The 71,664-nt window shown below is 44.8% G+C and overlaps 2 protein-coding genes across 3 annotated transcripts in view; one reads left to right on the top strand and one right to left on the bottom strand.

The window, feature by feature from the left end:
* Positions 1–1,037: 1,037 nt before the first annotated feature.
* DYNLL2 (dynein light chain LC8-type 2) lies at positions 1,038–8,309 on the bottom strand. Its single transcript, XM_046675877.1, has 3 exons — positions 8,027–8,309; positions 5,081–5,219; positions 1,038–3,108 (listed from the first exon to the last, which is right to left on the bottom strand). The coding sequence occupies exons 2-3, from the start codon at positions 5,210–5,212 to the stop codon at positions 2,971–2,973; spliced, it is 270 nt and encodes an 89-aa protein (XP_046531833.1). The 5' UTR covers positions 5,213–5,219; positions 8,027–8,309; the 3' UTR covers positions 1,038–2,970.
* Positions 8,310–68,271: 59,962 nt separating this feature from the next.
* SRSF1 (serine and arginine rich splicing factor 1) overlaps positions 68,272–71,664 on the top strand; it is a 3,751-nt gene continuing 358 nt past the window's right edge. Inside the window, exons 1-5 of one of the 2 annotated variants that reach the window (XR_006890640.1) lie at positions 68,272–68,580; positions 68,992–69,176; positions 69,535–69,707; positions 69,908–70,587; positions 71,505–71,664. The exon at positions 71,505–71,664 is cut by the window's right edge and continues 358 nt beyond it. Coding sequence is in view for 1 of the 2 variants with exons in the window: in XM_046675847.1 (XP_046531803.1) it covers positions 68,387–68,580; positions 68,992–69,176; positions 69,535–69,707; positions 69,908–70,102 (747 nt within the window). In the remaining variant the exon portion in view is untranslated. Of the gene's footprint in view, positions 68,581–68,991; positions 69,177–69,534; positions 69,708–69,907 lie in introns of both variants that reach the window. The other variant, XM_046675847.1, reaches the window with a different exon arrangement.

Consider the following 71,664-nt stretch of genomic DNA (forward strand, 5'->3'; position numbering starts at 1 on the left):
ACAAATTACTCATACCAGCAAAGGCAAGGACAGAAGTCGGAGTTCTAGAGAGCCCTTTGTCTTACTCCCTTAGGACCTCACTGCCTCAGAGGTAGAGCCTTCTCCCCAAGATCCAGCCCAGCAACTTTCTATGTAAAGGAACCCCATCTGCCTACCTCCAACAATCAATAGCTCATTGCCTGATTTATTTCCTTGATAGTACATTTACCACTATTGGAAACAGTTTATCAATGCGTATGTCTGCTCTACCCATTAGAATGTACATGCCATGGAAGCACTGAACTTGCCTGTCTTGCTCTCCTGTGTGAACAGTATTCTAGGCCCAAGCACACAAGAACTCAGTGTCTTTGAGTGAATAATTGTTAACAGACCTGAGTACAAAGCACCTATGCTCTCTAACACCTCTAGAAGGGTTGTAGCCATAAGCCCAGAAACCGGCGGCTTAGGGGCAAGGGTGGGCAGTCTCAGAAGTGTCTCGATACTGCTGATTTCTCCAGGTGTGTGGGGGCAGGAGCCCCCAAATGGGATAACCAGGATAAGCCAGGAGTCAAGAGAGTCACTCAGGTTCCACGAAAAAAGTTTCCATCTTTCTGAAGACCCCCCAGTTTTTCCATTTATGAGTGGTTGGAATAGGACTTAGCTAATAGACACAGTCTCCAGGTCTCAGGGAAGCCTAGAATGGGAACCAGGAGGGCTATGAGCTTTGGCCAAATGTTCTAAGAAGCCAAACTCCTCCTGGACCTAGAAGCTGGACACCAGGAAGCCGCATCTAGTATACCAAAGACCCAAAAAGTGGCTCCCCTATCTCCAAGGGACCCAAGAAACCTTACAGGTGAGTGCTGCTGGTTAGTTTTTCTCCACTTAAAGGGCCCGAGCCTAGGCCCTACAACTAAGACCTGATTCAGGCCAATCACTATCTCTCCCTGCCAGGTCTTATCTCTTTAGCCTCCATTATATTCCACCCTAGATACCTTCCACCCCCCATCACTGCCACCAGAGCAAACCTTTTACCCAAAGAAACCCAAACAGCTCAGAAGTGCATCAATCGATCTTTAATGTCCAAAAGAGGCGTGGATGCAGAGCATAGGAGATGTGGCAGGATCTCAGCTCCTGCTCCAGAAATGAAGGAGAGATGAACACAAACCAGACATTTCCAACTGGCCACACAAGTCAGGAAGGGTAGGGGGAAACAGATTTGGACACTCATAAAAGAAAAAAAACCTAAAGTAAAACACTCAATCTTGTGCCCACCAAAGAGTTTGACAGAGGGAACTCACTCACCATCCCAGTCCCCACCCTCCCCCGTCAGCATCAAAAAGAAAGCTCAGCACACACTAAAGGCTTGGGGAGGGGGCATTCTCCTGCCTCCCCACCAGCCCCAAGAATGGATTTGGAAAAAAAAAATGAGCTGGATCCCAAACCCCATGGCATCAATCCTACACATGAGAGTTTTGAATGTGATTTACAAGAATCAGCAGCTCAATCAGCAATGACACCCCTCACCCCTACCCCCACCCCATCCCTGTTTATCTGTTTACAAGATTTCCCCAGCATTCTCCTTGGAATCTGCTCCCATTAGTGGCCCTGCTCCATCTCCTGATACTGGGGCTTCATCACTGCAAGACTAACCTCCTCCAAAGTTCCCCTAAAGCCCCTCACAGCCCCTTATCACTTCCATCCATACCTCCCACAAGAGGCTGCAATCATCCAAAGTCATTTTCCCACTCTACTGAGACCCAGCTCCAGGGCAGATGGCAGCATGGCCATCTCATCATGGGCTGTCCTCCTAAAGCCTTTCTGGGAGCAGACGGCCTTAGGGCAAGCAGAGTGTCTGGGCCAGATGGCTGAGTGGGGGTGACACCTATCTTCACCCCCAAACCAGTCACCCCCAGAGGTTTATAACATAAAGGCCCACTTACAACTAACTGTGCACCATTATCTACCAATATACCCTAGAGATTCCACAGTCCTGCCCCTCCCTCCCCTCTACCCCAAACCAAGACACACACACACATACATACACATATACACAGAGGAGACTCAAGGGAGACATTAATTTGGTTTGACTGCTAAGACCTAACTAAGGAACTACAGTCACTGGAAATTCCCTTGCCGGCCAACTAACAGGGGCTGCTCTAAGAGAACTCCAGAGGAATGAGAAAACTGAGGGCTAAGCAGGGAGCAGACAGAAGGAGAGAAGGAAGAATGAAAAGAAAAATAATCAAGCTAATCCGACCCCCAACATCCTCCCAGCATGAGCTCTGGCAGGAAGAATAGAAGGTAATCCACAAAGACACAGCCCTTACTTAGAAACTCTTCTGACAAAGACAGCAAGACAAGTCTGCTCCCCACTCCCACAACCACAGACAAACACGTCTCAGGGCCCCTTAAAGAATCCATCCCCCCTACCCCACCCCACCCTCTGCCCCAAGCCGTGGAATCACAGTTCAGTGGAATATTCTCCCTGGTACTAGATCAATCCCCCTACCCTCCTTCCTATCCTTCTCTCCTTGCCATTCCTAACACTGTCCCCCACAGCCTCCCTGGCTCTCCCAAAGCAGCATCTACCACCAGGAAGAGGCAGCTGCACACTTTTAGTTCCATCTCCAGAAATCTATTTCCTTCCCCCAGCCCGTCTAGTCTTACAGGATTTGTTGACGGCTTTTGATTTTGTATAAGGAGAGAAAGAGAAAAGGGAGGGGTGGGAGAGATTTCCTAGTGCAATACAACCAAAAAAAATTTTTAAGTTTTGAAAAATAAACATAAAGCAGCCTTCTTCCCCAGGCAACTAAACAGAAAGAAGTTTGGTTTTGTTTACTGTGACATACACATGAAATCGAGTACACAGTCCATGCAGTAGCACAGCCATTGGAGAGGACATCCTGATGCTGGCCCCAGTGCAAAACAGTCCCAGCAATGCCGCCTGCTTGCCATCGCTGCTGCCGCCACTGATACCTTCACTGTGGCCACCTAGCCTGACTTGAAGAGGAGGATTGCAACTTGACCCAAGTAAAAATAGATGAAGTGCTTTGTCTCGTGTGTAACATAGCTGCCAAAATTTCGGCCCACGATACAATGCCAGGTAGGGTTATATTTCTTGTCAAATTCCTAAAAGAAGAATAAAAGGGAGAGAAGAAAGGTGATTAGGACAGCTGGAGGATGAGAAATCAGAATAGGAGTCTGATTAGTTCAGTTATCACCCCCACCCAACCTCCTGCCCATGGCCCCAGCTCCCTGAACCACAGGAGCTCAGGTTCTAAGGCTGACTAAAACACTCCTTCCCTCATTAATAATGTAACACCACAAAGGCTCCATTATTTCTCTCTAGCACTTTACACCTGGATCATCTCTCCTCTCTCCAGCTACCCTAACTCCACAGCCCACCCTGTGATTCTTCACCAGATAAGCCATTAGCATAAAAGACCAATCCAGTGTCACACAGCAGGAGTAAAACAGAGGAGCAAGCCTCCTGGACTTGCCTCCTGCTGCCTCCCACATTCCTAAACTGGCATTTCCAAATGCCAAAAACCAAGACACTACAGCAAAACAGGGACCAAATGTCAGGAGTACCAGGAAGCAGTTCTGTGTAAGTCATCAAAGGCACTCCTGTGTGCCAGACACTGTGTGGGCTGTAAGCACCAGAACAAGGACCTCACCCATGAGATTAGGGCAATTCCCTCACTTCTCTCAGAGGCACAAGTTGAGCATCAAAACCACCTAGGAAATCCTTGTGACCTAATCAGACAGGCAACTCCCTGCTGCCCCATGGAAGCAGCAGGAAACAGATGGCTCAGTTCTAAATGCATTCTGCCATGGCCATAAAAGGGCAGCAGCCCTCCACCCTGGGCCAGGAATGCTGCCAACCATGGGGCTCTGTCCCCCAGGTGCCCAACATACAAAACTTGTTGGGCCTCCTCAGCCCCCATTCCACATGACTCCAAGAGGTATGAGGGAACAGTGAAAAGGGCACAGGTCACTAAACCTAGCTTTAATCCTGACTCAAGACTCTGTAACATGGGAGAGCCATACTCACTTCCCTGGGTTTCATTTTCCCCATCAGCAAAACAAAAAACCTGGGTCAGACATAATCTAAGAATTTTCACGGCTCTCAGAGTCCATGATTCTGGATTCTCTCCCTGGACAGGACAGAACAGAAAGGCCATCACTCAACAAGGAGCTGGCACCCCCAGCAGCCTTACTGGCTCTGCACTGCCTTGCTCCACACAAGGACAGTCTCTCAGGACTCCAGGGTTTCCTCTTCTCATCCCACCCATCTGGGTAGGAAAGCAGAGTTCTGTAAAACTCTAGACACCCTCAAGGACACCCTACCACGTCTATGGACCAGAATGCCACTACTCTTTGGCATCCTTCTTGGTATACCAGAACTAAGAATATCAAAGACTGGAACTACACCATCAATGGACCTGGATCCTGACTGGGAATCAGGGGCCCTAGGGTACCACTTCTCACTTCTGGCTCAGCTGCTTCCTCACCGTGTTAATCATATCCATACACTCAGGAATTTTTCAGAGTCTAAACCTATTATTCCAATATTGCTCAACTATTTTTAAAAAATTATATATTCAAGCCCACCTTTTTCATAAGAAGGTAGGGGAAAAGGGATGATGCAGTAACTGAGTGCTTTTTGAGAGAAAGAAAAGGAAACCTCTTAGATGATGAAAATCATTATAGGGATATTCCACTTTATGTGACGCAGGACCCTGAAAATTTGTATATGATCTTATATTATCCCATTTAGATATCCCTGATCTTCATTTCCAATAGTTCTGAATTTGGCCAATCATAGTTAATCCTGAAGCTTCTCTCTCCAATGCCTTGCAGTCACATAAATATTTATAAACACACAAATCAGCAGAGTTCCTATTAAGAACTCCTAAGGTAAACGCTTAGGCACTAAGAATCACTCCATAATTTGTCTGCTTTGTAAGTTCCTAGGGTTTCATTTTCTAGGAGATGGGATCTATCTGCTAAGCTATGTCCCCAGCTCCAACCCTCCCTGGGGCACAGCTCAGCTGCCCATCCCCACCCCTGACGACCAGCCACAGCTCTCCTGGCACACCTTCTTGATATAGGCAGCAATGTCCTTCTCTATGTTGTACTTCTCCATAGCCTGCGTGGCGCAGTCAACAGCATCCTGTTGCATGTCCTCAGACATGTCTGCATTCTTGATCACTGCCTTCCGGTCAGACATCGTGACACTGCAGAAGAAGCAGAGAGGTGAGGCTGAACACTCCATGCTCTGGGCAATGGGCATTAGCAGCTGGGTGTGGGGCCTGAGTGGGAGAGCTGAGCACAGTGAGGGCAACAGAAAACACAGACATGAGGCATTAGAAGAGGGAGCTCCTAAGCTTTTAGCAGAGACGTAGTCCCCAAGCCTGGGAAATACAAGATAAATAGTAAAAAACAAACAAACCAACCAACCAACCATAAGTAGTCATCAGTTTTTATCACCTGAGGTTTTTCCAACTCTAAATTTATCTGTTTCCAATACTTTAAATAGCACCAGTAGCCAAGATATTACAATATACCACCTACTAGCTGTGTTGTTGGGCAAGTTAATCTTTGTCCTTTCAGGACATTATTTTAAAATAAGGACTGCAGAGTATTCCTGGGGGTAAATCAGGTGGCATAACACCTGAACACAATAAGCCCCTTGATTTAATAACATTACATCATTGGTATCACAGTGCAAAGAAGATGAACTAGGAATCAGCAGGCCTGACTTCTGGTCCCGACTATGAACTCTTATGGTCTTGGACAAGTCATTTAGCCTTTCCACATTTGATTACTTCCATTTTAACAAAGAGAATAGCTCTCTACCAGGGGTTGTTATAAGGATTAATTAATATATGAGAACATCTGCAAACAAAGATAGTCTATGCAGGGGTCTGTCTCATTGGCTAGATGCAGCCTGTCACCTATTTTTGTAACTAAAAGTTTATAGCAGCACGCTACAATAGCATAGTTGAGTAGTTGCAAGAAACTGAATGGCCTGTAAAGGCTGAATTTTTACTATATGGCCCTTCACAGAAATATGTTGCCAACCCCTAGGCTACCAATGCCCAATGGTGACAGAGACAACAAAGGTCAAGTATTATTATTATTTTAACAGCCCTGTTTCATATCCCTGCTATCTAAGCCATGGCATTCATGCTATAGCAACCAGAAGTTCATGGTAGACATTGTATGGTCCCTTCCTAGAATGACAGAAATCCCAAGAGGGATGGCCAGGATCTGCCTGGCAGTCTATAGCGTGTGAGGTGCTTTGCAAGAACAGAGGAGAGGAGCTGCAAAATCCTATCCTCTGTCCTTGACCGCAGTCCCGTCACACAGAGCAGCAACATCCCACCACCACCCCGTCCCACTCCCCAAAGCACCACTCTGTGGCCCAGCCCAGTGGACAAAAGATGCTGTTGTTCCAGCCCTGTCTGATACAAGGCTACACACAGGCCTGCCTGCTCAAGGAGAGACGCCTGGTACCATTCCAGGCCTCCCTGCTCTGAGTCCACACTAGCCTGTGGGCTGAAAGGGGAAGCAGAACTCATGGCTACTCCCTCAGCCTGCCCCAACTGCAAAGAACTACGCATGCCAGCTGCCACCCAGGCAGCCCCTGACCACATCCAAGGCACCTTGTCTGACCGTCAAACTAGGCAGGGCTGATTCCACTTCACAAAGGCTGGCAGAGGAAAGGGTTAGTGGACCAGGACCCTCTGCCCCGATGCCCCCGAGGGGCAAAGTCAAAGCGTCTAGAGGAGTCCGTGGGCACCGCCTGGTGCTGAGGAAGGGTCAGGAGAACACTCTTCAAGGCCTGACTAGCACAGGAAGAATGTTCTGACATTATAAGGCTCTATGTGAAGAAAACCAGTGTCACCCGGTGGCCTATTCCAGGTTACCACTCAGAAGGGGGCACTGTTTACAAATCCAAGGGTGGGGGTGGGGCCCGGTTACAGACGGCGAAGTTAAAGCACGAAATTGGCACCGGTTTTCCCAGCGAGCTCACCTACTCCTCCACTGCCTCATCCCCAAAGTCCAAAGGAACAACTCTGCCACAGTAATTAAAAGCCACCTTCCTCTCCGGGAGAGAGCCTGCGGTTACATAACGCCGGTCTTGTGACTACAATGCCACGATTCTTCACCCCTGGCCCCCCAGGCGTCGGAGAGGTGAGGCCCAGCCGCAGCCTCCCCTGTCCAAGGTGCCGGTGAGAAAAGGAGAGGGAGGCGCCAGCCTAGCCCCTCCTTCCTGGGAAAAAAGCGAGGGACCTGGGCCTCCGGAGAGAAGGATGACCAGAGGGGTCCCAAGCCAGCTGCCTCAGTCACGAGCCAGGGGCTCCTCTGAAAAGCAGGAGGGCACTCCAGGACAGCTCCCCGTCCTCTAGCCCCGGTTTTGCGACAAAAAAGGTTAAGGCTCCGGATGACATGGACCGCCCTCCCCAACCCCCAAACCCCACGAACGCGTGATTTTCTCCCTTCGTTCCTCCAAGGGGGCCGCATCCCTCCACCCTCCCATCCTCCAGAGAGCTGCGGTCCCGCAGGCCAGCGCCCGGGGAATGAGCAAGCATCCTCCTCCCCGCCTCCACCCTCGCCGCCCGGCCAGGCCGCAGCCCCGGCCGGTCATCCGCCCTCCCCCGCCCGGCCGGCCTGGAGCAGCGCCGGAGTGACTGGGCGTCCTCACCGCAGGAAGGACGCCCCAGAGGGTGGCGGCGGCGGCAGGAGCAGCCGCGTCACGCCCGAGCCCTCTCCACCCCCTCTCCATCGGCCCGAACACCGGAGGCCTCCACGCAGCGCAGGGGGACTCTCGGGGGGGGCGGGAGCGGCCCCTCCGCAGCCCGGGGCCTCCAGCCGCGCCCCGGGGGTCGCTAGGGCACTGGGTGGCGCAGCCCTGGGAGGAGGGGCGCCGGGCGGCCACCCCGGGGCCAGCCCTGCTCCGGGTCCCGCGCGGGGCGAGGAGGCCGCACGGGCCCTGCGGCGAAGACCCGGGCGCGGGCCGCCCCCAGCCAGCGCTCACCTTCACGGAGGCGAGTCCGCGCGGGGCCCCGGGGGAGCAGCGATGGCCTGAGGCAGGGCGCGGGCAGGGGCGGTGTCCCCTCGGCTCCTCCTGCAGCAGCCGCCGCGGCCGCGGTGTCCGGCTCCCGCAGCCCGAGGCCGAGCGCTCGCCGCCGCCGCCGCTGTCCGCCCTCCGAGCTTCCCCGGCCGCCCGCGCTCCGCCTCGCGTCCGCCGGCCCGCACGCCCGCTCCGCACTGGCGTCCCACAGCTCCGCTCCGCTCCTCTCCGCCGCTGAGCGCGGCCGACGCGCGGCCCCCGCTGAAATAGCGCCCCGCCCCGCCCCCCCCGCCGCGCGCGCCGCCGTCCGCGCTGCCCATTGGCTGCGCCCGTCCGGCCCCGCACTGCGGGCTTCTCCCCGCGCCGCTCTCGCACCACATCTTGTTTCCTCCCACAATGCCTCGGGGCGGAGGGAGGGGGTGGGGAGGGGGAGCTGGAAAGGGTTGGGGGAGGGAACTGTGGCCTTAAGAGAGAAAAGAAGAATGCGGACCCCTCCGTCCAGGGCTGGAGAGGCCAGGCCTAAAAAGGAATAAAGAGGCGAGGCTCAGAGAGAAGGAGAGAGGGAGGGGCGTAAGGACCCCAAGCCCAAGGAGAATAAAGGAGGAGAGGGGGATGGAGATTTCAGACCCAGGGAGCAGATGAGGAAGGGGTAGAGATCCTAACCTTAGGGAGGGAAGGGGAAGGAGCTGAAGTCATCAGCCTCAGAGGAAAAGACAAGACCCCTTCCCTCCCCTCAAATCTGTGGGAAGGAAAGGAACTGCCCCCCTACTGAGAGGTAAAGGCATAAAGAGCCCCAGGGCTCCCCTCCCCTCACATTCATGGAAGGTCCCTTCCCCATCCAGCTCAGTCTTTGTTCCAGAGTCTCAAGGACATGCGACCTAAACTCCCAGCTGGGGCCCCAGCTGCTATTCGTCTTCAAGAGCGATGGAGGCAGACCCTAAGCACAATTGTGAGAAAGGAGGTTCGTCTTCGGTACACAGGCCCCTGGGATGGTGAGAGTAAGCCGTATCTGGTCAGTCTGCCCCCACCTGTCTAGACAGGACTAGAGGGGAAGTGAATAGAACCCCCTAGAAGTGCGAACCATCGCATGTCAGAGCTGTAAGGAGCCTTAAAATTCGGCCCGTTCATGTTCCTCCCTTTGTAAAGGAGAGAACCAAGATGCAGAACGGGGAAAGCCCTTGCCAGATCACCACAGGTCGGGCCTGGACTTGGCATCTAGGCTGAACAGCGGTGCTTCTAGGCAGTAGCCCAGCCTCTCCAGTGGCTGAAGAGGCTGTGGGAGTGTGCCTGCCCTCCACTCCACCCTACCCACCTCCAGAGAACAGGAAACTCTGCCTTTTGATTCCCCTCTGTCTCACAAAGGAAGTGTTGACCTTTAGGGGTGGTGAGTCTTCATTGGGAGCCAAACATTTGGGCCACACAGTGAGGATTAAGAAGTTCCCATTCCCATCGTTTTCCCTTCACTGTCCCAAACGTTGGTCAGGAAGTCAGACTTGGTCTGGCCCTGACCTGCTGTGGTTTGAAGCATCATAATTTAGTATTCATTATGTGTCAGGGGAAACCTAGAAAATCATCCCCTCCCGCTTCTGCTTTCCACAGCTCTGTCATCTCCCAACCTCAAACAGTGGATTTCAGAAAAATAGGCAAAGCCTGAGGTACCCCTCACACCAAGGGTATTCTGAGGTCAGGCTCTCTGTGAATGAATGGGGGGTGGGGCACAAGTGGGGAGGGAGGGAAGAGAAGAAGTATGCTTTATCCACTTAGGGCTTGTGGAGAGCTAATCTCATGGACTACTGGGAGGAGAACTTGGACCCTCTTTCTCTGATGGTCATTAGCTTCCAGCCCCTGCTATGGCCTGAAGGTCAGAACTGCCATGTATGGTTGTGCAGGTTGTTCATTGTACAATGGCGTTCAGCCTAGGGAGCAGGTGAGGGCATGCAGAATACAGCCTGCACTCCACTTGCTAAGCTCTGCGCCCTGGTTCAGACCAGTGTCCACCCAGAAGGTGTATACCCTTTTCGAGTGTGCACTAGCAGTGGTCCTTCCAAGGCCATGCTGTCAGGATATAAATCCTCCCTTTCCCTGCCCCCTTCCCTAGAGTAGAGTAGGGCAAGAGTTGGGTCATTCCCAGTCCTGGGCTGTGGTGGAGTGGAGGTAGGGGCACAGAGAACTTCAGCTACCAGGAGCAGAACCAAGACTTTTGACTTTTAAGAAATATGGGTGTTATCAGTGTGTGTGTGTGAAATGTGTGTGCCAAGGACTAAACACTATAGGATATCAAGGGAGACTTAATATTATAGTATGGTTTATAGAAAATAATTGATATTTATGGAGCCCTCACTCTGTGCCACGTTCTCTTCTAAGTGTTTTAAATGTATTATTGCATTTACTCTCTGGATCAATCTCAGTGAGCATATTACTATCCCCCTACATAGATGAGGAAACTACTGCTTAGAGAAGTTCAGTAACTTGCCCAAGATCACCCAGCTTGTCAGCAGCAGGATTCAACCCCAGGCTGTCTGTTTCCTGTGGCTGTCCTCTTAGCCATTCTACTATCCTGCCTCCTAACAGAGAAAAGACAAAAAAAGTGTAAACCAGGGGTTCAGCGCTCTGTCTAGATTATACCAACGTTTCCTAAGCTTATCTGACTCCAAAGCCCTTTTTTTCCCAAACATTTATTAACATCTCCAGGAACTTCTATTCCACAGGACACAGTTTGGGAAACTTGTGCTATACTAATTACTGCTATTTATGTGAAATGCTTACCGTTTAAGATAATTACTATGCAACATAGCAACTGTTATGATTAATATGTCGGCTTAACTTGGTGGATATTTTTATTTGATGCCACCACACCATTCCTGATTGCCCAGATAGCAGAGCCATGTCTTCAGACAAAAATCCGAGGGGACTTTTGTTTTTCTCTCATCTGTGGGCCCCTTACCCTCTGGCTACTTCCTGTAACATCAGGGTTCCCCAGGGCTCTGTGCTTCCGGTCTCTGCTCAACTTGGGTAGTTACATCCATATTTGTGATTTTTACCATGATCTGGGCCCTGGGGGCTCCCCTAAGTCCTGGACCTCTCCACTGTGGTGTCCCACAGGCTCTTCAGACTCGTCACGTACACACATATAAAGCTTGGTGGTTAAGAGCATTCGCCCTGGAGCCAGAATGCCTGGATTCTAATCTCTTTCCACCCTCCACCAGCTGTGCAGATCTGGCTAAGCTATTCAGTATCTCAAAGTTTCATTTTCCTCATCTGAAAATGGAGAATAATATCTACTTCATAGAGTTATGAGAATATGCATGAGAAACTCTTGGCACAATGCCGGTCCATAGAAGTGAGTAATAAATGTTAGCTATCATTAACAGCTGTCTTCCAGACTTCTTTCTCTTCCCTGTATTTTTTATCTCAGTCCATGGCCTCTTTATCCAACCAGGTACCAAGTCAACCCTGCGAGGCTCCCTAGATTTGTGTCTCTCCCTTACCCACATCGTTTCCACCATCACCCACCTCCTGGCTATTTGTCCAGTCCATACCTCCTTCATTATGAGCGCCTCATTTTCTTTTTTTTAAGGAGGATTAGCCCTGAGCTAACTACTGCCAATCCTCCTCTTTTTGCTGAGGAAGACTGGCCCTGAGCTAACATCCGTGCCCATCTTCCTCTACTTTATACGTGGGCTGCCTACCACAGCATGGCTTTTGCCAAGCGGTGCCATGTCCGCACCTGGGATCTGGGCCAGTGGACCCCGGGCCGCCGAGAAGCAGAATGTGCAAACTTTACCGCTGCGCCACTGGGCCAGCCCTGAGCGCCTCATTTCATTATGAATACCCTGCATCAGGTACTCATCATCTCTTCCAGCTGGTTCCCTGCCCCCATTCTTGGCTCCTCCTCCCCAAATCCACACTGCAGTGATCTATCTAAAATGCAGAACTTCCGGGCACTTCCCTCTTCCCTGCTCAGAAAAAAGACCATGCTCTTTCCAGTAATTTACCCTGTCTGCCTTGTCTGCCTTATCTGCCCACACTTCCCATCTCACTCCTCCTGCTCTAGTAACACCATCCGTTTTCCCCAAATCCAGATTCCACACCTTTGTTCATGTGGTTCTCTTGCCTGTGAGGCTTACAGCTTTCTTTCCTGGCTAACTCCTTTGTTTGGGGGTCCTCTCTGAAGCCTTCCCTGAGTCCCAGGTAGGATGCATCTCCCTCTTCTGTGCTTCGGTAACGTCCAGGGCTCATCACTGACCGCATTCTATCAAACTTGTCAGTCTGTAGTTCCTTGCAGACAGGGGGTCATGTCTTATTTAGGTGTGGGCTGCAGGACCTAGCACAGTTCCCGGGACATGGGAAGTTCTCTGTAAGTATTAGTTAAACTGATCGTGCCCATTGATGGCTGAAAAATACAGCTTGGAAGGACACTCTATCTCTTCCTCCACCCAGAGAACCATTTCTGGGCTTTCCTGTCTCTCTCTCTAGAACCAGCAATGTGTGCTATTTGCACTGGGCCCTTCTGCTCAGAGCAAGTTGCTAGCTGAGGTAAATCATTGTCAGCCCTGGGGAAAGTCCAAACCTGATTTCTGAATTGATTGCTTCCTCACACACTCTCTGGATATTTGACTGATATCCTGACACATTACAGGTAAAGACAATCAAGAGCTCGCCCTCGCTGCTGACTGGGTCACTCAGAGGAAAGAGAGCATGGCGGTGACAAAGGTCATTTCACCAAGCCCTTTAGCAGTTGACTTGCTTAAAGGGCTCCAGGAGGATGGAGAAGGGTGGGAAAAACACACACTGACACTCTCGTTGCAGTGCAAACCCTGGTGTCAGTCCCCTCTGCTAAGTGTCTAGTGTGAAAACCTAAGGAAGAAAGTAACGTGACTCGAACTACTGGAATCTGCCACAATTCCTTGCTGATTTCTTTGGTGACTGTGCAAGACATGCTTCCCTAGGCAACCATTTACCAAGCCCCCAGTATTGCCGCTCCTCCTTCCCAAGTCCCCTGAAACCTAGAAGAGCCAGCCAAGGTCAACCGTGTGACCAGAGCTAGTGACATAAGCACTGAACTGCGAGTCAGAGAAGTCCTAAGCCCAGTTGGCTCTAGTAAGTCATTTCGACCTCTCAGAATCTGGATTTCTTCATCTGGAAAATGTAGGACTGGATAATCTATAAGGTCATTGTCAGCCCTAAAGTCTATGATTCCTTGATTTCAATACCCCATCAGAAAGGTTACCTTCCCTGTAGGTCAGAGAAATTTCTCAGACCGGGAGCCTGTACCTCTAGCCAAGCTTAAATGTCCTCCTTTTCTGCTCCTTCTCTCTGGTCCACGGAGTCAGAATTCAGAGAGCATGTCTGTACGTTCCCAGCACCCACCAAAGTTGGATGTCATTTTGTTCATCATTGTACTCCCTCAACTAACAAATGTCTTGATGTAGTTAAGATTCAGTGAATGTTTAGAGCTTCAATTGAAAAATTAGAGCACGGGGCCGGCCCGGTGGTGCAGAGGTTAAGTGCGCACGTTCCCCTTCAGCGGCCTGGGGCTCGCCAGTTTGGATCCTGGGTGTGGACATGGCACTGCTTAGCACGCCATGCTGTGGTAGGCGTCCCACATATAAAGTAGAGGAGGATGGGCATGAATGTTATCTCAGGGCCGGTCTTTCTCAGCAAAAAGAGGAGGATTGACAGCAAATGTTAGCTCAGGGCTAATCTTCCTCAAAAAAAAAAATAAATAAATAAGAGCAAATGGTCACCAAGAAAGAACCAAAGAGAAGATGTTCCAATGGCAGTAGTGGATTCTAGGTCATGACTGCTCATAATTTAGGAGCCTTCCTCCTTCATTGTCCGGACAATCCTGAGGAACCCTGCCTTTTCCATGGGAGAACCAAGACAATGATATGGAATTTGTCAGTCCTTGAACATACAAAAGACCAAGTTAGGGTTTTTGGGTGCAAAAAATACCTGAAGAAAAAAACGGGACCCGAATAGCTCCCTTTACCACGGAGCAGGAACCGTAGAACAGTTTCCTCTGGGCATCTGAGTGGGGCAAATCACCAGGTTTCTTTGAGTCGCCCCATTATTAATTCAAATTCCCAAAGAAAGGTGTCTAATTGGACAGATTGGGTCACAAGTCCACCTTTTGGCCATAGAATTGAAGGGCCGTCTGCCAGACCTTTTGAGATTAAGGAAGTAATAGCTGACAGTAGGACAATCCACAAGCAGTTACAAGAAACAAGAGAATGGGTGGTGGGCAGGCAGAAACCACAGATGTCTATTCTTGGACAGCCTCAAGAGTGGGAGGCAAGATTATTTACGAGGGAGATCCTTGTCTCTACTGTCATAAAAACATACACTATGCTCTCTCACCCTCAATCCTGGAGAGGGAGGTGAGGAATGGTGAGCAGAGCCCTAAAAATTGAGGTCTGCACTACTTTGCCTTCTTTTTTGAGGACAATTTTCGAGGAAAACTTTGCCTTGTCAGGCATATTGTGGTATATTCCAGTTGGCGAGAACTTTTTTTTATCTTTCCACTAGGAAATGGAGGCCCACCTTACTTCAATGTGATAAGGTAATTCTCTTTTTATATGTATAACAGCTTTATGGAGCTATCCCACATATATCTGTATATACCACAGGTATATCACATACCATCAAATTCACCTTTTTAAAGTGTACATTTCAGTGGTTTTTAGTATATTCACAGAGTTGTACAACCGTCATCACTATGTAATTTTAGAACATTTGCATCATCCCAATGAGAAACCCCGTACTCATTGGCAGTCACTCCCCTATTTCTCCGCAATCTCCACTAATCTACTTTCTGTCACTATGAATTTGCTTATTCTGGACATTTCATATAAATGGAATCATAAAATATATGGTCTTTTGTATAATGTTTTCAAGATTCAATCATGTTATAGCATCAATCTGTACTTCATTTCTTTTTATGGCTGGTTAATATTCTGTTGTTTGAGCATACTACATTTTGTTTATCCATTCATCAGTTGATGGACATTTGGGTTATTTCTACTTTTTAGCTATTATCAATAATGCCTCTATAAATGTTCATGGACTAGTTTTTGTGTGGATATATGCTTTCAGTTCTCTTGGATAGACACCAAGGTGTGGAATTGCTGGGTTTTATGGTAACTCTATGCTTAAACTTTTGAGGAATGGTCAGACTGTTTTCCAAGGCAGCTGCACCGTTTTAGATTCCTGCCAGCAGTGTATGAGGGTTGCAATTTCTCCATATCCTCACCAACACCTGTAATTATCTGTCTTTTTGGTTATAACCATCCTAGCGGATGTGAATTGGTATCTCATTGTGGTTTTCATTTGCATGTCCTTGGTGGCTGAGCATCTTTTCATGTGTTTATTGGCAGTTTGTATATTTTCTTTGGAGAAATGTCTACTCGGATCCTTTGCCCATGTTTTAGTTAGGTTATTTTTCTTTCTATTATTGAGTTGTAATAGTTCTTTATCTACTCTGGATTCTAGACCGTCATCAGAGATATGGTTGACAAATATTTGCTCCCATTCTGCAGATTGTATTTTCACTTTCTTGGTGGTGACCTCTGAAGCACAAACATTTTTAATTTTCCTGAAGACCAATTTGTCTATTTTTCCTTTTGTCACTTGTGCTTTTGATGTCATATCCAAGAAATCGATGCTTAACCCAAGATCATAAAGATTTACTTCTATGTTCTTCTAAGAGTTTTAGTTCTTGCTAAATGACCCATTTTGTTTAACTTTTGTGTATGAGGTGAGGTGGGGGTCTAACTTAATTGTTTTGCATGTAGATACATATCCAATTGTCCCACATCTTTAGTTTGAAAAGACTATTCTTTCACCACTGCATTGTTTTGAAACCCTTATCAAAGATCAATTGACCATAAATATAAGAGCTTATTTCTGGACTGTCAATTCTATTCCATTGATATATATCCTTGTGCCTGTACCACACTGTCTTCATTACCGTAGCTTAGTAGTAAGTTGTGAAATCTGGAATGTGAGTCCTCCAACTTTGCTCTTCTTTTTCCAGATTCTTTGCCTACCCTAGGTCCCTTGCATTTCCTTATGACTTTTAGGACCAGTTTACCAATTTCTGTAGAAAAGCCAGCTGGGATTTTGAGAGATTGTGTCAAATTGCAGATCAACTTGGGCAGTATTACCATCTTAACAACTTTTAAGTTTTCTGATCCATAAACATAGGATTTCTTTCCATTTATTTAGATCTCCTCTAATTTCTTTCAATAATGTGTTATAATTTTCAGTACACGTCTTGCACTTCTTTTGGTAAATATATTCCTAAGTAGTTCATTCTTTTTGATGCTATTGTAAATTGAATTGTTTCCTTAATTTCATATTCAGATTGTTCATTGCTAGTAGATAGAAATACGATTGATTTTTGTATATTGTATTATGCGACTTGGCTGATCTCATTCATTAATCCCTAGTAGTGTGTATATATTCTTTACAATTTTCTGTGTACAAGATCATATCATCTACGAATAGAGATAGTTTGACCTCTTCCTGTCCAATCTCAGTGCCCTTTAATCCTTTCTCTTGCCTAATTTTCCTGGCTAGAATTTTCAGTATGGTGTTGAATAGAATTGGTGAGAACAGATATTTTTGTCTTTTTCCTGATCGTAGGGGGAAAACTTTCAGTCTTTCACCACTAAGTCTAGTGTTAGATGTGAGGTTTTTGTAGATGTTCTCTATCAAGTTGAAGAAGTTCATTTCTATTCCTAGTTTGTTGAGTATTTTTATCGTGAAAGGGTATTGAATTTTTTCCAAATACTTGTTCTGCATCTATTGAGATGGTCATGTGGTTTTGGTCCTTTATTTTATTAATATGATGTATTACTTTGATTTTCAAATAGTAAATCAATCTTGCATTCCTGTGATAAATCCCACTTGGTCATGATGTATAATCTTTTTTATATGTTGCTGTGTCCGTTTTGCTTTGTTAAGGATTTTTGCATCTATATTCATAAGCAATGTTGACATATAGTTTTCACGTGAAGTCTTTGTTGGTTTTGATATCTCGGTAAGACTGGATTCGTGGAATGAGTTGGAAAGTGTTCCCTCCTGTTTTATTTTTTGGAAGAGTATGAAGGATTGGCATTAATTCTTTAAACATTGGGTACAATTCACCAGTGAATCCATCTAGCCCTGGAATTTTCTTTGTGGGAAGTTTTAAAACTCAGTCACGTGTCCCTTAATGACAGGGATATATTCTGAGAAATGTGTCATTAGGCGACGTCGTCATTGTGCAGACATCATAGAGTGCACTTACACAACCTAGGTGGCATAGCCTACTACACACCTAGACTATATGGTACTAATCTTATGGGACCACCATTGCATATGCAGTCTGTCGTTGAGTGAAACATTGTCATGCAGCACAGACTGTACTAGTGCAATCTCTTTACTTCTTTTAGGTTTATTTAGATTGTTTTGAAATAGTTTCAGTAGTTTGTGTCTTTCTAAAAATTTGTCCATTTTATCTAGATTATCTAATTTGATGGCATATAGTTGTTCTTATTATTCCTTTATAATCTTTTTTATTTCTTTAAGGTCTGTAGTAATGTCCCTTCTTTCATTCCCGATTTTAGTAACTTGCGTCTTCTTTTTTTCCTTGATCAGTCTAGCTAAAGATTGTCAATTTTGTTCATCTCTTCAAAGAAACAATTTTAATTTCATTAATTTTTTCTACTGCTTTTCTATTAATAAGGTAGTGCTTTTTATATATATATAACGATTGGCACCTGAGCTAACAACCATTGTCAATCTTTTTTTGGGGGGGGGGGTTTCTGCTTTTTCTCCCCAAATCCCCCCAGTACATAGTTGTATATTTTAGTTATGGGTCCTTCTAGTTGTGGCATGTGGGACGCCGCCTCAACGTGGCCTGATGAGCGGTGCCATGTCCGCACCTGGATCCTAACTGGCAAAACCCTGGGACGCTGAAGCGGAGTACACAAACTTAACCACTCAACCACAGGGCCAGCCCCAATAAGGTGGTTCTTGAGCACTCAGATGATGTAAGCTGCTTAGGTCAGAGGAAGCTCAGACTGGGACTATTTCTTTGAGAAGCTGTATTCAAACTCAACTCCTGTCTATTTCCCTCTAAACCAAGTTTCTCTCTATTTTAGTGCCTCGCTCATCCCCGCAACCCCTGTAGTGACATGACAAAGAAGACTGAGACCACATTATTACTTGGGGGCTGTGAGGGAAAACAATTCCATTGAATCCGTAAACATTTCTTAAACATCTTCTCAAGCTCTGTGGAAGGCACCAAAAGGAACAGGGATGAGTAGCCAGAAGCAGCCTCAGACTTCTCCAAGCTTACCTTCTACTCACGTGTATGCAGCTCACTTTAACACAGGCTAGACTAAACTGGGGGCTGTGATCAAGAGTGAGCAAAGTACTCATGGGGGGCATGGGGTTGGGGGGCAACTTAGTCAGTCTGGAAGAATCAAGGAACAGAAGAGTTGGCATTTGAGCTAAGTCTTAAAACATGGTAGGATTTGGGGGATAAAAGAAAAGGGAGGGAGGGAGGGTTCTTTAGTCAGAGAGAAGCACACAAGCCAAGGCAAGGAATGGTAGGAAACCAGGCCTGCAGGGACAGAGTGTGCTGGGGAAGGGAACAGGCTGGACAGAAAAACTAGGACCAGACTTTGGAGGGGCCTAAAGGATGTGCTAGAACTTTTTAAGAAACTGGGAGCCCAGTGAAGGGCACTGAGCAGGAGGATGACATGACCAGCCTTTGGTGGAATTTGGGGCTGCGACAGAAGCCGAAGTTGGTTTATTCAGGCTCTATGATGCCATTCACAAGCATAAGCCACAGAGACAGCTGCCTTTACCACTGCTGATCACCCCCTCCCTGGGATTCTCTCCTCCATAAGCTTCTGTGGAGCAGCACTTCCCTGGTTCCCTCTTACCTGCCTGGCGGCTCCTTCTCGGTGTCCTTAGCAGGATTCTCTTCCTCTGCCCATCCAGTGTTGGTGTTCCTCAGAGTTCTGTTCTAGATCCTTTTCTCTTCTCACTAGACCATTCTCCCTAGAGATCTCATAGGTTGCCATGGCTTCAAAGACCAACTATGGATTGAGAACTCCCAAATCTATATGTAGCTTTCTCAGACCTGTCTCCTTATTTAAACCCATCAGATCTGTCAATTGGACATTTCCATTTAGGTGATAGATTCCTTAAAACTAGGTTCAGCTGTGAGTAGAAGGAAAATCCCAAGTAAAATAGCCCAGACAAAGTAGGAGTTTATTTCTCCTTCACATAAAAGGAATCCAGAGGTGTTAAGTCCAGACCCAGTATGACAACCTGGGAATCACATCTCAAATCTGTCCTTTTGTCGCTATTCCCAGGCCGCTGTACTCTTCCAGGTCAACTGCAACAGCTTTGCCATTCTTGTTCCTCTCAAATGCAGTCTCTTCATCTACACAATCCAACACGGTAGCCACTAAACACATACGGCTGTTGAGCACTCAAAAGGTGGCCAGTCCAGGGGCTGGCCTGGTGGCACAGCGGTTAAGTGTGCACAATCTGCTTTGGCGCCCCGGGGTTCGCCGGTTTGGATCCCAGGTGCGGACGTGGCATCACTTGGCAAGCCATGCTGTGGTAGGCGTCCCACATATAAAAAAGTAGAGGAAGATGGGCATGGATGTTAGCTCAGGGCCAGCCTTCCTCAGCAAAAAGAGGAGGATTGGCAGCAGATGTTAGCTCAAGGCTAATCTTCCTCAAAAAAAAAAAAACAGGCAGCTAGTCCAAATTGAGATGCACTGTAAGTGTAAATTACACACTGAATTTTGAAGGTTTAATATAAAGAAAAAGTAAAATATCTTATTAAGATTTCTCTATTGATTATATGTTAAATGATAATTTTGATATATTTAATTAAATAAAATATATTCTTTAAAATTAATTTCACGGGGCCGGCCCGGTGGCACAGCAGTTAAGTTCACACGTTCCGCTTCAGCGGCCCAGGGTCCACAGGTTCGGATCCCGGGTTAGGACATGGCACCACTTGACAAGCCATGCTGTGGTAGGCGTCCCACATATAAAGCAGAGGAAGATGGGCACAGATGTTAGCTCAGGGCCAATCTTCCTCAGCAAAAAGAGGAGCATTGGCAGCAGTTAGCTCAGGGCTAATCTTCCTCAAAAAAAAGAAAATTAATTTCACCTGCTTATTTTTACATTTTTAATGTGGCTACTAGAAAATTTTAAAATACAAATGTGGCTCACATTTGTGGCTCTCACTATATTTCTATTGAACAGCGCCACTCCACAGAAAGCAAAAAGGATCTTTTTAAAATACAAATCTGAATATATCACACATCTTAAACCTTTCAGGGGTTTATCGTTGTCTTTAGGATAAAGTTCATTCCACTCAATGTGGTTTTCGAGTCCCCCATGACCCAGCCCCAGCCTCACCTCTTACTACCTCCTCCATCTGCCTGCCCTTTGCATGCTACACTCCAGCCCTCTGCACTTCTTTCAGTTCCTGAAATGTACCAGGTGCTCTCTAGCTTCTGGGCCTTCACAGGCTATTCCCCGTGCCTAGAACACTCTTCCCCCTCTTGGGTGGCTTAATGCTCCACTCATCTTTCCAGCTTCAGCTTAGACATGCCTCTTCCCCAGGAGGCTTCCCAGCTACCCTGCTTCTCTGAGCTCCTATTATTTCTCTATCCTGACCTCACCCAACCCCACCTCCAAATAACAGTGTGCCAACTAACTGCGTCCTTTTCCAGACTGATCGGATTCTTGCCTGTCTTGTTCACTGTGGTATCCCCAGCATCTAGAGCAAAGGCTAGCACGTGGTCAGTAGTCAACAAGTATTTGCTGAATCAATGAATGAATCAATGAATGACTCACCCCAAAGCCAGATAAACAAAGTTTCAGATGGAGGGTAGAGCCAGACTAGATGACTTCTAAGTCTCAAAGAAATGGCCACCCAGTGACCATTAGGTTCCCAGTTTGGGAGATGAGGCAAAGGGAAACTTGTAACACATCGCCCTGTCTTCAGGCCTGCTCCGGGCCCCGCACAGGCCCGTGTACGGAGACCCAGCCAGCACTGTCTCTCCCTCCTTCCCAAGAAGGGCAAACAGCACCAACTCTCCTCCCAGGAAAGCTCCCTGGCATGTGCCCCAATTTTTCAGGAAGAGCTATATTGAGGATTCTTGCTGGAGTTGAGCTTCCTCCTGGGGGGGGGGGGGGCAGTCAGGGTTAGGTGGGTAGGAATGGGGGAAGGAGATAAGGAGGGTGCCTGTCTTGAATTGCTGTCTACCCACCACCAAGAGCACTCATGTGCATGTTGCTAATGAAGTGCAAGCCTCTTTGTGAAGATTTCCTTTCAGGACACAGGAGGTGAAGGAGATGGGGGGATGGGGACCCAGAGCTAAAGACAGGAAATAACTTGGAGTCAGGAAGGCAGAGAGCGGGTCCCAAACTTGCTGTGTGACCCGATACAAGTCACAGAGCCTCTGTGGGCCTCAATTGCTCATCTATAATCAAAAGAATCAGCTTTCTTCACCTCTGGAGGAGCTATTGTAAGAATGGAAGGCAATAGTAGTTGTAAATGGGCTTTGAAAATATAAGTATCAGAATAAAAGTACCATGCAAAGGCAAGGTTTTTAGGCCGCTCTGTTTGGACAGGAGATGAAGATACACTGTAGGAATGAGGCTGGGAGTGGTGGGTGGGAGCCCACCGTCTCTCAATACAAGTGGGTTTACATAAAGGCAGAGCTGGAAATCATCCTCCCAGCCATGGCCCAGTAGCGTGATCTGCCCGTTCTAAACTTGGACCAGAAAAGCTGAGTCTTGAACAGAGCCTCGGAGAAAGTGGGCCCAGCAGGGAATCTCAGGGCCCCGAAAGAAACACAGTCCCCTTACGGGCCCCCTCACTGCTTCTGACACGCTCAGACAAGCATGAACACACACGCACACACCAACACACACCCTCCGTAGAGGATGCCTACACTCCATGTCCTCTGCCTAGTGCCTTGCACCTTAGAGCCTGTGGTTGCCCCTTCTCAACTTGAAAGGACTCCCAGTGGATTGACGCTGCCCTTAACCCAGCCAGAGACCACCCTGCCATGTGCTGCTCTGTGTGGAGTCCCTGATCCCAAAAGAGTCCGGCACAGAAAGGGTAGCTGGACTCCCTTCTGCCTTCCCAAAGTGGGTCTTGAAGGTGGGATGCATGCTGGAGGCCTTTGCTCTGGGGCAGACCCTGCACCTGGCAAAGCCATTGCTCACGGCTTTTATTATCCTCTTCTCTCTCATCCCTTTACAGCCATGTCAGACCACACAAAGCAATCGGTAGTACCTGCAGTTCCCAACCTGGAGAATTGAAAACACATTCCCCAGCATGCTGCCAGCAGCAGCCAGCACGAAGAGGCTCTGTAATTACAGACATGCAGGGGTTTGCGTTCCTATTCTCACTCATCTATGAAACGCTTCCCTTCCCTTCGTTTCCCATGGTGCCTTTAAAAAGGAAATGTGAAGCTTAGGGCTCTTCAGAAAAGGGAGTTCCAACTCCCTATCCACCCTGGGCAGACATTAGACCTCGCTATGATTCAAATCCATTCAGTCATGTGTTCATTCCTTCATCCCAAACACATTTAATGGCCCCCTGCCATGTGCTAGCACGAAATGTGACCCAGCTCCTACTTTTCAAGAGCTCACAGTCTAGTGAGGAAGTTAGGGTATATGATATAAGTAGTTACAGTAAAAAATCAAAAGGTGATGTGTGATACAGAAAGTGCAGATAAAATCCTAGACAAGAGAAAGATAATTTTGGAAAGGTTAGCTATTTCTTGAGGCAATATACTATAGTGGCTAAGAGTATGGACTCTGGAGACCACAGGCCTGGGTTCAGATCCTGACTTTGCTACTTACTGTGTAATCCTACAGAGAAATGGGGAGAATTTGGAGGTTCTTATGAGGATAGAGTACAGAGTCCACCACATAGTAGATACTCAATGAATGTCAGCTGCCGTAATCAGGGAAAGTGGCATAGAACATGGGTTTTCTGCACATGTGGAGCAGGAGGGTAGGGCATTCTAGAACAATAGGGGCACAGGAAGAAAATATGGTGCTCACATGGAATTCCTTTTGGCTACAGTATATAGCCTATGAGAAGGGAAGAAAGAGGAGAGTGAGGCCAGTAAATTGGGTTAGGGTTAAATTCTGAAACACTGAATGCCAAAAGGAATTTAAGGAGTATAATGACATAGACAACCTTGATAGGGCAGAGGGCCCACTTACCCTAGGCAGTGGTCCTCATCTTTAGAGCCACATTCAGTTGGGCCAAACTTCAGGGTCTCCAAAGAGGGGGAGCCAGCCCTTGGGGCTTGGTGTAATGTTGGCCTGTCTCCTGGATTCTGCCCACATGGAAAGGCCTATTCCCAATGATCTGGAAGACTGAGCCCCAGAATGAGGGCCAAGGGAGAAGAGCCAACTTCTTTCACAAGGACTAGACATGGGCATCTCTGCCCACCTGAAGGTTGATGTTGGGACATAGAGGCTGGGGGAGGCCTCAGGAAAGGTGGCCAATGGGGGGTAGGTGGGAATGGAGGGTGGATAAGGCCAGGTGAGTCCGATCAGGTTTGTAGTCGTTATCACTAGCCTCTATTTTTCTTTGGGGCTATACAAACCCTCCTCAATCCTATTTTGGACTGGGGCAGACTGAGAGCAAAGATTTCATCAAGTGCAAAACAACAAAAGAGAGAGCCAGCTCTGACAGCCTAGTGGTTAAAGGTCAGCACTCTCACTGCTTCGGTGGCCTGGGTTTGCTTACCCGTCACAGAACCATATCACTCATCTGTCGGTTGCCATGTTGTGGCGGCAGCTCACGTAGAAGAACTAGAAGGACTTACAACTAGGATATACTGGGGCTTTGGGGAGGGGAAAAAAAAAACAACACACAACTAAGAAGAGGCCCTACAGGGAGACTGTAAAAGGGGGCAAGGGTCCCAGAGAGTGATTCCTAGTTCAGGGGCATCCCCAACCCTGGGTTGAAGGGTCAGATATGGAGGCAACGTGGTACAGTGCAAAGGGTCCTCGCCTGGGGGGATCAGGAAGCCTCCATTCTTGTCCAGGTTGTGACTCTGGCTTTGTGCAACTTTGGGGAAATCACTTCCCCTTGGCCACTGTTTCTTCTCAGTAAAACAAAAGGGTTTTGCTGCGAAGATCTCGGAGGTCTTCCCCAGCTCAGAAATTTAATGTCTGCACATGAGTTAAGCAATGCCCTGCTGTTAGGATTGGGGGTGCTGAAGTGTGTCCTAAATATTGGGAGAAACCAGAACAGCCAGACCTGAGAAAAGAGGAAAGTAGAGGGGCTGGCCCCCTGGCCGAGTGATTAAGTTCACGTGCACTGCTTCGCTGGCCCAGGGTTTCACCAGTTCGGATCCTGGGCACAAACTTTGCACCACTCATCAGGCCATGATGAGGCGGTGTCCCACATGGCACAACCAGAAGGACCCACAAATAAAATATACAACTATGTTGTACTCGGGGGCTTTGAGGAGAAGAAGGAAAAATAAAAAATTTTTTAAAAAGAGGAAAGTAGAGGGCTGTCCAAGCTCCCAACCCTCAGGGTGCTCAGGGGTGAGGGCTGCAAAAGTGATGGGTAGAGGAGAACGCGGGGAGGGAGGGGGACAGCCTCTCCGAGTGCCCGACTTCTCCGGGGCAAAGGAAGCTAACTGGTAAGAGGTTTCTTCTCCCAACTACAGCTACTTCAGGATCCTGTGGAAAAGCTGCATTATAATCGATAGCCTCATAAATAAATGAAGAGTCAACGCAGCCTGTCTCCTCCAGCTCAGGGCATCTTCAGGAAAATCGAACCTCGAGCCACTTCTGCTCACCCATTCTGGATTTCTACAGAGGCCTCCAGAGGGAAGGAATCTTACAGGTCATCCTGAGCATCCCCCTGCCTCTGGGCTGGCCTGCCATGTACCCCATCCAAGGAGGTCTGCTTGCCACCCCTACCCGGGAAGGCCTGCCCTCTCCTGGCAGACTCCCTTCTCCCAGTCCCCTGGGGCTCTCACTGTGAGTTCTTGCTCACCTTCATTCTCTTGCTCCTGGTGAACTCCCCCTCTCCTTTCCACCCGGGCCATTTGCTTCTCACCACTCCTGATTTCTGACTATTGCTTGGCACCAAACAGGATCAGCAGCAGGAGGAAGGGAGTCACTCCCCACTCCTCTGGAGTCTCCTCTCCATACTCACCCCTCCGACTTCTTGTCATCAATTGTAAATGGGCCCCTTGGGATCTGACAGAGTATGCATTTCTGGAAGCAATGGACAAAGACCCTTGTAACTTTACAGAACAGATACGTGCCGGTAAGTTGACTGCAAGGCAATCCTTCCTCTCTCTGCCTTCTATTACATCACTGGAGATGTTCTTCTCGTGGGAAAAAGGAAATCTCCAACAAGGAAGTTCAATATTTTGGAATCCAAAGACCAAGAGGGTGGTCAGCCCTGTGTGGTGATGGGCGTCAGCCTTCTGGGTTTCTTGAAACACCTCAGGACCTCTCCTCTGTTTGATGCCTCGGTTTCCCCTCCGCTTCCCTGGCCCAGACAGAGAACACTCCCATGGCTAAGGATTCTTAAGCGCTGCTTGGGTAGTTAGCATGGAGAAAGGAGTCGTCTGGTTGTGACAGCCCTCTGTATTCGTAATTATTGACCACCATGCTCCAGTTGATCCCTGGGGGCTGAAAACTCCTTTAATTAAAGGTTTCTGACTACAAGATACTATATCCCTGCTTTCTCTGTTCTAAGTATAAAATTTAGAATATTCCATCTCCTTCTGAGTCATCCATGGCAGAATTTCAGCCCCAGCTTCTCAACCCCACCTGGTCTCCTCCTGCCATCAGTCATTACTTGAAAGAACCAATTAGGAGGGTGAATCTGTAGCCAACATACCAACAATGCTTCCTAGCACATATCAGCACAACAGTGTTGTTTTAAGACATCTACACTGCAATTCCTTTCACCCAGCACTAATAATTGGGGTTTAATTGTCCCAGGGAGGAACTCAGACCTGGGAAGCAGTCGGTAATCCAGGCTCCTGGCTCTGGTTTGCTGTCTCACAGCTGATAGGAGGTAGCTCTGGCTGCCCAGAAAGTAGCAACGGATTCATTCCCTGGAACCTCCTAAGAGGCAAAGGTGGCCAGTAGCACAGTTTAGGGGACTTGTAATGCCGCTTACTAATTTGCCAGACTGCATTAATGAACTCCCCCAAATATGGGGAACATGTCCATACAATGGACTTCCTACCCTAAGAAGAGGCTATGAATGCAGCACACCAACCTTCAGTCTTAACCCTTAGAGCCAAGAAATTATTTGGCCCAGGCCTGCCCCTTTGAGCAACCCTCAAACCCGAGCCTTGAAGTGACGGGCCCAGGGTCTCGTGCAGCACACTGGGGTCCACCCCTAGGCTCCCAGCTCTACCAACAGCACAGGCTGGGAATGGCGCTGAGCAAATGGGTTGTGGCTGTCACCAGAGAGGAACTGGCAGCAGACGCAGCAGACTATGTTTTCTTTGCAGGCTGATGGTAACTAGAGGAAGCTGAGAATTCCTCTGCTCCGCTCTGCTCTGCCTTAGGTGGGAGGAGGGGACCGAGGAGCAAGGAGCAGGGGAGACCAGTGGCTCTCGCTCCCGTGGAGGAACTGCTCCAGCTCCCAGGAGAAGCGAGGTAGTGTGAACCAAAGATGGAAGAGAATCAGCCCTAGGGCCCCGTGGGGTCCCTGGGGAGGATGTCAGCAGCCTGGGTCCCCTGCTGGAACTGCTTTCAGGGAGTCATGGTGAGAGCCAATGTTTATTAAATGCTTGCTCTGTGCCAAGCACTGTGCTAAGAACTCTGTTGCACTGTGAGGGCAGTTTGTGTAAGGGCTGGGAACATGGCCTAAGTGACACACGACTGAGTTCAAACCCAACCTTGCTACTCACTAGCTCTGTGACCTTGGATAATTACTTACCCTTTCTGTGCCTTAGTTACTTCATTAATAAAGTGGGAATAATAATAGCACCCACCTGATAAAGTCGTTTGAAGATTAAGTGCCTTCACGTATGTAAAGCTCTTAGAAGAGTGTCTGCCTTGTAGTAAGCAATAGATAAGTTTTTGCTGTTACTACTTTGTTGAATCCTCACACAAAGCTCTGAAGTAGATATTCGTCTCTGAGGCTCAAAGAAGTTGAATGACTTGCTCAAGGTCCCAGGTCTATTTGATTGACAGCATGGGTGCCTTCTAAGGTCCTCTGTGGAGGAAGAAGCTACAGAACTTGCCTGCTCCCCACCCCAGGTCCATTCCTGTTTGGAAACTCCAAAGCTGCTTCATGGACAGCAGGAACAAAGGTGGATCTCTGTCCTGCCTCTGAGGCCCGGCATGCCTCTCGGGGCCAGGCTGCCTGGTGGCTTCAGGCCCAGCCAGAAGGCCCCTCCCACCGACTCTGGCAGCACCCAGACCTGGGAACCTCCCAGATGCCTCACCCCACACCACTGCCCTAGGGCTCCCCCGGGGCCTCCGCCTTCCTCTCTAATCTCCCCTCCTGAGCAAGATGCTGGCTGCCGAGACTGCAGGGACCCTTTCCATCTCAGGGTAAACAAACTGTGGCTCCGGCCCAGCCCTCCGCCAGCTTGCTGCACCCCCACCCCCACCGCAATCCGCAGTGCACAGTCGCTCTGTTCTCCTGCCAACTTGGCAGCTCGTCTCTGCTGTTACTATCAACACCTCCAAGGGAAAAGGGAGAGGAGTCAGCTCTGATCGCCTGGCGCACTGAACAGCAAATTCGTGTCAGAGCCAGTCCTGGAATGTCTCCCAAGCTCCCAAGGCTCCTGCTGGGGAAGGAAAGGTGGGCCCGATCAGAGCAGCCCTGAGTGCAAACCAGCCTCCCAGCAGAGCCGCTGCGCCTGGCCAAAGCTGCAGGCCTCCACAGAGCGGGCAGCTGACAGAAAGGGCTGCAGGAGGATGCTCGGAGGACAGGCAGGCACATAGGAGAGAGCTGGGCTGTCTGTCTCACCCCAGCTCTTGACACAGTCCAGGGCGGGGTTGGTGGCTTTGATTCCTGAGATGCTTGGTCAGGGGTGGGGCAGTCTACGGCCAGTGTTGAAGAAACAGGTCTTTCTCTCTCCAGACACTGAGCCCCTGGAATGCATGGACTGTGCTTTCTTTCTTTCTTTTATCCTTCTTGGACTCCTTGTGTTCAGAGCTCCTGCCTCCCTTGTCAGATTGGATTGGGAGCCCCTAAAGGACCACACTTTCCCCGCTAGATGGAAACTTCCCTCAGACAGAAACCACTTTTTCCTTTTCCCAACCATTTCCCCCAGCCTCTCAGGCCCTGCCTATTGGCTCCTAAAGCAGCTGATGCCCTTCTCTTGCTCCTGCCAGGACTCCTGGGCCCCAGTTGGGAAGAAGAGAGAACCCATATCCTCAGGGACCAAGTATCCCCCGGAGCAAGGCCTATCCCCAGCACAAGGTCTGTGGTCATTCTACCCCTTGACAGGACCAAGGATGGTCCCAGGAGGAATTACCTTTCCATCTTTCTCACTGCTTGTCAAGGGAAGGCCTTTGTGCCATGCTTGAGGGCTTTCGGCATCAGCAAAACTGGTGGGTCAGGGGAAACTCCCAATCCTTACACCACCCAGCCACCTAGCCTACCCAAGGATGTGGTTGTAAGCTCCCACTCTGGATCTGCCAGCCTCTTTCCTTCTCTGTAACATAGAAATAAGCTTTGATAACTCACTGGGTTACAGCTGATGGTGATGAAGACTTGAATATGATGGCTATATGCTTCTAGGGTTGTGCCTGACACTTAGAATCAGCGTTTCCCTCCCTTGCTCCCTTCCTTCGTTCATTCCTTCCCTCCTCCCCTCATTCCTTTCTGTACTCCCTCCAGGAGCTCTTCTTCCAGAAATGAAACTGATCCTAAGACCCCCCTCTATTTCCTGCCCCAGAAATCTGAAAACCACCACCAGAGACCTTCCTGATAGGAACCCTCAGGTCCCCGGAAGGCCAGCTCAGTTTCCAGGGGCCAGGAAACAGGAAAAGAGAATTCATTCAGTGGGCCGGGATGTAAATAAGCGGCAAGAGGCTGCGCCATTCTGGGCTGCACCTGTGAGCATCCCTCAGCTGAAGCCCTGTCAGCGTTTCCATGACAAACTCGTATTTCTGGATGCCTCTCTTCCAGCTTCAAGAGCATGCCTTGTGGTGAGACTTGACACTGAAAATGCTTTCATAATTTTTTCCCCTAAAAAAGGTTGCACACTCTAAAAATCCACCTGCTCAGTATATGTGTTTGCTTTTCATTCTGAGAGTTTTGTGGGTATTTTATTTTTATGGTATATATGCAAACATATGATATACACGTGGGAGTTCTGTGCTGGAGAGCTGTCATGGGAAATACACAACCACACACAGCATGATAAGATGTCTCCCCTCCCTAAAACGTCTCCCACATCCATTTGCTTGTCCCAAAGCTTGAAATTCTACCAGTAGAGATTTACTACTTTTGAACTTGAATGATTATCCATCCCTAAGAGTCTACTGTGACAATGAGCCAACCCCTAAAAGGGACTAAGCTATCATCTGATGAGGGGTGAGCAAAAGAACCATGAGGCATCAGGAAGGAGGGCCAAAGGGTAGAAGACCCCTAAAAGAGGAGATGAGAGGCATCCAAGATCTATTACTTATTTTACAGGTTTGCTAGCCTTGCCTGTAGGAGGACATGTGTGTGCAGGCACATGCACACACATGTGTACACACACACACAGTGCTCTTTATAGAGAGCAGTTGTTCCCAAAAACCTAAATGGTGTTCAGATTCACCTGGGATGCTTCCAAAAATGCAGATACCCAGGCCTTGCCCCAGACATACTGAATCAGAGTGTCTAGGGCTGGAGCCAAGCCCAAGATTCTGCATTGTAGGAAAGCATCCAGGTGATGCTGATGATCAGTCAGGTTTAGAAACCACTGATGCAGAAGATAAAGCACCAGGAGAGGAAACAGAACGCTTGAACTTGGGTCAGAGCATGCCCATTTATTGAGGGACGCTGGGCACTGCACTCTCTGAACCAGGGGGAAACATGTTAGACCTAGCTCTCATGGCCCCTGTGAGGAGGCAATGTTATGGAAATACCCTTTGAAAACCATCAGACAATGCAAATGTTCATTGCTATCCCATATACACACACACACGCGCGGCTTAAGGCACATGTGGGTACATGTTCATGTGTATCCACATAACTTGGATTCCCTATAGAAAGACCAGGTCTGATCTTCATCATTCTCCTTCACCTAAGTTTGTGACTGTCTCCCCTTCCAGACGGACTTTCTCACTTCGGGACATGCTCCCTCCTTTCCTCTCCCAATAGCTTGGCACAGGCCCTGATAATTTTAAAAAGATTTTTCTATCTAATGGATTTGTCTACCATCTATGATCTCTCAGATGTTCATCCTTTCTGGGGAGTAAGAAGGAAGAGTAGTCATTCCTGTTTAATGACAAGGGAAACCCAGGCAAGTGGGTTTAGAGAGCTTTATACCATTTAAACACAGAACAGTGATTCTTGCCTTTTGAAAATCCGGTGAAAATGTACACACACAATTCCTCACACAGTTTTAGGGTTTCATGGACTTTCTGATGCCTTTCCATGGACCTCCTAGGAGTCCAGGAACTCCAGGCAAAGAATACTTGCCGCACCTGTTTCTGGCGGCCCAAGCCCTCTGAGCTCCCCAAGGGTCACGTTCAAGCACATGAGGCATCCTTTCAGCCATTCCTTTGCTGAGTGACTGAGCTCATCACCCCCTCACCCCAAGCTGTGAGACGAACGTGCCTGATCTTCCCTCCCTCCCCAAGAAAGAAGGTTAAAACCCAGTGAAGCATCGACACATCACCTGCGTCAGGATGGAATCTTCTCAGACCAGGCTGTGCCTCCCTGTTCCTGAGCCTGGGATACAGGGAATCTGAGCTGCCAGAAGGTATCAGGAGGATGGATGGTCTTTATTGCTATAGCAGAAAACATAGTTCAAACTGGCTTAAACAACAAAAGTTGTCTATTGGTCTGTGACAGTAAAAAATTTCGAGGTGGGTGGGCTTTCTGCAGGGTCTGATCCATCTGTTCTGCCTTGTTTCTTTTTGTCTCTCCACCCTCCTCCATGGTGTCAATGTCATCCTAAGACTCTCAGCCTTTAAGGTTGCAATGTGGTCGCCAGCAGGAACCAAAGCTGTATGCACCTTCATTCCGTCTTGGGAGAGAGAACAAACTGCTTTTTTGACAGTTCCCATGAAAGAAAGTGGAAGCTTCTTCCAGAAGCCCTCAGTCAATTTCTCCCCACATTTCATTAGCCCACATTGGGAAACAACCCATCTTGATCAGAGCCTCTGATGCTGGAGTGCTGCATGGCTGGGAAATTCAGACCTCAATGCTCAAACCCCCAAGTCCCATCCTCGGGCTTAGCCTCCCACCCCTGAGTAAGAAAGGAATTAAGGAGTCAAAAGAAATGATTCTGTAAATGCTCAGGCTCTGATCTTGTCCTACACAGTCTCTTGGCAAAAGCCTGAAACTTCTTAGAAGGGAAAGGCAGATGGATTTTCACTTTCTAGAAAGGGAAGGAAACTGAATCTGCAGCCAGTCAGCCGAGTGGAATGCAGGCCACACAGGGAATACGCCTCCTTTCTCCTTTAGACAGCCTGCTGGGTGATCATGACTTATTTATCCTCTCTGGCCTCTGTACAAAAAGAGTAAAAGGGTCATCCCTTCCATTTTACAGTGATCCTGTGTAAGGTATGACAGCTTGGAAGGAAACTGAGTCCTCAGAAGATTCTGGGCTTGTGCCTACTGTGCAGAGGACAGAGTGTACGGTGTGTGGAGTGGTTTCTGGCCAGCCCTCAATTGCCAAGACCATCCCGAAGGTTTTTTACTGCAACTCCAATAAAAATACAGGTCTTCTGTGGCCCTGCTTCTGCTTGGAGGCTCACATAAGGAAACATGGTTCAGCAACTGATAGTCATTTTAAAAGGAACTCCAATTATTCATTTGTGTCTTTTGAAGAGATATGCATTCTTTGCAAAGTTTTTCTAAAGCCCTTTTTTCTCCTCCCTAATTCTCTCACGTCCATAGCTACCCAAGGGCCTTTTACATGTCAAAAGCTCCCATACTCTCTCCAGCACCCAAATGTCTCCCCTCTTTCTGAGCTCTGTATTACGGGGAGTGATTTAGTCTCTTGTATCAGGTACTTTCCCTTTTCCTCCAGTTTCTCTTCCCACTCATTCTCCCAATTCTACATTCCACAAGATCAGGCTATTTCAAAGTTATTAAGCCAGAACTCTTCTTAAAATACTCACACTTCAATAAATCGTAACCCTGTCACATAAGCATCATGGGTGAACAGACTTCCAGTCTCATATACATATAGATTATTCTAATACTATGTATTAGTCAGGGTTCTCCAGAGAAACAGAATGAATAGGACATATACAGATATAGATATAGATGAGATTTATTATAGAAATTGGCTCACACGGTTATGGAGGCCAAGAAGTCCCATGATCTGCCATCTGCAAACTAGAGAACCAAGAAAGCTGGTGGTATAATTCAGTCCAAGTCCGATGACCTAAGAACCTGCAAAGCCACTGGTATAAGTCCTGGAGTTCAAAGGCCTGAGAACTAGAAGTTCCTATTCCAAGGGCAGGAGAAAATGGACTTCCCAACTCAAGAAGAAAGAGAGAGAATTTGCCCTTCCTCCACCACTTTGTTCTATTCAGGCCCTCAGTGGATTTGATGATGCTCGCCCATGTTGGTGAAGGTAGATCTTCTTTACTCAGTCTACTGATTCAAATGCTAATCGTTGAAACAACCTCACAGGCACACCCAGAAATAATGTTTTACCAGCTATCTGGCCATCCTTAGCCCAATGAAATTGACAGATAAAATTAACCATCACATACTGCATCTTGAAGTAGAACATCAGCTTTAGTTATTTTTTGTTTGTCTCGTTTTGTGTTGGTTTTTTTCCGAGGAAGATGCACCCTGAACTGGTATCTGTTGCCAATCTTCCTCTCTTTGCTTGAGGAAGATTCTCCCGGAGTTAACATCTGTGCCAATCTTCCTCTATTTTGAATGTGGTTCACAGCCACAACATGGCTGCCTACAAGTGGTGCAGGTCTGCACCTGGGAACCAAACCTGGGCCACCAAAGCAAAGCATGCAAAACTTAACCACTAGGCCATGGGACCAGCACCCAGCTTTAGTTATTTTTGCTAGTGGGAACAGAGGGTCATGAACAATCCACCTTAACAGCATTACCTTCTAATAGCTTCGAGTCCTGGAGTTGTTATTCAGAACAAGTCTGCAGAATATTCTCCATTGTCTCCTCCAGCCCCACTCTCCATTCTCCACCCTGCTCTGAGATCCAGGAGGCTGACCTGTGTGGTCTATACCAAGAGGCTCCCTTCCCCTCTGGTTTCTAGTTAGGTTTGACCATCGGGAAGCATTGACAAGAGATAATAAGGAGAAGGAGGTCAGGATGTTTATTCTGCCAGCTCCCACTCTGCTGCACTGATGGTTGGCCAAAGCTCCCATCCCAGCCCCTCTCCTATCTGCAGCTGCCCCTGGGATCTGGTCACTACTCCCAACTTGCCCCTTTAGCCTTGAGGTGGTAACAAGTCCCTGTTGTTGCTGATCCCTGGGACTCTTTACCACCTTCCCTCACTTCCTCCACCCTTGTTGCTTCCCTGAACCCTGTAAAAAGAGTTTACATCCTTCACCCAACTCTCCTCACTACCTGGGTGACATGACCCAGAGTGATTCAGTGCCTCTGACTTCCACAGCATTGTCACTCGTTGAGTCTCATCTTATCATTGTAAAGTAGAGAGGAGAGGGAGGGAGGATTGCACTCTTATTTATGGAGGTTCTGACACATGAGACTTTCAAAAATGATTGAGTCAAATGTCAAGGTCTAACTTGCATCGTTGGGCTGGGCTATCCACTATTTTTGGCCAAGTTAAGGGTTTAGTCAGTGGCTGAAGAACAGGGTCTCTCTGAAAAACTGAGTGGAAAATGAATCCACAGCTTGTCACTGCCGTGATCTAACCACAGGACTACCACAACCAGGCAGGAAGAACTAAAATCCAGGGTGGGGCTTTGCTGAGCTGCCCAGCCAGGCTACCTTATTCTGACCACAACAAGACCAAAAGAGAGAGAAACACCAAGTACATCCTACACACAGACTGAGCGAGTGATCAACGTGATTTGAGTGATTCTGGAAAAGCCTCTCACCCTCAAAAATCCACACACATCCCTCATTTCCATCCCAGGCCTGATTAGGATGAAACCATATCTGCCTATATCTGAAATTTCATCAGTAGAGAGGCATAACTTTGCCTTTAGGCCAAATGTAAATATTGTTCCCCTGAAAGGAGTAATTTAGTTATGTTTGATTAATATTTCCATTATGTGCAAGGCACTGTGCTGAGCACTAGTTAATGTTTTAATCCCATCAATTACCCTTGAGTATGAATAAACTGGATATCAGGAGAAGAAAGAGAAACCACAAAGAGGTGGGGAGAAATGTGCCAAAAAGGCAGGAAGCTGAAGACACACTTTGCCTTTATTCATTCTGGCCTCAGGGGAGAGGCTCTGGATTAGAGATATAAATAGGAGGTCTTGCAGCATATGGATGGTGTTTAAAGCTATGGGACTACCTAAGGCACCCAGCGGGAAGGATAAAAAGGAGAGGAGAGGGGGAGGGCAGGAAAGAGAGGAGAGGATTGGCTATCCAAGAACTAAGCCCTAGGGCATTTCAATCTTAGAGCCTGTGAAAAGGGGAAAAGTGAATCCAGAAAAGAAAATGGAAAAGGAACAGCTGGTGAAGTAGGAGGAAGATTGGTAGACTTTGGTGTCTGGAAGCAACTGAAGAAAAAGAAAGAGTTTCATGAAGTAAGTGACCAAATGACTTAAATGGCTGCTGATGGGTCAAATAAGAAGGAAGAACTGACTATTGAATTTGTCAGCATAGAAGTCATTGGAAACCTTGATGAAGGTGGTTTCACTGTCATGGTAGGGGTGCAAACCTGCTTGGAGCGTATGTGACAGAGAATAGGAGGTGAGGAAATAGAAACAGCATAGACAATTTTTTTAAGTTTTACTACGAACTGGTAGCAGACAAACGGTGAAGTAACTAGAGGGGAAGGTAGGGTCAAGGATTTTCTTTTTTAAAGATGAGAGTTACGTCTCATTAGTATGCTGATGGGAATGGTTCAATAGAGAGAGAAAATTTGACAATGTAGATGAGAGAGCAGATAAATGCTGGAGCTATGCTTTTTAGCAAGCAAGTAAAGAAGGAATCTAGAGCACAAGGGGAGTGCCTCGCCTCAGATAGACACATAGATGGTCCATTCATCATAAGAGGAGGGAAGGCAGAGTATGAGAGCATGAATACTAGAGGGTGGTATTTTTGGTAGTGGGAAGATAAGGATTTTTTTTTCTGATTTCTATGTTCTAAGTGGGAAAAAAGTGATATCATTGGCTGAAAGTGAGAAGCAGGGAGAGTTCTGCAAAGGCCTGAGAAGAGAGGATTGTGATACAGTTATCACAAGGAGTAAGAAAGTGACTTGCCTGAGGAAGGGATTGTAGGATTGCTGGGTAGCAGTATGGTCCTCCTGAGGTTAAAGGTCATGAACTAAAAGGAGACCTTTCAGCATAGTCATGTGTTTTTTTGTGACCACATTCAGCAGCTGGAGTGCAGGCATGGAATAGGCAAAAGATAAATTTGACCAGTGTTGGGGTTTTGCTAGGCCCATAGGTTGGGAGGAAAGAAGGTCAAGATGGTTGCATTAGTTATCTATTGCTGTTAAACAAATTATCCCAACATTTAGTGGCTTAAAACAATAGACATTTATTATCTCACAGTTTCTGTGAGATAGAGTTTGGAATTTGGAAGCAGCTTGGCTGGGCGGTTCTGACTTGGCATCTGTCATGAGGCTGCAGTCATCTGAAAGCTTGACTGGGCTGGAGAATCTGCTTCCAAGATGGTGCACCACATGACTGTCAAGCCAGAGGTGATTGTTGGCAAATAGACTCAGTTCCTCTCCATGTGACCCTCTCCACAGGCTGCATGAGTGTCCTCACAATACAACATATGGCCTCTCCCAGAGCTAGCAATCCAAGAGGGAGAACTAAGCAGAAGCTATCCTTTTATGACCTAGACTTGGGTCACATTGCATTACTTTTGCTGCATTCTATTCTTTAGAAGCAAGTCACCAAGTCCAGCCCATGTTCAAGGGAAGTGCAATTAGACTCCACATTTTGAAAGGACAAGTTTTGCTATGGACTGAATGTTTGTGTCCCCCCTCCCCAAATTCATATGTTGAAGCTCTAATCCCCAATATGGCTGTTTTTGGAGATGGGGCCTCTAAAGAAGTTCTTAAGGTTAAATGAGTTCATGAAAGTGAGGCCTGATGCAATAGGATTAGTGCCTCATAAGAAGAGACACAAAGAGCTCCCTTGCTCTCTCTCCATGCACACAAAAGGATGAAAGGCCATGTTAGGACATGCAAGAAGGAGACCATCTGCAAGCCCAGAGGAGAGCCTTTACCAGAAGTGGAATTGGCCAGAACCTTGATCTTAGACTTGTAGCCTCCAGAAAGGCAAGAAAATAAATTTCTGTTGTTTAAGCAACCCAGTCTATATTTTGTTATGGCAGCCCAATAAGACTAATGCAACTGTCAAAGAACTTACAGATATTTTAACATCATTATAAACGACAAGGTGAATACAAGTGTGTTTATTGTGACAGACCACAGACTCTACGCTGAGAAGGGAAGGAGGTGATGGCCTAGAGGGATGAATGAATGGACTGGAGAACCTAGAATGGAACAGAGGTCTCTGAGGGTGTGAAGGAATGTAGGAGTGGGAAGCAAATTGAACAGATATGAGGTAGTGGTCAGAGAGAGCTACTCAAAATGGATATTTTTGGACATGCCACAATTGATGGTGGTGACACGATATACAATAAGATGATGAGAGTAGATGACAGAGATGGGAGGGAACAGAAAGACCACTGGTGGTGAGGAGATTAAGGGAGAATAGAGTGTTGGAAAGATCATCTAAGACACATTGAAGGGATCAGTAATGATGCTGAGTGTAGTGATGGAAAGAAAGACAGTGAGCCAGGTGTAAGGTCTTTAACGAATGGGGGAGTGATGGGGAAGAGAGTAGACAATTGCCACAGGGAGGGGTAGCAGGGGACAGAACCTGACAGCAAGTGGGACACAAAGGACATTCTAGGTTCTAGTCTGTGAGTCTTGGGGGAGGGTGGTAGTGTTAGTATTGGAGTGACCACTAAGGAGCCACGTGCACAGCCACATTAGGAGGAAACAAAGGTTCTGAGAAAGCTTGTTAGAGAGAAAAGGATGAGGAGGAGCAGAGGATCTGAGCATGCACATACTCACACTCACACACACAGCCAGATGATAACAGTGTGTATTTCATAGGTTGTTAACAGGACGGACTGAGCTAATACTTAGTGCTCAAACAGTGACTGTGTGGGGTGTTTTCTGACACAAGCCAATTCTCTGACAGCAACTGGATGTCCAACGATTCAATTCAATTCTGTCACTATCTACCTGGAGTTATTATCAGATCCCAAAGGTGAAAGGGCTGATTCTCACAAGGCTGCCCCCACTTCAGACGCCAGACGTGAATGGGATGCCCAGACTTCCCACACTTCTGCCCAGATGACTGGGCAGAAAAAATTAGGGGGTTCCCACAACCCCTCTCAGGTTCAATAATTTGCTAGAATGACTCACAGTTCTCAGGATAATACTTTTCTTACATTTATTAGTTCATTATAAAGAAGACAAATGAGGGGCTGGCCTCATGGCCTAGTGGTGAAGTTCAGCGTGCTCTACTTCGGCGGCCCAGGTTCGCTACCTGGTGCAGACCTACACTACTTGTCGGCAGGCATGCTATGGCAGTGACCCACATACAAAAAAGAGGAAGATTGGCACAGATGTTAGGTCAGGGCAAATCTTCCTCAGTAAAAAAAAAAAAAAAGGACAACCAGATGAAGAGGTACATAGGATGGGTCTGGGAAGGTGTAGACACAAGAGCCTCAGTCGCCATGGAGTTGGGGTGCACCACCCTTCCTGCAGGTGCAGGTGCATGCATTCACCAATTCAGAAGCTCTTTGAATCTAGCTGTTCAAGAATTTTTATCTCAAACAATCTCCAGTCCTCCTCCCTCTCCGGAAATTGGGGAGAGGGGCTGAAAGTTCTTATCCTCTCATTTCACCTGTTAGGTCTTTCTGGTGGCCAGCCTCCATCCTGAAGTTATCTAGGGGCCCCACCCTGAGTCATCTCATTAGCATACTCAGACATGGTCAAAAAGGGCTCGTTATGAGTAACAAAAGACACTACTATCACTCAGGAAATTCCATGGGTTTTAGGAGCTCTGTGCCAGAACCAGGGACAAAGACCAAATATGTTTTTTGTATTATACCACAGTTTGGCACATAGGAAGTGCTGTATAAGGTATTAATAGTCCCTTGTTACAGATGAAGCCACTGAGGTACAGAGAGGTTAAGTAACTTGCCTACAGGCATACAGCTAGTAAGGGCCAGAGTCAGGGACTCAAACTCAGAATTGCGTTAAATGAGAGAAAGAGCCAATTTATGGAAGGAGCAGCCTATCCAGAGAATTTTAGGCAAACTCTCCCTGCTACCGTTTTTTCTCCTTCCTGAGATAGTCTGAGTTGGTTTCTGTTATTTACAACCAAAAGTGCTCTGACCAGAGTAACTATACAAGGGGCAGAATAGCCTATATGAGTGGTGCAAGCTATAAGTGGCTGGAAAAAGTATTTTAAGGGCCAATGGCAAAATTCTTCTTTGGGAGAGAATTGTTTGAGTCTAAAAAAATAGGCTTTCAGGCATAAGCTGAAAGTTGAGGGCAGAACAAAAGGAGAATTGAATTGCTTCGCTTAAAAATCAAGAGGAAGGGCCTGTCCTTGCTGTAGCAGTTAAGTAGCGGTGAAGTTCTCACCCTCTGCTTCAGCGGCCCAGGGTTCACTGGTCCCCATCCCAGGCACAGACCTATGCACCGCTTATCAAGCCATGCTGTGGCAGGCATCCCACATATAAAGTAGAGGAAGATGGGCACAGATGTTAGCTCAGGGCCAATCTTCCTCAGCAAAAAAGAGAAGAATTGGCAGCAGATGTTAGCTCAGGGCTAAGCTCCCCCTCACCTGGGCCCCCCCCAAAAAAAATCAAGAGGAATTTGTTTTTTTCATTTGGCCTCCTAAAAGGAAATTTTAGGTTGCCTCCAATTTGACTTTACTATGAAGCTGTCGTGAACAAATAAGCATTCTTGTACCCAAAACTTTGAACACATCTCTAACTATTTCCTTAAGAACAGATTCTAAGAAATGGAATTATTTGGTCAAAGGGCCTGGATATCTTAAAGATATTTCTTACCTGGTACCAAATTGTCCTCCAGAAAGATCAAAACAGTTATATTTCTGCCAGCAGTGAAGGAGAGTGCTGGTTTCCCAGGATATTCATATATTTTAAAACCTTTGATGCATAGGTAAAAATTGCTTTAGTTTGTATTTTGATGTTACCAGTAAGTCTGAACGTTTTTTAATGTGTTTATTGGCCACATCTATTTCTTCTTTTAAGAACCACCTTCCCACAGGCCTCTGTCTGGTTCTTCCCATCTTTCTGGTGAACAAAATCTGAGCAACACCTCTTATCTGCTTACTCTGGCCACGTGCCCCTCATACAGTGAACAATTTGTCTGTTGTTTTATTTATTTTTTTTTTCCTTTTTCTCCCCAAAGCCCCCCGGTACATAGTTGTATATTCTTCGTTGTGGGTCCTTCTGGTTGTGGCATGTGGGACGCTGTCTCAGCGTGGCTTGATGAGCCAGTGCCATGTCCGCACCCAGGATTCGAACCAATGAAACACTGAGGCGTCTGCAGCAGAGTGCGCGAACATGACCACTCGGCCACAGGGCCAGCCCCTTGTCTGGTTTTAAAACTGAAAGTCCCGGGGGCTGGCCCCGCGGCCCAGTGGTTAAGTTCGCACACTCCGCTGCAGGCAGCCCAGTGAGCTCGCCCCATCCTCCAGCAGTCTCTTGATTAGAATTTAAAAAGCCAGCCCATTTGAGCCTGGCAGAGAGGAGGGAGGTTTGTGTGTCCCCCCTGCAGCACTGAACACAGACCCTGCACACCGGAGGAGCTAAGCACCTGACTCAATTGGGTGGACTAGGCTTAGAGGAGAAGGAGCAGGATGGGGAGGAGGGAGCTGGAGCCCAGAGCTCCTGCCGCCGCCTTCAGGCGGCAGGGAAGTTCTAATGAAAAGCCTGCCAGACCTCTAACGAGAGCTAAACCGCCAGCGGGCTGTGATTGCTCATTGTTTGGTTATAATTAGCAGCGCATTCTGCGATGGCAAAGCTGCAGCCTGCAGCAAGCAGGAGCAGGGCTGGGGGAGGGCTGCCACCCTCGCAGCCACCAGCCCCTGATACTGGCCTCCAAAACCTGGGCTCCTTCGCTTCCTGGCCCTGCCTGCCCTATGCCCACAGGCAAGGCCCATGGCTGGCCAACCTTGATCCTTGATACTGGGCCAACACCAAACCCTGTTCCTTAGGCCAGAGAGGAACTGGTTACTGTGATTGCATGACAGCATGGGCTGAAAAATCGGGCACACCTGCGTGTGAGACCATTTGTGTCAGGCAATGTACAAGCTGTGTGACCTCAGGCAAGTTATTTACCCTCCTTAGCCTCAGTTTGCTCATCTATAAAATGGGGACAGTAATAATAGTATTCATCTTCCTCATGGGGTGTGGTGAGACTTGAAAGGACTAACTCATTTAAGGCACTTGGCAGAGTGCCTGGTGTACTGTTGGCACTCTGAGCATTGTGATGCTATTTTGGAGATGGTGGCAAGTGGGCTTTTGCACAGGCCCTTTCCTCTCTCCTTCTCACACTGTTTTTCTCACTCCCTTGGTCAGGCTCCTCCCCGTGGGAGACATATGTATATGTATGTATATATAGTTTTGAAATTTCACCAAAGGTCAGGACCCACTAAATTGTTTTCATGACCCAAGTGTGGGTTCAGATCTCCAGTATAAAAAACAGTGCCCCAGGAGGAAGAGGCCAGTTAACTCTCATCTGTCACTGTAGAGTAAAAGGCTCTGTTTCCTGTTAAAGGGGTTTTTATCAGGGAGCTAGGGGGAGAGAGAATTCTGAAAAGCTGAAGCCATATAGCCACATTTGAGGCCTAAAGGTAGAAACAAGTCTGAATCTCTGGCCATCAGGAGAATGGGTTTTTGCCTAAGTTTTTGGAAGCCTTCAGAATCAAGCTTCAAAACGCAAGAGGTCACCTATCCTCCGCTCCTACACCGACCTTTTCCTTAGCTGGGATTCCAACAAATCTTCCAAAAGCCTCTATGCCTTGGTGCCAGGGAAGGGCGAGATTTATGTAGACTCAGCCGGACAGGAAATGCTCTGAGCTAGGATTGTACGTACTTACGGGTTTTTTCCATAACAAAATCGGGGCATATGGCCTCACAAGTACTTATGAGGATAAAATATTTAAAACTGCCACTATTCTGGAAAGCCCCCAGCTTGGGATCACAAACTTACTATGAGATGTGGAGAATTTGATGCTGAGAGAGTCAGAGGAAGGAGAAGTCCTATTTCCTATGTAGCTAGGTCTTGCCTTTGGCTTTCGGAAAAGGAGCCTGGGGCTTCAAGAATCTTCTGGAGTGCCAGAAACTTCTCCTAATACCGGTGAGGGTGTGCAGTTATTAAATACATTAGTGGATTTGTAGAAGGGTTGGATCCTGGCTGGTAAGAGGAGAAGTAGAGAGAGAGTAAAGGGAAGTGGGAGGCCTCCAACATATTTCATAATTTTGCCCACAGCTGCTTGGGCTCCCAGCTTCTTGCTCACCCTGCCTTGCTCCAACCACTCCCACACTCCTCACCATACCCACACAGTGCCCTCAGCCAACTCTGCCATTAACGACTTGACTTTGGCCAAAGGTGACTGTTGCTATTAAGAATGCAGAGAGACTGGGCTGGGCTGAACTTTTGTACTCGGTTTTTTTCTTTGTGGATCAGTTCCATATAGGAGAGTGATATAATAGTTTCCTTGTCATTGGGGACTCTAATGCTAGGGTTCTTCCCTTCTATACTGCGACCCAGGTTTCTGAAGCTTGAGTAGGACAACAGTCCTGTGAGCGTCCAAGGACACCCTCCTCCAATCTCTTTTACCTCGCAACGCCTTCTACTTCCAGCCCTAGCTACATACACCCCACTCACACCTACACGTCTCAGTAGGACACAGAGCCAGTGGAACGGTCATCTCCAGGCCTGAAGCTTCTGTGAGCCCTCAGAAAGGAGGTTGATTCCAACACATACTCAAGGGCTCACTTTGGGGCCTGAGGGGAGGAAGCCAGGTGAGACAAAGAAAAACCTCTTCTGAGAATGTTCTCTGAGGCCTTCCTCCCACAGATCCCAAGGAGAGAAGGTGAAGGGAATGTGGAGTCACCTCTCAAGACCTCTTTCAATCCCTAATGCTATTAAACAAGCCTGGCTCAACCAGCCCATGAGATTAACGTCTGGCAGACCCCAGCCTCAATGCCAGAAAGTAAAACTTGAAGTCCCCTAATCAATTGCCCAATTACCCTGTTCCAAGCTCCGATCTCCCTCCTTCTTGGCCCTGCACCTTCTGAAAACACTGCCTTTGATTAAAACCCCTGACTGCTGTTGCTTTCTGCCATCTGCCTCCTTTGCCCACTTGTTTCTGATGCCTATGTTTCTGGGAGTCTAATTGTGATTAAATTACAGGGTGATACTAATAGAGGGGTGAGAACCCAGCTAATGGCTCACGGTTCCACTAGGCAACAATTGTAGTAATCACCAAGCTGAAGCCTCCCGTGCATTAGCTGGAGGTTGCTGGGGTTTCCTGGCCTACGCTTCCTCCACACCCGTCTGAGCAAGTGAATACACTTCACAGGGCACACTAAAAACCTAGAGGCAAGCGAAGATGAAAATGACATTATTGGAAGAATAAGGGGGGAAGCAAGAAAACTCTTTCAGGAATAAGAATTTGAGTCACAGCAAAAGTAAAAGCAAAAAGAATTGTGTTAGATATTTCAAAAAATATCTTGGAAAATGAATCTAAGCAATCAATATGTTATTAAAGGGCTTTTGGCTTGGGTTTTCTGGGATGTGATGAAGTTGGGGTGGTACTGGTCCTTCACCCACTTTCTCCAGATTTGACCTGAAGGAGAGCATGTGTGAAATAAACATGCAGTGAATGTAGAGTGAATCCATACCACAAACACGCCAACCAGACACAGGCCAACAGCACCATAATTCCATCCAATAAACTGTGCTCATGTCGAAACAGAAACATGACATGGGCCCTGATTTCAAGGTCCTCACAGTCCGAGATGGGAGACTAAATACAGTCTACCTATAAGAGCCTATTCTTGACACTTGTGACCCAGTTCTCAATTTAGAAAGGACATCATAGGATCTTGGCTGTGAGGAACACAGGGATTCTTATTGTCATTCTACAGATGTGAAAACCGAGGCTCAGAGAAGTAACTTACTCAAGGTCAAGTACAGCTCAAGTTTCTGAGTTCCTTTGGCTCTTGCCTCTTTCCACAAGGAGTCTCCAGCAATGTCTCAGTCTGCTCTTGAAGAAATCTGCTCCTGCCACTGCTCCACCACCTCACACCACAGCCTGGAGATGCTAGAAAGCAGAGAGGGACTGCAACTGCCCTCCAGAGTTAGCGTACACACAGGGACACACCAAGGCCTTAGAGAGTTTGGTTGAATGCTGCCTCTCTCTCTTTAATTAGAGCCCCCTCTCTCACCAGAATCCAGATTTGGGTCTATAAGGGTAGGGCCTGAGAAATAAATCCAAATGGTAGAGAGTATCTTATGCTTGAAAAAGAAAAGTACGTGTCATATTAAGGCTCACGATTCAGATAATAGGAGCATTTTGATTCAAGATGTGTCTTAAATTAAATGAAATCAGATGTTAAAATAGAAGTTTCCGCTGAATCATAATAAATACCAAATTCTAAAATGAAGGGCTAGATCAGGATTTACAAAGAAAGTCGTAAAGCATATTTAATGTGCAAAGTTGTTGAGGGTAAGATTTTAGATGAGAATTTCTTTGGAGAAAGCTGTGCTATGAGTTCCACTCCACCCCTATTTCAGAAGTGTCAAGACTGGGAAACCAACATGGCAAGTGGCATAGCCAATAGAGGGTTACACTTGGGAAGTAACTATACTCACAGGGTTGTTGGGGCAAAGGTGAGAGCCATGAGTGAGAGAGAGGGTTGACCTGGGATAGTTGAAGATCCCATCCAAGAGGGCAGCCTAGAGGGGCAAAGGGGTCCCAGCCAAGAGAAGCTGGAGTCATGGCCAGATTCCCAAGGATGGAGGGAGTAAGCGATGAGTTAGAGGAGAGTGCATGATCCAGGCTGAGAGAACGCATGTGAGAGGTCCCCAGCAATGAAGGTGCTACGGACTGAATGTCTGTGTCTCCCCCAAATCCATACATTGAAATCCTAATCCCCAATGTGACGGTATTAGGATGTAGGGCCTCTGGGAGGTGATCAGGTCATGAGGGTAGAGCCTTCATGAATGGGATTAGTGTCCTTATAAAAAAGAGGCCACAGAGCTAGCTCGCTCTCTTGCTGCCGTGTGAGGATACAATGAGACTGGTCGGCAGTCTGCAACCCAGAAAGGAGCTCTCACCAGAACCCGCCCCTGCTGGCACCGTATCTCAGACTTCCAGCCTCCAGAAGTGTGAGAAATAAACTTCTGTTGTTTATAAACCACCCAGTCTATGGTACTTTGTTATAGCAGCCCGAACTGATTAAGACCGGGGCGGTAGCGGGGGGGGGGGGGGGGGGCGGGCGGTGTAAAATACCCACCAAAGTGTCAGCTTTAAACACCTGCCAAGTCCAGAGAGCACCCACACCAGATCCCCTCACCAAGACCAGTCAAGCGGGAACTTTCCTGCTTCTTCCCATTCCAACACTACAAGCCTCAGAGACCAAAGTTAAAAAGACGGGAGTGGAAGGACAGAAGTGTTACTGACTGTAGGTGTTCAGCCTGAGCTGAAGGAGAGAAGAAAAGCCCTAATTTTACACGACATTTGGAATTTTCATGAGTATACAAACATTTTAATCGCTGAGTTGCATGGATATTCAGACTTAGGGTGAATATATACTAAGACCAAGGAAGTCACGGGGCCTGCCTGAATTTTTATCCAGATGCAGCAGATGCACCAGCCCCAGTGAATTTAAAGGGTTAAGGAGAAAGAAAAGTTTCTTTATAATTATATCCCATGAGTTGTGCTTGTTTAATGTAACAGTTGTTCAAAAATTGTACTGATTTGTTAAACTGCTTTCCTCAGAAAGCTAGAAACAGCTATGCCGTTCATAAATAGACCCCGCTCCTCACACTGGTGCTGCTGGGAGGAGATAAGCCACTGAGAGACAGGCCTCCACTCTCACTTAAGGACTTGAGGGAAGTGTGCCATCAGGAGCAGGCCTGCCTCTACAGGGTGGAGCTGGGGGAACGGTACCCAAGGCCGGGCCCTGGTCACAGTCTGCAGCTGGTGGAAACCAGTCTATCCTGAGGATGCTCTGAGTCCTGAGACTCTACCTGCTCTCCCTGGACAGGAGAGAGAGAGAGAATTACGAAGCTGAGCCTTGGTGCAGGGAGGAGCCAGGAGCACAGAATCCGCTCCATTTGTCCAGATGGGAGGAATTCCACTCTGGGCCGGGTGGGAGGTGGTGTTGAGCAGTTGGTGCCGCTTGCTTCTTTGTTCACAACGTACCATCAATAGGTCTCTTTGTCCATATCAGTGCCCGGGGTAAGCAGACTCACTTCAGCTGAGGCACGCGGGTGGGCAGGAGAGGATGGAAATGGACCGTCTGGAAATTCCTGAAGGATTTTAAAGCCATGCTTCTGGAAGGTAGCACAACCTGTTCATCAGACAAGTCCCAACAAATCTGAATTCTAGCTGAGCATCAGGCTGATCTCTCTCAATCTCTGTCTCCTCCTTTCTCTCTTGCTCTCTCTCTCACACACACACACACACACACTCATACATGCGTCATCAGGAAATAAAATATAAAAACCCAAGACTTCTAGCACACGCCTTCCCCAATAGTGTGCTCACTGGCTTTCCTGCCTTAAGATATCCCTCCTCACATGCAGCCTGCACACCACCACTACATTGATATCGCTCCATCCCCGTTTTCACCTTGCCCCTTCCTCAAACATGCATCTCCCAGATTCCGCATTACCTTGGGGCTCTAGCCCAAGCCCGATCAGGGCTTCAAATCGCCTACCTTTCCAACCTTCTGGGGCACTTTTCTTCCACACAAGCCTTCTTCTGTAGCTGCACTGCTCTGTTCATACTGGACCTGAAGATGCTTTGCACTTTCCTCCTTACCTGTTCACACGCTTCCCCCAGCCTCGGCCAGGTGGGGTAGAGCTGCTAGCAGTGGACTGAAAGTGAGGCCCGGCCACCGCCTCTGGCTCTGCCACTGTCACTCTTCAGACAGGTGAACTTCAGGAAGCCCTGTCACTCTCTAGGCCTCCTTTCTTCTAAAATTATTAGACTGGATGATTTTGAAGGCTTTTTTTTCCTAGTTCAAAGTTCAGTGATTCTCCCATTAACCCTGCTTTTAAGCAAACCTCTGCCTCTCAGGTAAGTCCCAGGCCCGAGTGACCTAAATCCGATGACCTGTCACTACATCGCTTCTGTTACCTTCACACACGTTTTTTTCTCCTTTGGCCCTGGACAGAGAGGTGCTGACTTTGCTTTTATGAGCATCTCTACCAGCAAAGGAAACCCTGTCTTTTTTTTCCCCTTAGAACCGCCTAGGTCTTAGTATTTGTGTTTTTACAGCAACAACTTGACTTGAGGCCCTACTTCAAATGGTTTAAGTATTTCAAAGGTTCTGCTGTCCAAGCTTTAACTGGACACAAAAGGCTCTGGGTTCATTTGGGGCCAAAAGAACAGGATTCTAAAGGAGAGTAAAGGCAAAGGGTTAGCTGCAATGATATTTTCAAAACCCGATTAGACTGAAATTTCATCACTCAGGAAAGGCTGGAGACATCCACATTCCAAGAACCTCGCCAAAAGGTGTTAGGATTACCTGCTTATCTGCTACTGGGTGGCTGTTTTGGTCCCACTCTGGGTATCAAGGGTCATAGCACCTATCCTTCCTGATCATAAGCCCATTTGAGAACACCATTCAGATAGACATAGGATCGTCAGGATGAACATTAATCCTCATAGATGCATTTGCATTAAGGACTGGGTATCTCTCCTTACAAATCCTAGACAGCTGTTTTACTAGCTGATTGACCATGAGCTAGTCTTAACCTCTCTGTGCCTCAGTTTATTATCCATAAAACAGGAAGTAACAATAGGGTTATCACAAGCATTAAATAATTCATGTTAAGCTCTTAGCACTATACTTGGCCCTCGTGGTACAATAGGACGGATAACCTTACCAAGGGCTCATGGTCGCCTGACTTTGTGCTCCAAAGAGTGGGGTTGGGTGATAAGAGGACACAGAGAGAGAATACAGAGGCCCAAGTTCTAGTCCTTGCTCTCATCTCCTTGCAAGCAACTTTCCTTGCTTTCAACCAAAGCACGCCCCTCCAGCACCAATGCTATAAAAATCAGAAGTAACGTACAGACAGCAGTATGATCACTTACTACGAGTGGCCATTAGGAAAGTAGGTGAAGGTGAGACATAAGAACTGCAGGAGCCTCAGAGAATCTGGACTCCATTCACCCTTGGACTCTCTGTTTACAGAGAAGCAAACAAAAGCCCAAAGAGTAATATCAAGCCAACAGTAGGCAGGGAGATCGTGGTAAATGAGAAACTCAGGGAAATATTGCTCAATCAAGTTTAGGGAGTTATGAAGAAACTAATATTTACTGGTTGTGGTTGTTGAGTAAATTTTTACTAAAGGGTAGACCTGATATTCAGACAGAAGGAGCATTTTGTCATTGATTAAGGGACCTGGGGGAGAGAAATGGTCCGGCTTGGACCAGAGAAAGAAGAGAGGGGCGGGTGAGGCAGGCATGAGTCATGAAAGGCCCCAACTATAGCTGTGAAGTGACCGCCAAGGAGGACGGCCCACAGAAACACCCTGTGCAGAGTCTGAGTGACAAAACTGTTTCAAGCTAGTCTATGTCACCGCCCCCTCAGCAATCAAATGAGTGTTAGCTAAGGCTGTCTGACCCTAGGAAGTTACTTTGAGGGTGACCAGCGGGCAGCGAAAGGGGAATGGGGAGGTCTAAAGGGTGTGTATTTGTGTGGAGAGAGAAAACCCTGATCACTAAGATGGTGGTAGGTAAAAATCCTGTCAGAGGTGGAAAAATCTAGGAAGTCTTTCAGGGGTGTCCTGGATAGGGAAGTTTGGGAAAGAGGAAAGAGAAAAAGAACTTTTATTTCAGCCTCTACCATGGGTCAGGCACAGTGCTAGACGGCATTTTTTTTTTAAATAGCAATTTTAATGAAATATAACTCACATACCATACAATTCAACCTTTTAAAATGTACAATTCAATGGTTTTTAGTATATTCACAGAGTTTTGCAACCATCACTACTATTTAATTCTAGAACGTTTTCCTTACCCCAAAAAAGAAACTCCATACCCATCAGCAGTCACATCCTCCCCCCTACTTTCTCCCAACCCCTACTCTACTTTGTCTCTTTTGTCTATTCTGGACATTTCATATAAATCTAATTATACAATATGTGGTCTTTTGTGACTGGCATTTTTGAATTAGCATAATGTTTTCAAGGTTCATCCATGTTGTAGTATGAAACAGTATCTCATTTCTTTTTATAGCTAGATAATGTTCCATCATATGGACATACATTTTGTTTATTCCTCAGCTGATGAACATGTGGGTTGTTCCACCTTTTGGCTATTATGAATAATGATGCTATAAACATTCATGTACAAGTTTTTGTGTGGACATATGTTTCCCTATGTCATAGAGTATATACCTAGGAGGATAAGTGCTGGGACATATGGTACCCCATGTTTAATCATGTGGTAAACTTCCAGACTGTTTTCCAAAGTAGCTGCACCGTTTTACATTCCTGGCAGCAGTATAGCCAGCCCTGGTAGTCTAGGGGTTAAGATTTGGCACTCTCACCACTGCAGCCTGGGTTTGGGTTTGTTTCCCGGTCAGGGAACCACACTACCTGTCTGTCGGTTGTCATACTGTGGTGGCTTTGTGCTGCTGTGATGCTGAAAGTTATGCCACTAGTATTCAAACACCAGCAGGGTCACCCATTGTGGACAGATTTTAGCAACGCTCCCAGACTAGACAGACTAGGAAGAAGGACCTGGCCACCCACTTCTGAAAACCCTATGAAGAACAGCGGAACCTTGTCTGATGTAGCACGGGAAGATGAGAGGATGGTGCAAAAAGAACAGGTAGGGTTCTGCTCTGCTGTACACAGGGTCCCACATCGACTCGACGGCGCTGACAACAACCAGCAGTATGTGAGGGTTCTAACTTCTCCACATCCCTGTCAACACTTGTTACTGTCTGACTTTTTGATTACAGCCATCCTAGTAGGTGTGAAGTGTATCTCATTATGGTTTTAATTTGCATCTCCCTGAGGCTGATAATGTTGAGCATCTTTTCAGGTGCTTATTGGCTATTTATATATCTTCTCTGGAGAAATGTCTATTCAGATCCTTTGCCCATTGTTTAATTAGGTTATTTGTCATTTTATTATTGCATTGTAAGAGTTCTTTATACAGTCTAGATACAATTCCTTTATCAAAGACATGATTTGTAAATATTTTCTCCCATTTTGTGGGTTTTTTCACCTTCTTGATGTTGTCCTTGGAAGCACGAGATGTTTTTATTTTTGATGAAGTCTGATTTACCTATTTTTTTCTCTTGTCACTTGTGTTTTTGGTGTCATAGCTAAGAAACCATTGTCTAATCCAAGGTCATAAAGATAATTATTTGCTTCTCTAGGCATTCTGTTGATGTCTGGCAATTTTGGATGAATTATAAAGTAAAGACATTTAATGAATAAATTATATCTTTATTTCATAAAATTTATTTTTCGCGCCTTTATTTCAGCAAAATCACTAATTATGTTGTTATAATCTCGATTTTTTCACATAATTTACATTCTTTTGATAGTAATGATCTAAAGCAAGGGTCAGCAAACTATGGCCCACTGGATAAATTCATCCTGCTGTGTGTTTTTGTAAGCAAAGATTTATTGTCACACAATCACACTCATTCACTTATTGTTTATGGCAGCTTTCACACTACAACAGCAGAGGAGCTGTGACAGAGATCAGAGGCTCCACTAAGCCTAAAATATTTACTATCTGGCTCTTCACAGAAAAGACTTGCCAAGCCCCGATTTAAGGGATTAAAAATGTAATTTTTAGGGGCTGGCCCCGTGGCGGAGTGGTTAAGTTCGCGTGCTCCGCTGCAGGCGGCCCAGTGTTTCGTTGGTTTGCAGACATGGCACTGCTCGTCAAACCACGCTGAGGCAGCATCCCACATGCCACAACTAGAAGGATCCACAACGAAGAATATACAACTATATACCGGGGGGGCTTTGGGGAGAAAAAGGAAAAAAAAATGTAATTTTTATTCAAATGTAATTTTTACTCAAAATGTAATTTTATTCAAAATATATACAATACAAGTATGTTTCATCAAGAATGGTTAACGTAGGGGCCGGCCCTGTGGCCGAGTGGTTAAGTTCACGTGCTTCTCTTCGGTGTCCAGGGTTTCGCCGGTTCAGATCCTGGGCGGGGACATGGCACGTTCATCAAGCCATGTTGAGGCGGCATCCCACATGCCACAACTAGAAGGACCCACAACTAAAAATACACAACTATGTACCAGGGGGCTTCGGGAGAAAAAGGAAAAATAAAATCTTTAAAAAAAAATGTTTAAAGTAAAAGTCAAATATTGAAAATGTAAAATCATATTCAGAGTTTCAAAAGTTTCTTCTAAAAATTAAAAAATATCTATTAAAATTAAAAGACAAAATTCAAATTATAATAAACAAATATCAACATTTTAAATTAAAATAATTTAAATAAAACAGACTTTAATTTTTCAGAAATTTTCATTAAATCATTATTATAAAAATAAAACTGTTCTCAATCTAGCATTTTATGTCCATCTACTGACTAACACAAAGAATCTGTATCATGCTCCACACATATTACCTACATATATGCATTTAACAGTAATATGAATTGTTTAGTATTGCAACATATTCCTTAGTCACTATGTGCAACTTTTGCAAATACCACACTAATTACTGTAAACCACAAATAGAATATAAAGAGAAGCAAGAAAATGGATGCTTGTCCCTACTGGGAAATACTTCATTGTGCAAGACTCTATCGCATTTATGCTATCTGGATTTCACAGAGGGAGGACTGGACAAGTTAATTTGCCTTTTCTCTTACCTAAGCCCCTCTGCCACTCAAATCCAAAGCATTCTGTCTCCAGCGCAGGCAGCAGCACATCTCATTCTGTTTCACAGACACTGGGCACAAGTTGTGGAGAAGTGTTGCCCTGGGGCTGAAGAGCGTTCACCACAAGAGTAAACGTTTAGGACAAGTCACGCAGGTTCTGTGCTGAGCGTAGAATCCCGAGTGACAGAGGCACCTACGTTTTTCAAAATAAATGTGTATTCGTGATATGTGCTGAAACTAGAGCAGGAGCCTCTCTTGCCTGCATCTAAAAGTGGTAAAGACTATAAGAAGGAACTGGCATGAAAACCTGGAGTTTAGGTAGAATCAGCTTGGAAGTAGTAACTCAGAACCAGTGTCTCAGTACAGAATATCTTACTGTAACTCAAATCTGTAACTATATTGTGGTCCTCAGTCTTAAAGTAAGTCTAGTTGGTTGGCTTCTCTTAGATAAGAGATCTTGCCACCTGATAAAGGTATAGATGTCTGAAATGTTCTAGAAAACCCAACCTATTATAGAATTTAATATATATCAAATTTATGATTTTAATATTTAATGTCATTAGACTTATTTTAAAATTTTTATCAAAGTACTCCATGTTTTGTAACGTAAACTATGTTCTTAAACATAGTTTAATAAGTAAAATAATAATTTAAGACTTGTGACCAAAAAACAATAGTTCCCGGTCAACTCCAGTAGTAAGCACTTTCAATTCTTTAGCTCTTCTAGTAATTACCTCTGTATTTTTATGGTGTATTGTTCTCTTTTGATTTATGAATTGCAAATGGTATCTAATAACTTCTTCTTGTGATATATGAGAGTGTTTAACTCTCTTACATTCCCCATCCAACTTCCAAATATAATTACATCACAATCTTTGCTTGGGTCTATAGTTCACATTTAGTTACCATATCTATGTAAATATTGTTCAATGCTGATCCAATAGTACACTATGATTTTACTTCATTTCTTTTTTTTTAATTATTATTATTATTTTTTTAAAAGATTTTATTTTTTTTCCCTTTTTCTCCCCAAAGACCCCCGGTACACAGTTGTATATTCTTCGTTGTGGGTCCTTCTAGCTGTGGTATGTGGGATGCTGCCTCAGCGTGGTTTGATGAGCAGTGCCATGTCCGCGCCCAGGATTCGAACCAATGAAATACTGGGCCGCCTGCAGCGGAGCGCGCGAACTTAATCACTCTGCCACGGGGCCAGCCCCGATTTTACTTCATTTCTTGTAATCATATTTAGTTTTCCTGGAAATTAATAATTGACTCAGTTTTCTTTCTTTTTTAAAAAATTATTTTATTGGGGTAATATTGGGTTATAACATTGTGTAAATTTCAGTGTACATCACTATATTTCAGTTTCTGTATTGACTGCATCGTGTTCACCACCAACAGTCCAGTTATTATCCCTCACCACACATATGTGTCCCTTTATGCCTTTTATCCCTTTACCCCTTCTCCTCCGGTAACCACTAATCTATTCTCCTCATCCATGTGTTTGTTTATCTTCCACATATGAGTGAAATCATACAGTATCTGTCTTTCTCTGAATAATTGACTCAGTTTCAAAATAAACTTTTCTATTTTAGAAGTTTTAGATTTACAAAACTATTGCAAAGATAGAACAGAGAGATCCCATATACTCTACACCAAGTTTCCCTTATTATTAGTATCTTACATTTGTGGGGTACGTTTGTCACAATTAATGGATCGATAACGATGTATTATTATTAACTAAAGTCAATATTTTATTCGGATTTCCTCAGTTTTCCCCTGATGTCGTTTTTTCCAGGATCCTGTCTCCTTAGACTCCTCTTGGTTCTGACGGTTTCCCAGACTCTCCCTGTTATTGACTTTGGTAGTTTTGAGAATTACTAATTAGGTATTTTGTAGAATGACCCTCAATTAGGACTTGTCTGATGTTTTTCTCATGATTAGACTGGGATAATTTAATTTATTATTCTCATCACATCATACCAACAGTACATGTTATTGATATGACTCACCACTGTTGGCGTTAACCTTGATCACCTGGCTTGAGGGAGTGTTTACCAGCCTTCGCCACTATAAAGTTACTCTTTTGTCGCCTCATTTCTATACTGTACTCTTTGGAAGGAAGTCACTATGCTCAGCTTAATGAGTCACTTAATGAGTAAGGAGTTAGCTCTACATAAATTATTTGGAATTTTTCTCTATGGGAGATTTGTCGATTCTCCTCATTTATTCAGTCATTATCTATATCAGTATGGACTCACGGATATATATTTTTTATACTTTGAGTTATAATCCAATACAATGTTTTGGGGTTTTTTGTTTATTGCTAAAATTGTTCCAACTTTGGCCATTGGGAGTTCTGTCAATTGGCTCCTGTACCCCTTCGGTGTATCCCCATCGTTGTGGGGGTTTTTTCTTTGCTCTTAACACTTTCTTACTTTCTGGCGCTACAAAATGCTCCAGGCTCATATTGTATATTTCCTGCCCCAGTCCTAGAATCAGCCATTTCTCCAAGGAGCCCTGGTTCCTTTGATTGGAGAATAGTATTAGAAACCAAGATCTAGGGCAGGCCCTGTGGCATGGTGGTTGAGTTTGGCGTGCTCTGATTCAGCAGCCTGGGTTTGTGGGTTTGGATCCTGGGCACAGCCCTACACCACTAGTCAGCCATGCTGTGGTGGCAACCCACACGTGAAGTGGACTAAGACAGGAAGACTGGCACAGATGGTAGTTCAGGGCTAATCTTCCTCAAGGAAGGAAGGAAGGAAGGGGAAGGGAGGGGAGGGAAGAAGGAAGGGAGGAAGGAATGAAGGAAGGGAGAGAGAGAGGAAGAAAGAGAGAGAGAGAGAGAGAGAGAAAGGAAGAAAGAAAGAAGGAAGGGAGAGGGGAGGGAAGAAGGAAGGAAGGGAGGGAGGGAGGAAGAAAGAAAGAAAGAAAAAGAAACTAAGATCTGGTTGTTAGATGTGCTCATTTCTACTGGGGGTCTTGCATCTAGGCCCTCTCAGCTGACAGAGTGAGGAGATATAAGTGTGTATACTAGCCTGTGTATACACATATACCTATAAATATTTCTATATGTAGAAATCTGTATCCATATATACAAACATGAGTTCATACTGTCTCCAACTCCATTCCATTACCATTATCCATTACCATGGATCATTCTTGCTTCTTCCCATTGCTTATCTGTAAGCTCCCATTCCAATAATGAGAACCTAGCTCTCACCATCAGCTCCACTCACTCAATTGTTCAATTCCAGTATACATGTATAATAAAGATTTCAGAATTGTTAACCAGAGAAGCAACTAGTTTTTTATCAATTAGTGTACAGCGCTTATGTACAGTTCCTTTTGCCTTTAGTTTTACAGACTTCACTCATTTCCAAAGTTACTTAGGTCAGACTTTTATTCTCCCATCCCCTTCAAAGAGGTTGCTGCATATATTTGCAGTGTATTTAGATTCTTTTGTCACACTCTGCAGCTCATGCTGGGTTCCCCTAATTTCATAAATGTTTAAAATTTGCATGCATTAAACTTTATACTCTTTGCGCTGTAAAGTTCTATGGGGTTTTGATAAAGTTCTCTGAGTTTTTAATGTTTTGTATTCACCAGTACAGTATCATACAATACCGTATGATAGTTTCACCCCCCCCAAAAAAACCTTGTGTGTTTCATTTATTTTACTCTCCCCCTCCTGAGCCCCTGACAACCACTGATCTGTTTACCATCTCTGTAGTTTTGTCTTTGCCAGAATGTTATATAATTGGAATCATACAGCATGTAGTTTTTTCAGATTGGCTTCTTTCACTCAGCAATACACATTTAAGCTTCATTCTTGTCTTTTTATAGCTCATTTCTCTTAATTGCTGAGTAATATTCCATTGTATGGATACACCAACATCATTTTTCATGCACTTAAATTTCTTTGAACTTAAAGTTAAACCTTGCAATACTTCCCAACATTGAAAGGTTTCAATACAAGTTTTATATGGTCAATTTTGTCAGACGATGTTACTTTTTTCCCCTGCTAGAGATAGACTTGCAGTTTTTCATTGCCCTGCTGGGTCTGCCCTTTGGTATCATCCTGGAAATTTCCTGCATCTCTCTCTATATAAACCTCCTGTTCCCTGCATCCCAATGTCTTCTTTTTTCTCGGTTTACTTCTTTCTATTAGTGGAACATATCCTCCAGGAACTTTCCGAGAAATAGTGAATGGAAGACACATCGCTGAAATTTTTGACTTCACTGAGAGTTACGCTGGGTATAGAATGAAACATTGAAATAAATTTTCACTCAGAAAACTCAAGGAATTGCTCCACTGTTGTTGTTTTAGCTTCCAGTGTTGTTACTGAGAAATCTAATGATATTCTGCTTCCTGGGGGCAGGGGGAGGTTGTATGTGATCTATTTATTTTTTCTTTTAGAACGTTTTCTTTATTTATGGTATTCTAAAATGGATGTAATTTGGTGAGGGTCTTTTTGTTCACGGTGCTGGGCATTTGGTGGTCTCTATCAAGTTGAAGACTCATATCCTTTAGTTCTGGGAAATATTTTTTATTATTTCTGTGATAATATTCTGCCTACATTCTGCCTTTTTGGAACACTCATTAGTAGTTTTTGAACTTCTTGAATTAATCCTCTAGCATTCTTATTTTTCTCTCCTTATTGTCATTTATCTGTTTTTCTGCTCTAATTTCTGAGAAGTCTCCTTGATTTTATCTTTCAACCTTTCTTTTTAGTTTTTGTTTAATTTTTACTATCATATTTTGAATTTTCAAGAGGGCTTCTTTCTTATTCTGATTGTTTTATATATACACCATGCACACATGTCCGATCTCCTTTTTTCCTATTTATTTGGTTCAGTCTCTTTCTTTCTTCTTGGACACTTTACTTAAACATCTGGCAGTTCTTGACTGGCCATTCATATTTATGAATAAAGTTGATGGAAAGCATCATATATACGGGCAGGACTTCCCCATAGGGAGAGGTGGCTACATTTCTTTTGCTTTTGGTCAAATTGAAGTTTTCCAGAGATTCTCTCTCCTCCATTAGCCTTACTTACCCAGGGACCTGAAACACCTGTTTCTGAGCCATTCATGGGTTTTGTGAGGAAATTCAGCTTGTTGTTTAGGGTATCCAGGTTTGTTCGTCTGTGACTCTGCCAATTTGCCAAGTCTTTTCTACTTCTGCTTTCTATTTTCTACTTTTTCTACTTTCTACTTTTTACTGTCATGGTTTAAGGCCTCAGATGTCTTATAGTTTCATCAAAGATTGAGTTTGTATTTCTGATTTCTGTTGTGTTTTTTGAGATGAAAATGGGACAGAAATGTCTTTACTCTGTCATCTTAAAACCAGAAGTCTTCTAGAATCATGCTTTTGTTTTGGAAAGTTTGATTAATATTTGTGATTTTAATCTAAAAGTTGAATAAAATTTAATTTTTTTTTAAAGATTGGCACCTGGGCTAACAACTGTTGCCAATCTTCCCTTTTTTTTTTTCAAAGATTGGCACCTGGGCTAACAACTGCTGCCAATATATTTTTTTTCCTGCTTTATCTCCCCAAACCCCCCAGTACACAGCTGTATATCTTAGTTGCACGTCCTTCTAGTTGTAGGATATGGGATGCCGCCTCAACGTGGCCTGAGGAGCGGTGCCCTGTCCGCTCCCAGGATCTGAACCCTGGGCCACCGCAGCAGAGCGTGTGAACTTAACCACTCGGCCACAGAGCCGGTCCCTAGTTAATTTCTTAAACAGACATCTATAATTATTGGGTTGGGAAGAAGTGTTACATTAGGAAATTTTACTTTATATTAGATTTGCATGATGATCATGTGTGCTATATACAGGTACCATTCCCAATACACTTGTGCAGCTAGAGCTCAGGGATAAATGAAATTATACCAATTAGGTGTACTGGTGCCCTAATACAAACTCTAAAACTGTCTGTTACAGACAACCACTACTACACATATATTATCAGCAGCATAATAGCTACATAGTAATGTCTACAATGGATGTCTCTGACCAATTGCCAGTGGAAGTGATCCAAGTCTTCCTTTCCACTTCAATAGTACTTACTGTGCATGCTCAGTTGCTTATGGTTGGCACACTGGAAATTGAGCTGAAGGAGAAGGAAGATTAGAATACTCAACCAAAACCAAGGCATCAAGAGGACAGTCTCAATTATCAATATGTTGAATACCCAAGCATCAATGTATATTTACTGAGCAACTTCTGTGTGCCTGTGCTACAGGCTGAAAAATAAAAAGAAGTCATGACACCTTTCCTCAAGGAGATTTCAATTCACTTAGAAGAATCAGAACGTACACATGAGCAACAATGACCACATAAAACAGAAGATAGAAGCGTGGCAATGTCCATCATCCTGACACTTTGCAGTGTATAGTGCTGGTGAAATTTGGGGTTGCCAGTGTCCAGTCTCTAGTTTCTTGGGTATTGAGAAGCAACTGCAGTAGTGGCAGCCAGAAAGCACAATTCGGTGATGAGGCAACTATGGTAGCGGCCACTACAGCTTCCTGATCCCGGCTCTATGATCCCTGAATGGCATCTTAGGCAGGGTGCTGGGAATTTTTTGACAGCAATTACACAGGTTCTGGCCTCCTGATCTCCACTTTCCCGACTGAGGCAGAGGAAGCAACGTTCTTGATAGATGGGTCCTGCAATGTTCCGGGAGTCACACCTGGAGGCATGCCTTGAGCTCACTCCTCCATTGCTTCCAACTCTTCTGCACGTACCTAATCTCCTGTATCTAACTCCTTTCTGCTTAAAACACCTAGAGTGTTTCTGTTTCCTGCAGTGAACCCTGATGAATGTAGGACTAATGTTAGGAATTTGAAGTGTTTGAGAGAATCAGATATATTAAATGTGTAATTACTTTAAATGTTTCACGAAGTCTGATGAACTACTTACACAATATGCTAAATGTTTGAGGACTTAATCTTTTAAACTTAAGTATTAACTGAACATTAATCATAGAACAAGTAAAAATAATGGATCTTATCTTTATATAACCTATTAGATTAATCATTTTCAAGACTAAGTTGAGCTTTAAGATTTAAGAAAAGCTAGATTTTTTAAATTTAAGAATTTTAATATATTGAATATCAATGAAAGTATACGTATAAAAGTGTCCCTCTCTAACAGACGTCTCCTCTTAGACATTAAAAAATACAAGTGGCATTTAGCACTCTATCTCTAGTCCCTCAGGCAGAATCTAATATTGGAGAGTGATCAGTGAAATTTGTTAAATGAATGAATGAGCAACAATACTATGAGAATTGGGCAAAGGTAGTCAAAGGTGCAAACTTCCAGCTGTAAGTTAAATAAGTCCTGGGGATGTAATGCACAGCATGGTGACTATAGTTAGCAAGACTGTATTGTATATCTGAAGGCTGCTAAGAGAGTAGATCTGAAAAGTTCTCATCACAAGAAAAAAAATCTGTAACTACATGGGGTGATGGATGTTAACTAAACTTACTGTGATAATCACTGCAATAAATACATATGTCGAATTATTATATTGTACACCTAAAATTAATACAGTTACATGTCAATTATATCTCAATAAAAAATAGTTCTATAGAAAAGAAATACCATGAGAAGGGTTTCATCATCACAATTTTAATGAGGAAAACAAAGTTCAGAAAATCATACCACTAAACCAGTAGTCTCTAAAATTGGGTATATGTACCAGGTGGCATGTAATACAACACTGTGAATGTATTTTTTTCTTATTTTTGAGGAAGATTAGCCCTGAGATAACATCTGCTGCCAATCCTCCTCTTTTTGCTGAGGAAGACTGGCCCTGAGCTAACATCCGAGTCCATCTTCCTCTACTTTATACATGGGATGCCTGCCATAGCATGGCTTGATAAGCAGTGCACAGGTCTGCACCCAGGATCCAAACTAGCGAATCTTGGGCCGCCAAAGCAGAGCATGCAAACCCAATCACTACACAACTGGGCCAGCCCCAATACTATGTATTTTTTAATCAAATATCTTATTATGTACACAATATACTGGTGTAGAAGTCATGTACATAATATATAAAAATGTGTATTTATGAGGGGTTTGCACTCAGAAATGTTTTATTGATGGCATGAGTGGTCAGGAACATTTGTTAAGCTACTGTGGTAGACCCAGGGCAAAGTGTCCTCGGCAGGTGTCATGTTTCTTTACCTTTGTACCCCTGAGGTCCAGCCTAGGGCCTGGCACAGCGAGAGAGCTCGATAAATGTTCTGACTAAGAATGAATATATGAGCAGATGAATTGATGAATAAAGGACCAGGATAATACAATTAACTAGTAAGTGGAGGTGTCAGGATTCAAATTCAGATCTGCTAAGCTCCAAAGTCTGTACTCTTCCAAAATAGGCTGCTGCCCGGCACATCAAACGGACTAGCATGGAGAAACCTGAGACGTTTTTCCAACTAGCTGGTTGTTAAAGACACACATAGATAAGCCCGGAGCAACAAAGAAAAGCATTACATTAATCAGGAGGTTTTTATCATCCTGCCAGCCTTTCCATAAGGGAGGCATTCTCCAGAAATGTAGAAAGGCAGAAGAGCTCCATCACATTCCCTCTAGTTATATATTTGGGTGGACTAGAGGCTGTGTCCTGTGTGGCCAGGGACACTTTTATTTCTCTGTGTGATACGTGGAGGGAATTTCTCAACTCTTTTTTTAGCATACGCCCTATCTCCTCTCTAAAAACACCATAAAAACATAGGCTGGCCCGGGGTGTAGTTAAGGTTGTGCAGTCTGCTTCGGCAACCCAGGGTTCGCAGGTTTGGATCCCTGGCATGGACATAGCACCGCTCGTCAAGCCACGCTGTGGCAGCATCCCACATAAAATAGAGGAAGATGGGCACAGATATTAGCTCAGGGGCAATCTTCCTCACAAAAACAAACAAATAAAAAAAAATTTAGACAAGAACTTCAACCTTTTTCTCCACTACGCTATCTATCCACAATATCAAGTTAGTCACAAGACAGATTCATCTTGGGAAAAACTATAGGAAAGCTTTTTTCTGAATGCAGATATTCTAGATTGAGAAGCTGAATATATTACTTGGGCATATAAATTATGTTTTTGGCGAAGACGTGCTATGCCACTGCAAAATTATTATAGGGGATTAGGAATGTATAGATGAAATATTTATCTCTATATGATGCAGATATGTTTTTGCGGGAATGTGTACGCTCTTGTTTAAGCTGTGCTTGCACTGTATCAGAAACTGAGATCCAGAAGACTTGTTTCTCATCATTTACTAGGAACTGGAACTGGAACTGGAAAAGGAAAAATGTACTAGATAGACCATGTTTGTCTGGCAAAGCTCAATCTTGACTATGTACTGAGAATGTCCTACATGTGGTGTTAATTGTGAACAATCTACACTTCAGAAAATATATCAGTGTTGGCCTATTATGACCTGATGAAATCATTCTGTTGGAAGCAGAGGGAGAGGTTATATTCCTGCAGAAAAGAGAGGAAATTCCTATAAAGTCAAACACTCTCATTCTCAATCATCTTATATAAACATAGATCCCAAGACAGGAAATGGAGACTCTGAGCCAAGGGGAAAAACAATTTTGCAGCCAGTGAGGTAGAGTGGCTCCAGGCCACATGAAGGCAGGTGGGATCCAGACAAGAAAGGCTTGGGCATGGGTCTAGGTTGTAGACCACACAGGTATCCATATCTAATAGCCCTCTGGGGACAGCATAGTAGTACCAGGACCCAGTCTGAAAGCTGGTGAGATCCCACAACTGTAGAAGACAATATGCAAATTTTGGAAATTCCACCTGCAAATTCCACAGTGAATGACAATAATAGATATTTACTTACACCAAACCTGTTATGAACAAAAGACCCCAAATAGCTAAAGCAATCCTGAGGAAAAAAGAACAAAGCTGGAGGTATCACACTCCTTGATTTTAAAGTGTACTACAAAGCTATAGTAATCAAAACAGTATGGTATTGGCAGACAAAGACATACAGATCAATAGAACATAATTGAGAGCCCAGAAATAAACCCACGCATATATGAACAGCTAATTCTCGACAAAGGAGCCAAGAACATACAATGGAGAAATGACAGTCTCTTTGGTAAATGGTGTTGGGAAAATTGGACAGCCACATGCAAAAGAATGAAACTAGACTACTGTCTTACACCATACATAAAAATTAACTCAAAATGGATTAAAGACTTGAATCTAAGACCTGAAACCATAAAACTCCTAGAAGAAAACAGAAGCAGCATGCTCTTTGACATTGGTCTTTTTTTTTTTTTTTTTTTTTTTGAGGAAGATTAGCCCTGAGCTAACATCTGCTGCCAATCCTTCTCTTTTTGCTGAGGAAGACTGGCCCTGAGCTAACATCCGTGTCCATCTTCCTCCACTTTATATGTGGGACGCCTGCCACAGCATGGCTTGCTGAGCAGTGCCATGTCCGCATCCGGGATCCAAACCAGCGAAGCCTAGGCCACGGAAGCGGAACGTGAGCATTTAACCGCTGTGCCACCAGGCCAGCCCCCATGACATTGGTCTTAAAACTATCTTTTTGAATATGTCTCCTCAGTCAAAGAAAATGAAAGCAAAAATAAACAAATGAGACTACATCAAACTACAAAGCTTCTGCCAGCAAAGGAAACCATCAAGAAAACAAAAAGACAATCTACTGATTGGGAAGATATTTACAAATCATATATCCAATAAGGGGTTAATATCCAAAATATATAAAGAACTTATACAACTCAACAACAAAAAACAATCCAATTAAAAAGTGAGCAAAGGATCTGAACAGACATTTTTCCAGGGAAGATATACAGATAGCTAACAGGCATGGAAAAGATGTTCAACATTACTATTTATTAGGGAAATGCAAATCAAAAGCACAATGATATATTACCTCATGCCCATCAGAAAGGCTTGTTATTAAAAAGACAAGAAATAACAAATGTTGGAGATGATGTGGAGAAAACAGAACTCTCGTATACTGCTGGTAGCAATGTAAACTGGCATGGCCACTATGGAAAACAGTATGGAGATTCCTCAAATTCTATTAAAAATAGAACAATCATATGATCCAGCTATTCCACTTCTGGGTATTTATCCAAAGAACATGAAAACACTAATTTGAAAAGATATATGCACCTCTATGTTCCTTGCACCATCATTCACAATAGCCAAGACTTGGAAGCAACCTAAGTGCCCACTGATGGATGAATAGATAAAGACATGGTATACATATATAATGGTATACTACTCAGCCATAAAAAAAGATGAAATCTTGTCATTTGTGATAACATGGATGGACCTTGAGGGTGTTATGCTAAGTGGAATAAGTCAGATGGAGAACATATTGGTGGTTACCAGGTGGGAGAAAGAAGCTGAAAGGGGGGCAAAACAGGTAAAGGGGCACATTTGTATGGTGACAGATAGAAACTAGACTTTTTGTGGTGAACACAATGTAGTGTACACACAAGTCAAATTATAATGATGTACACCTGAAATGTACATAACGTTATAAACTGTTATCTCAATGAAAAAAACTGTTATGAACTCTTTGTATGCAACATTACTTCAATGCAAGAATGGTTACAGAAACCTGCACTCTTGCACGGAGCAATTTTGAGTCAACTAGACTACAAAAAAAAAGCAACCAATTGGAGGAGAGCAACACCTCATCTTCTAGGCTGGGCAGACTGGCAGGGGAGTTTGTTTCCACCAGCTCTTCATACCTTATCACTAAACTGTAGTAATGCTGATGAAGCATGTGTAAACAATACATCACTTGAAAAAGGGTATCACTTATGTTTACAATATTAACAATTTAATACATTACCCATGACAAAACACCTAAAAGAGAGAGAGAACATGACAAGATTGAATTTTTAAATTAGATTTAAGCAAAAATTGTAAAAGCAGGTTATTTTCCTCTTGGTCAGAGGTTGGCAAACTTTTTCTGTAAAAAGCCAAATAGTAAATATTTCAGGCTTGTGGGCCATGTAGTCTATGTTGCAACTTCTCAACTCTGCAAGCAAATTTAGAAAAGTAATTCTGAGAGATTTCAGCTAATCTAGGATACCTTTTAAGACAATAAAGAGAAATAAACAATAAAGAGAAAAAAAAGTCACACTCTCAAAAGCTCAAATAAAAAAATTTTTATTGGAATTATTTCTAAAATACTTGGCAGCATTATTAACATATAGTACCATTATTACTACTAACAATAATAGCTAACGCTTATGTAAGACTCACCTTATAAGATTAAATTGCCAAAAAGGTAACATTTTTAGCAAATAAAGCATATCTGCCATATTTTAATATAATTCCTTAAAGAGCCATTTACTCCAGTTAGAAAATTTACATTATGAGTTTTAATTTTTAAGAGAAAGAATTAAGCAGGAAGAGGGAGCGAGGGAGTAATAATAGGAAGAGGAAGGCAGGGTGAAAATCTCTCTCTTTGTGATAGATCATTTTAAGAGCTGTTTTCTGGCAAAATCATATCCTATTGTTATCAATCATGGGACAATAAAGATGGGAAGAATTAGCCAAAAACAAAACACGAAGAATCCAAGAATGAGTGAGGCCAGTCCTAAAATAAGATTACTAAGATTATATTATTAGATGACTTGTTTGGGCTTGAAAAGTGGCCATCTTTTATTATTCAGTGAAATGAAGAACAATCCTTGTACCCATTGTGTCTATCCACTGACAGCAACATGACGAAGTTTCCATAGAAACAACATTCTGCTCATCTAATGTCTCTTTTTTCAAAGAGTAGTCAGTAAATAGTCAATAATATTCGTCTTAACAGAGGATTTACCGGTAATAAAAGGAGTTGCAGCAGAAATCTGTCCTCAACATAGTTTACTAGGGAAGATGAGACAAATATAAATGAAATTAAAAGATATATACTATTGCCTCCTTTTATACCACTTCCACGAAAACACGTGGAGCAAGGGAACAGAGAATTACGCAAGTGAACTGTTCCTGGAGGTAACTCCTGTACACAGTGGAATCGAGTATTCCTAATCTTTGTGTCTCTTTACCTAGTAAAAATAACAGTTATGCCCCGGGAAGACAGCAGGGATAGACACATGAATACTGAAAACAGAATTTCCAGGTTAGGGAAGCCATATTTCAGTGCGAATTACTCTAGAACAGTCCCCACTCCCAATAATGCCCTTAGAGAAATGGTACTAGAGTGATTTGGTTGATTGTGGAGATATTTTTCCCCAGTCATTTTTAAAAACAGTTTTGAGCTATAATTTATGTCCTACACAATTTACTCGCTTTAAGTGTACAATTCAATGATTTTTAGTATATTTATAGAGCTGTGTAACTATCACCACAGGTACAGAGTTTTAAATGTTCGGCAAATCACTGAAAAACTGGGTCTTGTGATTTCAAGCCTCACAGAGATTAACTCTGAATTTTCCTTTTCTTTTTTTCCTCCCAAGTTATTATTTGTAGGGTAAAGTATTTTTAGAGCTGACACTGGTATATACTTACTGGCTTGAATCGAAAGCATTTAAAGTTTCTTTTTGAGGAAGTAACTTTTCATAACTAGCAATAGTGTTGAAAATAAGGCAGCTTCTGAAAATTAAACTGGTAAAATCCATACTCAATAAATTAGCTAGTTGTGGGAGCAATCCATAAAACTGCCTGTGAATTGAATGTGTAGCTGAGGAGTTTAGGAACACTCTAAACCCCTAATTAAAATGAGGATGTAATCTCGGGAGGCAAAATTGGAAGTGGTTGTAATGGGGTCAGCAGAAATCTAATCAATTGTCTAGTACACTGTTTAGAGAAAGTATGCCTGAAGATTAGCCTACAGAAAGAGAATTACCACACTTTACCAAGCACGGTCCAGGGAACAGAGGCACAAAACCCAGGAGGTATGAATTCTCCTGTCTTTGAAGAGGTATACTCTGTTGTGGGCCAGGGATCATTTATCAGGTTCCACCATAACCTGAATGAAATATCTCCCAAAATGATTCACCTCATTTTGTTTTGATCCCTCACTTACTAAGCAACTGCCTAATTTGCTTGCCAGACCTGCCAAAACAGTTAGTTATCTTGGCACATACAATTTGAGCATCCTGGTTATCAAAAATGAATCTGCCTTAGCCCCCAACAAATGAACAAATGGCTTGGTTTATTTGCTTTCCTGTTTTTTACTATTGTGAACTAAAATATGTTAATCAACTCTGGGAGACTAATAATATTAAGATCACACTCTTAACTGTCATCCTGGGAGACCTTGATAAATAGCCATCCAGACCTTTCCTGTTATATCCTGACCTCATCATGAATCCCAGAACCTATAATTTGGTTACATTCAAATACAATAAAAGAGTCCAATAGAAAAACAAGAATGCCCTATTTACTCTATATTAAATTCTACTTTGAATTTCTGAACTGAACAAAATCAGAAATGATTGCATTAAATTGGACAGACAAGAATAAATCAAGGTAAATTCATGGTTTTCTTATTTTTCTGGAATGAAAATGCCTAGAAATTAAAAGCACCTATGTTTAAATCACTTATCATTGACTTAACATTAATCAACAGAAGACAAGCCTGAATAATTCTAAGTTGATGGGTAAAAAGTTAGAACAGAAAGAAGATGTGTTCAGTAAATAACTATTGAATGAAAGAATCAATACATTATGTGCCTGCAGTTTTTTAACAACTCCCATCTCTTCTGCAACTAACCAAATAGGACAGTGCTAGAAACTGAATCAATTTGTTGAAATAGCATCCTTTTGGGTCAGCTTCTCATTTTTAAAATTATCAGGTTCTTCCCTTTTTTATTGAAAGCTCAGTTTCAAAAAATATTACTGAAGGATGGTCGAAAGGAAAAACAATCTGTCCTTCCCTCTAAAATTTTCAGAGATTCTTTTCCTTTTTGGGATCTATAGACTCCTTTAAGAATCTGATTAAAATTTCAAATACTCTTTGCAGAAAAAAGCACATGCACATATAAACATAATTTTGGAAACTATTACAGAGAGTTCAAGGACTACTAAAGATCCTCTATGGAGCTGCTGAGGACCAAACTGAATTTGTATTTTGCGATCACTGAAAGACATTTGTAAAATACATTCAATTAACTTTTAGAACTAAGAAAACATGCCCTTCACCTAAACAATCTTTTTTTTTTAATTTCAAAGGCACTTTGGATTTTAAATATACTTATGTTCCCCTCTTTACTGCGACTTCTGGGATGACCAGAGTCAAACTTGCAGTTCATCTCTAGGAACTCACCAGGCTAATACTGCAGGCGTTTTCTGTTCTAACCTTACCCATGACTTCATCTTAATCCTCCCCCCTCATTTTCCCATTCCTCCTGATTTCTTCATCCAGTTATAATGTTTTATGGTATCTCTGTAAACTGCTTCACAGCCTTGGGGAGAGGGATTGTTGTAATAAACATATAACATGAAGAAAATCACCTTTAAACTCAGAGTGCAGATTTGTTTTAGCATACTTATGATTGCAGGGTTTTTTAAAAAAAAATTGAATTCATTTCTAATATTTAAAAATCCCAGCATTTCACATAAAAATTCACATTTCAGATGTCTCTGGAAAAAATGTAAAAAGTTCTTATCTCCCTGGGCCAGCATGCAAGCGGGATCAGTCCTGAGCAGCGACTGCGGTCTCCAATGGTCACAGTTCTCACACATTCGTTTTGATCATTTATATTACCTGAGAGGCTCGGTAATGAGTTTTAAAAAAGGAACAAACTTCAGGATTCTGCAAACACACACGCGCGCGCACTTTGATCTCGTTCTTTGAAAGGGGTTGGAGACATAACACACACCATCCACTCTGCAAACCTTCACTGGACCTCTCCTCTGCGCTACGCCTAGTGACAGGCGATTAAGGAGAGAAGCAGAGGCCTGGGTCCTACTTGGCAGGTACCACCAGTGACTAGTTGATCAGGGCACGAACCACTGCCACTAGTACAGTGAGTGTTGAATTGAGCTATACAGAGTTAAGCTCTGAATCGAAGGTGGAACCGTACGAGCGCAGAATATTTACTAAGGAATCTAAGCGGGGTTCCCCTAAATTAGAGACGTGTCTAAGCAGTCCACGGCCTTCCGCAGAAGAGGAGGGAAGACAGAGGCACGCCTTGGCTGTCGGCTGAATCACCAGGAACACAGCTCCCGGACTAAGGGCACTCTACGAGGATGCCCCCGTTTCCGGAGCAACCGGCCGGTCCCTCCCCCTTTGACCCCGCCCCCGGGAGTCTTTCCCGCCAAAGGCCGTTAACACCGCAGAGCATGGTGGGACAAAGCTCTAGGCTAGGTTTCACCAACTCCTTTCAAGGCGCCGAGTTGCTTTAAAAGAGGCTCATTCCTGGGGAAACTGGCTCTCCTTTAAGACTCTACAGGGATTAGTAACCCCTTTAACGAGGCCTCTGTATTTAATTTTTACCAAACGGCGGGTCACTCCATTGGCTAACGACTCCCCAAATCGGGAGCGCGGGGAACTTTTTTCCCCTTCTCGCGGAGGGTGACGTCGCGCGTGCGCGAACGTAGTTTTCGCAGCACCCGTTACGCTCTTGCGCGTGCGTACTGAGATCGAATAGCCGCTTCCTCCCGCTTCTCTTCCTCCCTCCCCCCATATCCGTGCGCCGAGCTGATAAAGGCGCCATTTTGGAGGGGCCGCGGGAGACGTGGTGTCGCTGCGGGTTCGCTCTGCGGTGCGCTAGGCTTGGTGGGAAGGCCTGTTCTCGAGTCCGCGCTTTTCGTCGCCGCCATGTCGGGAGGTGGTGTGATTCGTGGCCCGGCAGGGAACAACGATTGTCGCATCTACGTGGGTAACTTACCTCCAGACATCCGAACCAAGGACATTGAGGACGTGTTCTACAAATACGGTGCTATTCGCGACATCGATCTCAAGAATCGCCGCGGAGGACCGCCCTTTGCCTTCGTTGAGTTCGAAGACCCGCGGTGAGGCGGCCTGGGGCTTGTGGCCTTGAGGAGATAGGTTGGAGGAGTTGGGGAAGGCTCCAAGGCCTTAAACAGAGATGGGGAGGTGGGCTCTTAGGTGGGGGCAAGACAATGTCGCCCATGCAGGAGTCGAGTAAGGAGCCGAATCGGTGTGGCTTCTCTGGTGGCTGGGCCCGTGGACGTCCCCAGAGCCGACTGGCAGGCTCGGAGCGGGAAACTGAGGCGCGGAGGGCTGGTGTCGTGGTCGGGCGCCTGGCGTGCTTCTGGGTGGGGGAGGGGCCATTCCTATTATGCGGCGCATGTGGGCTCTTCCCCACTGGGTGCGCATGTGCGGGGCCTCTGCTTCCCGGCCGAGCTGGCTGCCCCTCCCGGCCCTTGTTCTCATCCCTTTTGCTTTCTGTGATCACGCAGAGACGCGGAAGACGCGGTGTACGGTCGCGACGGCTATGATTACGATGGATACCGTTTGCGGGTGGAGTTTCCTCGAAGCGGCCGTGGTACCGGCCGAGGCGGCGGCGGGGGTGGAGGTGGCGGGGCTCCCCGAGGCCGCTATGGCCCGCCATCCAGGCGTTCTGAAAACAGAGTGGTTGTCTCTGGTGAGTTTCTTGTTCGTGTGGGTTGATGAGAAGGGACAAGAGCCACTTTAAAATTTTACTTGCATGCCCAATTTGACAAATGCAAGTTTTTATGCTGGGTCTTAAGTTACTTTAGTTTCTTAGGGGAATTTAGTAAACAAAGATTACTCTAAGTAATGGAGATGGACCAAATTAGGTTGCGGTACCCAGAATATGAAGATTCTTACTTTGTAAATAACTTTGGACTCTGGATTCCAGAATCTTAACAGCTCTTTATCTAGGATCTTAAGTATAATCATAAATTTTAAAGTAGTCTTTGTTCTAATGTAAACTTTAATGTGAAAGATAGGGTAATTGGTGTTGAAAAACACTTTTTTAGGACTGCCTCCAAGTGGAAGCTGGCAGGACTTGAAGGATCACATGCGTGAAGCAGGTGATGTATGTTATGCTGATGTTTACCGAGATGGCACTGGTGTCGTGGAGTTTGTACGGAAAGAAGATATGACCTATGCAGTTCGAAAACTGGATAACACTAAGTTTAGATCTCATGAGGTAGGTTATACACTTATTCTTTTGTTTGGCCAGAATTGGATACAGTGGTCTTAACAGTGGAATTTGAAGGTAAGATTCAGGCAAGGGTGTCCGAGTAAAAGTGCCACATTTCTGGCTGTAGTTACATTGTATTCATTCAGCATGCCTGAAGACAGGTGAAAGCTTAGATCTTTCAATCGAAAGTTCTGTCTATTCAATAGGGAGAAACTGCCTACATCCGGGTTAAAGTTGATGGGCCCAGAAGTCCAAGTTATGGAAGATCTCGATCTCGAAGCCGTAGTCGTAGCAGAAGCCGTAGCAGAAGCAACAGCAGGAGTCGCAGTTACTCCCCAAGGAGAAGCAGAGGATCACCACGCTATTCTCCCCGTCATAGCAGATCTCGCTCTCGTACATAAGATGATTGGTGACACTTTTTGTAGAACCCATGTTGTATACAGTTTTCCTTTACTCAGTACAATCTTTTCATTTTTTAATTCAAACTGTTTTGTTCAGAATGGGCTAAAGTGTTGAATTGCATTCTTGTGTAATATCCCCTTGCTCCTAACATCTACATTCCCCTCATGTCTGATAAATTGTATTTTAAGTGATGTCATAGACAGGATTGTTTAATTTAGTTAACTCTCCATGCTCTTCAGACTGTGATATTGTGTAAATGTCTATTCTGCTCTGGTTTGTGTGAACTGGGATGTTGGGGGTGTTTGTGGTTATCTTACCTGGGGAAGTTCTTATGTTTATCTTGCTTTTCATGTGTCTTTCTGTAGACATATCTGAAGAGATGGATTAAGAATGCTTTGGATTAAGGATTGTGGAGCACATTTCAATCATTTTAGGATTGTCAAAAGGAGGATTGAGGAGGATCAGATCAATAATGGAGGCAATGGTATGACTCCAAGTGCTATTGTCACAGATGAAATTGGCAGTATTGACCTTATACTACAAGGCAGGGGTTAAAAATGATTATATACATCTACCTTAAAACACTTGCAAACATCTTACGCAGTTATCTTTAGCTACAATTGCTTTGTTCTTTAAACCTTGGCAATTGTGGCAGAATTACATTGCCCATTTTGTAACAATTTATTTTGCTCCCTTCCCCCCTTTTTTGTTTTAATAGGGACTAATGTGGGAAGAACTGGCTAATTTGTCACAGTGCTTAGTTACAACTGTTAATGTGTGACCTGCTGTTGGTGTACATGTGGGTACAGGGTGTCTTTAATTCCAACCAGATAGAGTATAATATCAATACTGCTAAGTCTGCATGTCCTCTGTGTGACTGATATAGCGTTGCTATTTCATTTTTTTAAGACAAAATGAAAGCAAAATATAGAATTCCAACGTATTGGTGTAGATAATCTAGTTGGGAATACTTTTAAGTCTCACCTTTCCCTTTAAACTAATATTCATAATTGACTGGTATGTTTAAAACACTTTAATTTACAAATTGCAGGTGGGAACATTAGATTTAGTTTAGACTTAGGTGGGTAGCAATACCAGTAAACTTTTCAACTACATAACTTTTTGCAACCACAAAACCTGTAATACGCTGTACAGTAACAAGTGTTGGCATTATCAGTTGAACTGTAAATATAAAATGCTTCTTCCAATTAGTCTCTATGATGATTAAGTTTCTAAAATTTATCTGAACACCATTCAGAAACTTGTTTTGGGGAATTTGATAGTTATTGATGTACATCTGTTAAACTGATGACAGACATAACTCATCATTCCCCAGAAACCTTTTTTGATTACAGTATCTAACATTTTGCCTCCTCTTTTTTGGTTTTGCTGGTTATAAAGGTTTGGATTGGAGAGGGCTCACTGGATCCCAATCCTTGGAGCTGGATCATTGGATTCAAATCATAATGTGGATAGGATAGGGAGGATGAATTACAAGGATTCATGGAGCGGGATCAGATTACCAGGAACATAGGAGTGGATTCCTGCCCCAACCAAACCG

The sequence above is a fragment of the Equus quagga genome, chromosome 11 (assembly GCF_021613505.1).
Source record: "Equus quagga isolate Etosha38 chromosome 11, UCLA_HA_Equagga_1.0, whole genome shotgun sequence".
Classification (NCBI taxonomy): domain Eukaryota; kingdom Metazoa; phylum Chordata; class Mammalia; order Perissodactyla; family Equidae; genus Equus; species Equus quagga.

What these genes read in the sequence shown, in the direction of transcription:
- DYNLL2 (XM_046675877.1), bottom strand. Translation starts at nt 5,212, where the DNA reads ATGTCTGACCGGAAGGCAGTGATCAAGAATGCAGACATGTCTGAGGAC. An exon ending in TTGCTGCCTATATCAAGAAG is followed by an intron (nt 3,109 to 5,080) that starts GTGTGCCAGGAG and finishes TTCTTCTTTTAG; the next exon opens with GAATTTGACAAGAAATATAA.